The sequence below is a fragment of the Coffea arabica genome, chromosome 2e, assembly GCF_036785885.1.
Source record: "Coffea arabica cultivar ET-39 chromosome 2e, Coffea Arabica ET-39 HiFi, whole genome shotgun sequence".
NCBI lineage: Eukaryota > Viridiplantae > Streptophyta > Magnoliopsida > Gentianales > Rubiaceae > Coffea > Coffea arabica.
In genome coordinates, this window is record NC_092313.1 from 12,063,337 (window position 1) to 12,133,269 (window position 69,933).

General features: G+C 35.8%; 8 protein-coding genes and 1 long non-coding RNA gene across 14 annotated transcripts; 2 read left to right on the forward strand and 7 right to left on the reverse strand.

Annotated features, from left to right (window-relative positions):
- The first annotated feature begins 2,164 nt into the window (after nt 1-2,164).
- On the forward strand, nt 2,165-8,990 carry LOC140004086 (MACPF domain-containing protein NSL1-like). 2 transcript variants are annotated; one of them, XM_072078961.1, is made up of 7 exons: nt 2,165-2,803; nt 3,741-3,979; nt 4,620-4,821; nt 5,522-5,602; nt 5,713-5,896; nt 6,892-7,058; nt 8,062-8,990. In XM_072078961.1, the coding sequence occupies exons 1-7, from the start codon at nt 2,501-2,503 to the stop codon at nt 8,749-8,751; spliced, it is 1,866 nt and encodes a 621-aa protein (XP_071935062.1). In that variant the 5' UTR covers nt 2,165-2,500; the 3' UTR covers nt 8,752-8,990. The 2 variants fall into 2 exon arrangements, with proteins under 2 accessions (XP_071935062.1, XP_071935061.1); XM_072078960.1 differs by having other exon boundaries at nt 2,166-2,803; nt 5,522-5,605.
- Nucleotides 8,991-9,649: 659 nt separating this feature from the next.
- On the reverse strand, nt 9,650-12,663 carry LOC113726052 (pentatricopeptide repeat-containing protein At3g57430, chloroplastic-like). The gene has a single exon (XM_027249538.2). The coding sequence runs from the start codon at nt 12,601-12,603 to the stop codon at nt 9,781-9,783; it is 2,823 nt and encodes a 940-aa protein (XP_027105339.2). The 5' UTR covers nt 12,604-12,663; the 3' UTR covers nt 9,650-9,780.
- Nucleotides 12,664-14,553: 1,890 nt separating this feature from the next.
- LOC140036657 ((+)-cis,trans-nepetalactol synthase NEPS1-like) lies at nt 14,554-15,598 on the reverse strand. Its single transcript, XM_072078963.1, has one exon. It carries the CDS (start codon nt 15,548-15,550, stop codon nt 14,756-14,758), a length of 795 nt encoding a protein of 264 aa, XP_071935064.1. The 5' UTR covers nt 15,551-15,598; the 3' UTR covers nt 14,554-14,755.
- Nucleotides 15,599-24,185: 8,587 nt separating this feature from the next.
- Nucleotides 24,186-25,308, reverse strand: LOC140036658 ((+)-cis,trans-nepetalactol synthase NEPS2-like). The gene has a single exon (XM_072078964.1). The coding sequence runs from the start codon at nt 25,167-25,169 to the stop codon at nt 24,384-24,386; it is 786 nt and encodes a 261-aa protein (XP_071935065.1). The 5' UTR covers nt 25,170-25,308; the 3' UTR covers nt 24,186-24,383.
- Nucleotides 25,309-26,462: 1,154 nt separating this feature from the next.
- LOC140036659 (uncharacterized) lies at nt 26,463-27,777 on the reverse strand. The gene is made up of 2 exons (XR_011840218.1): nt 27,537-27,777; nt 26,463-26,795 (listed from the first exon to the last, which is right to left on the reverse strand). It is a non-coding gene; the product is annotated as an uncharacterized lncRNA (long non-coding RNA).
- A 12,317-nt stretch (nt 27,778-40,094) lies between these two features.
- LOC140036660 (uncharacterized) lies at nt 40,095-47,238 on the reverse strand. Of its 4 annotated transcripts, none has more exons than XM_072078967.1 (6): nt 47,098-47,238; nt 46,260-46,372; nt 45,888-45,973; nt 42,590-43,230; nt 40,862-41,395; nt 40,095-40,353 (listed from the first exon to the last, which is right to left on the reverse strand). In XM_072078967.1, exons 4-6 carry the CDS (start codon nt 43,142-43,144, stop codon nt 40,255-40,257), a joined length of 1,188 nt encoding a protein of 395 aa, XP_071935068.1. In that variant the 5' UTR covers nt 43,145-43,230; nt 45,888-45,973; nt 46,260-46,372; nt 47,098-47,238; the 3' UTR covers nt 40,095-40,254. The 4 variants fall into 4 exon arrangements, with proteins under 4 accessions (XP_071935068.1, XP_071935067.1, XP_071935069.1 ...); XM_072078966.1 differs by having other exon boundaries at nt 46,260-46,375; nt 47,098-47,237; XM_072078968.1 differs by lacking the exon at nt 47,098-47,238 and having other exon boundaries at nt 46,260-46,391.
- Nucleotides 46,909-52,170, reverse strand: LOC140004088 (protein DEHYDRATION-INDUCED 19-like). 2 transcript variants are annotated; one of them, XM_027249542.2, is made up of 5 exons: nt 51,622-52,170; nt 51,373-51,512; nt 49,643-49,720; nt 49,219-49,502; nt 46,909-47,208 (listed from the first exon to the last, which is right to left on the reverse strand). In XM_027249542.2, the coding sequence occupies exons 1-5, from the start codon at nt 51,728-51,730 to the stop codon at nt 47,190-47,192; spliced, it is 630 nt and encodes a 209-aa protein (XP_027105343.1). In that variant the 5' UTR covers nt 51,731-52,170; the 3' UTR covers nt 46,909-47,189. The 2 variants fall into 2 exon arrangements, with proteins under 2 accessions (XP_027105343.1, XP_027105342.1); XM_027249541.2 differs by lacking the exon at nt 46,909-47,208 and adding an exon at nt 47,273-47,616 and having other exon boundaries at nt 51,622-52,154.
- A 2,029-nt stretch (nt 52,171-54,199) lies between these two features.
- On the forward strand, nt 54,200-56,157 carry LOC140036661 (uncharacterized protein At4g28440-like). The gene is made up of 2 exons (XM_072078969.1): nt 54,200-54,668; nt 55,788-56,157. The coding sequence occupies exons 1-2, from the start codon at nt 54,347-54,349 to the stop codon at nt 55,979-55,981; spliced, it is 516 nt and encodes a 171-aa protein (XP_071935070.1). The 5' UTR covers nt 54,200-54,346; the 3' UTR covers nt 55,982-56,157.
- Nucleotides 56,158-58,597: 2,440 nt separating this feature from the next.
- Nucleotides 58,598-66,705, reverse strand: LOC140004592 (uncharacterized). Its single transcript, XM_072077379.1, has 8 exons — nt 66,431-66,705; nt 66,216-66,340; nt 65,341-65,358; nt 64,767-64,853; nt 61,283-61,610; nt 60,233-60,357; nt 59,433-59,466; nt 58,598-58,941 (listed from the first exon to the last, which is right to left on the reverse strand). Exons 1-7 carry the CDS (start codon nt 66,580-66,582, stop codon nt 59,447-59,449), a joined length of 855 nt encoding a protein of 284 aa, XP_071933480.1. The 5' UTR covers nt 66,583-66,705; the 3' UTR covers nt 58,598-58,941; nt 59,433-59,446.
- Between the last annotated feature and the right edge of the window lie 3,228 nt (nt 66,706-69,933).

The following is a 69,933-nucleotide window of genomic DNA, read 5'->3' on the forward strand; positions in this document are numbered from 1 at the left end:
TCTAAGGTTACCTAACTGCTTGGGTGGAAAACTCCCATTCTTGCACGAATCCAAAAGATAGGTAGGGCAAGGCTCATTAACTTGTAATCAACTTTTTGGCTGTTCCTGCGGCTGCTTTAGGAGTTTTCCCCTGCTTTTGACTTCTACTTTTAGCTTATAATATATGAAGCTGAAATTTTTAAGTTCAAGAGTTATCATTGAGGTTTTTCCGAAAATTATAAGTTTGGCTTTGGTATACCTTGAAAACAAAACTATATATTCAATTTCTCAAATAGAGAGTTTTTAGAATCACTTGTCCATAATGAATTGGTATAAAATCTCGAAAGCTATCAACAACATGGCCATAGCGAACTATTTAACCATCCCCTGATTTGTGGCATATTTATACGAATGGAGATCCATAATTTTTAGCACACTTCTTCAGTTTAAGTGTCCAAAGAAATTACGTTTTTTACCCTCTAAATATTGATCCAAGCAAGCAAAAGACGAAGTAAAAAGTTTGTCAAGAGCAAGGCGAATAAATGCCAAATGCACCCCAAAAAAAGAAAAAAAAAATCATGCACCGAATTCAACTATCCATAATCAATTTTGCTGCTGGGTACGTCCATTGGTACGTAGGTTCGGTGACGTTTGGCTTGAAATGGGATGGCTCGAGCTTCATTTCGGCTGATTATTTTAATTGATTACAGGTTTTAATTTTCGATAATTAATTTTTTTGATGTTCTCATTTGTTTTTGCACGTAGATTATATATTTTTAGTAATATAAACCTGAAATACATAATCTACCAAAAAATAACCTTTACTAATTTTGATTGTTCTTTATAAATCATTCTTCATAACTAACTTAGGCAAAATCTAATTCCCATATTGTTCTAATTTTAACGGAGAATGGAGACTCAAAATAATGAAACACCAAACAAATGTATCACGAGTCAGAAGCACCTCAGAATAAATATTAAAAGTTCAGAAAATAAGAGATCGACGTATAATAAATGGATCTCAATTTCGTCATAATTTCGTGTTGGTTATGGAAAATTCCGACTCAGTTCCATGTAGTTACTAAGTTGTAGGCCATCTTATTTCCAATCAAGAGGGGAAATAAGATGGAAATGTTGCAGAAATCGCCAAGAATTCGACCCAGTCGATAATCCATGCCAGCATTCCTTCGTCCAGGTCGATGATGCTATTCTCCATTTTGCCCTTTTCTTTTGGTCGTGGCTTTCTTACACCACTTGGGGCCATTGGTAAATCACAGCTCAATGTTTTGACTTTGAAACGTATCTTCTTGTAGAGAAAAATCTTTTGTTAGGGCTTCACTGTTTCACCACGTGGCATTGACGATAAAGTCAGCCGGCCGCCGCCATTGGTGAACTTACTCCATTCACATTGATCAAAAAAAACTAGAAGTAGTTAGTTAGTCAGTTGCGGTACTTGGCAATAAGTGGGTACAGTAGCACCTACTAGACAAAAATCATTGGGTCAAAGTCAACAGTACTGACACATGCAATTGTGGATTAATTGATGATGCTTTATGTAAAACTTACGGAATGAATTTAATGCAAGATTTGAGTTTGTCAAGATTCATTAACACGCTCGATTGAATTGGAATAAGAACAAAAGACGTTAAAAATAAATATGAGGATCCAAATTTAAACTAGCCTACAACTTATGACTTTTTTTTTTTCAATTCTCGTATAATAATATAGTGTACGGTAAAAATACAAGAAATTGAGGCTATTTTCTCTGATTACAACTCAAACAACACTGTCGCGGTAAAATTAGCATCTTCCTCGAAAATGTTGTTTTTAAAAATTTTTTAAACACATTTTCTAATAACATTTAAATCTCTTATATACCCATATGAATAAAGTTATTACGGTTAAATTATAAGAGTTGTTTATATAGTGGATCATTTACAAAAATTCAATTGATTACATAGTCAATCACGTTTATTTTTTAAAATCTCATATAAAAAATATTACAATATTTAAAAAAAATTATGTGAAATAATCTACTATGCTCATATTACATCAAATGGAGTAATTTAAGTATATACATCATTCATAGCCTAACTATCAAATATTTAGAAGCTACGTGAATTTTCTACAATTACTCGCGGTGACTTTTTATCATTTGATGGTAATTGACCTATGCATCTACATCGCTTTTGAACATAAAAGAAAGCTGTCTTATTCTTCTTGGTCGGATGCTTGTGCACGACGATCACGAGAGCCTATGGATATGGTAGCCTTTCATAATGGGGTAATTTGCTCAAAGCAAGTTTGTGAAAATACCACGTAAAAAGTAAAAGCCTCTTCAACCCAACCATAGCCTTCGTTTCTTCTTCTACCTCCAAGTCCAAAAGTCTTCAACCAAGAATACTCCCCCACCCCATAAACTGCTCAATAAACTGCTCACACAGGATACTCAATTTTCAACACCGTTGAAATTCACGCACAAGACGGACAATTTGATCTCTGAAGCTTTCCAACAATTTGAATGGCTTTCCTCAGCTCGAGTGGAAATATTACTAGAAGCACAACCACCGTCGGAATGGACCCACAGTCGGCGGCGGAGAAGGCGGTGGGGGCGATCGGCATGGGGTATGACCTCACCGCTGACATCCGGTTATCGGCTTGTAAAGAGGGTCCCAACGGTTCCCGGCTGATCGAGCTGGACGACAGCTCCACGAAGGAACTGGTGGTGCCCGGTGGAGTCGTGGTCCCTGGTGTGTCCACCTCCATCAAGTGTGATAAAGGTGAACGCACCAGGTTTCGCTCCGATTTTCTCTCTTTTAGTCAGGTGATAAATTTTATTTTATTTTTTTAAAAATTGGCCAGTAGTTTTTCTCCTGTTTCCCTTCTTTGGTTTTATTGCTTGGGAAGAAAGAAGTGGGAAAAAATTGATCTTTAAAAATATATATTTTTTGTCTACGTGATCGTGGTTATTTTTTTGTTTTGACAAAAAAAAAATGCTTCTTTCCTTTTTTTCCCCCCCTCATAATTTCTTCTAAGTTTAGGTGTTAGAATGAGTGGAAAGGTTTTCCATTTTTGGAGAATATAAATGCATGTGGACTTGAAACCATATACAAAAATTTTGAAGCTTGACTTGCGGGAATTGGAAAAATCTAGGTGGCCCTTCACTGGTGCATTATTGGAATAATTAGAATGCTGGACTAAGAGACACCATTATCTAAATCACCAACAGGAAAAAAAGGAAAGCTGTCCGCTTGTGACGTTTAGAAATTTGCAATGCAGCTATCGAATCATGAAGGCACAAAATTTAGAGTACAGTCAGTAGAGGTGTTTGGCTGAAGGAGTATATTTAAGCTTCTAAATATTGAATTGCAAAGTAGTTTATATGTTGCATAAGCTAGTAGTAATACGAATATATGATCCTTGACACTAGTCTATGCAGTCTTGATCATCAATTGTCATCAAGAGCGAAGCGAATGAAGTAAAATTCTAGATGAACTAGCGTTAGATTCCATATGAAGAAAAGATGAGCTAAACTTTTCTTCTGATGTTTATCTTCGCTTTTGATGCGAATTGTTGTTAAAGATTAGATAGGTGTCATCCAGAATTTGTTTGTAAGGTTAAGATTCTGAACAGTAGTCCAGAATGAACTTGTTTCATAAGCAGCACTCAAAAAGTTCTAATGAACCAATGAACTTTCCATATTGATTAATAAGCCCGTGATGTTTATGCAAATTTTCTGTTTAAAAATATCTTGTGTTCAGATGTCGGAGCAAATCAATCAGGAATTATCTTTATCTGGTAAAATACCCTGTGGTCTATTCAATGGAATGTTTGACTTCAAGGGCTGCTGGCAAAAGGATGCAACTGCTACTAAAGGTCTTGCTTTTGATGGTTGGTTCATCTCCCTGTACAATATTGAGTTATCAAAGTCCCATGTAACTCTGTCAGAGCAAGTGAAACGGGAAGTTCCACCATTTTGGGATCCTGCTGCTTTAGCTGAGTAAGATTCTTCATCTGATGATCGTTAATCTAGGGCAATTTCTCAGTTGTGCCACTAGGAACCAATTTAGTTGAATACAGATGCTGCTATGGCCCTCTAATGTAGATGCATTTTCATTCCATACTATTCATGATCTAAATATTAGACGCACTTGCTAATGATGAACATAAAATACTTATTTCAAGCTATTGGCTCATCCAGATTATGTAGGACTGAAGTATGTGACACAAATAGAGAGCATGGAGTATTTCAGTATTGCTGGACTTTATTGAGTCAGTAATCTAGTAGACATCTCTCTTGGCCTGCTATCTGCAAAGTGCTATGGTTTATCTAATAAAAAAGTTATATACTGAGCATTAATTGCTATTAATAGCAGAAATTATTTCAGAAAATTTTCTAAGATGTTGGAGATGCAAAAATGGTAGAAACTCACCTCATGCTAACCTCCAGGAGAGGAGAAAACAACGATGAAAGGATTATATTCCCAGTTAAAAAAGGATATCTTTTATTTCTCTGTACTATATTTTCATCTATTGGTTTCCTCACCACACAAAAAAGGAGAGTATGCCCGTCAATCATCTGCTGGAATATCATAGATGTTGAAGATTATTAACTGGAAATCTTAATGACATGAATTCAGATTCATTGATAAATATGGAACCCATGTTATTCTTGGGGTGAAGATGGGAGGTAAAGATGTAGTGCATATTAAGCAGCTTCAAAGTTCAAATCTTCAGCCAAATGATGTGCAGAAATTGTTAAAGAAATTATCTGAGGAAAGATTTTCGGAAACAGATGGAAGCCTGATATCAAATCCCGAAGGTTCTTTGGTTATGCCAAAGGTATGCAGAATTTAATTGGTGCCAATAGCACACTGCTAGCCCTGGATATATTTTTACCCTTCAGCTTTGTTTCTTTTTATACTTTAGTGTGTGGTTAAGCTAGAGTTGGAAGCAAACACAAAAAAGAAACGTACTCAGAAATTTATACTAGTGGTTGAATACAGCATTTTGTGTGAGAAGCAAAAGTAGGAGAAGAACTGAAATTGCATTTTGATCTTGTAGAATGAATGGTGACAGCTGAAAAATGGTGAATCCTTCATGCAAGGCTTCTGTTTATTCAGGGTTTTGCAAGAGTCATTTACCGCTTGATGAGAATAATGAATGTCTAGCATTAAGTTGTTTAGATGGTTAAAAAAACAAAGAAAAAAGATTGTCTGTCATTGGAACTAAAGCAATATAGTCTGGTGTTCATGTCAGAGCTTCTCCAAAATGCAACATGCACATTATGGCAACTACAGACATTTGCTAATGTGGTAAATTGACAATTGAGCAGGAGAAACAGTAGTGATATACAATTAAATTCGCAAAATCACTAAAAGTTTATTCAAACTGACTCTCGAAGGAAAATCATCATGATTTAAGTGTAAAGAAAGTAATTATCTGACTGTGCAGTTAGATTTTTTCTTTCAGCCTTCCTTTTTCCTTGTGTAACTTAAAATAGTACTACTAAACAATGACTCAATTTCTTATCTGCTGGCAGGATGAGAAGTCCGTTCTCTGGGACCCATATTCACTATTTGCAAATCCGTTAAGACCAGCAATAGTTTCTCACACAAAGAATGCAGTAACCTCCTATCCTTTTTTTTAGTAGTTTTTAACTTCATAGTTCAAAATTTTTCTTCAAAAATACCAAGTTGGATTTTATTGATGATGCTTTCTACTTTAATGTAGGATTTGTTAAGTATTCATATACGGCGGGGAGGCGTCAACAAAGGCCAAAGTCATGCAGAATGGCTGTCAACTGTATCACATTCTCCGAATGTCATATCAATGTCCTTTGTGCCTATTGTTTCGCTTTTGAGTGGTGTCAAGGGTAGCGGATTTTTTAGTCATGCAATGAATCTTTATCTACGATGTAAGTATCTTATATTTAATATCTCATTTTGCTCATTGTGACCGTGTTGATAGTTTCCTGCTTGATTTCTTCATCTTGATGCATGAAGAATGGATAAAATGTGAGTCACAGCTAGGCAACTGTATAAGTGATACGAAAGATAATATGTGATTTCAGTGAGAAAATTCCAGTAGAATTTATTTGCTAACAAGGAAAATTCATCAAGAGAAGTTAATATTTGTATTTATGATTACAAGTTGAAGAAGGAAGCTTTTGTTAACTTTTTCTTTAGATCACGTGGAAACTTGAGTTGCAGTTAATGACCTTTTTAGTCATCGTACATTTGCTAACTTCTGATTTTCTCATAGGTAGCTTTTTAAAATACTTTACCATATCTGGAGTTTATGGCTGTACCTCTTTTGGTGCCATATCTGTTTCCTTTTATAGGTTCAATTCACATAGGTTAAAAAAAAAAGAAAAAAGAAAAAGGAAAGTGACTGGAAGATCTGAAGAGGGAGGGCTGTGGTGTGGGAAAGAGAGGAAGGGAACTAGGGGATTTGGAAGACAGGCTTGTTAAATTTGAATTTGAACTTAACAAACATGTCTCTAGCTTTTTAGGTGAAACAAATAGGCAAACATCCTAACTCTTTGCACTTTTTGTAAAAGAAGTCTCAGAGAACAACTTCTAGCTTCATGATGAAAACTTTCCCATATTTTAGCAGATTGTGGCTAAGATGTCCTGATTTTGTTCATGTTTATTTTTCAAATGTGGTCAAGCTTGATGGATACGTATTCTGATACTTTGTGATACATAGGGATCAAAAATACTATGTGATACATACATTGGATTGGGATTCAACTATTTCAAAATTCGATAGGCCTCTCATTCTTCTGTTCATCTTAGCATGTTCATCATAAGTGAGATAGACTTATTTATACCTTACTAAATTTTGGTTCTAGTCGGTCCATAATTGAGACGAAAGCAACTGGTTCTCTAACATCATTCTCCTTTGCAGACAAACCTCCTATAGAGGAACTCCAACAATTTTTAGAATTTCAATTACCTCGTCAATGGGCTCCAGCGTACAGTGATCTTCCCCTTGCTCCTAGGCGGAGGAAGCAAGCATCTCCAGCACTTCAGTTCACGTTTATGGGTCCTAAGCTTTACGTAAACACTGTAAAAGTAAATTCTCAGTTTCTATTATGCTTCTCTATTTTGACAAATTTTAATGTCGCAAATGATATTTACCCTTCCTCAGGAATAGTATTTCATTTTTGCAAAATATAAGTTGCACTTTCATACTTGGTTGAGAAACTTTAGAATGGACACCTATTTAATAATAGAATGCTTATTCTCCATCAAAGACCAAAGGAGACTTAACTGAAGTGATACTAGAGAAGAGATAAATAGCAAAGTATGTCTTTAGGAAGTTCTAATACTGTAACCACTTGTTTGGACCTCATTTTATGGTAAATGTTTGGAGGCATTCACTGCTCTTTTGATTTTAATTTGACTACTGCTGGTTATATCTGATGCTTTATTGGTTAATGCTAAATTAAATAATACTGTCCAACACAACTATATTCCTTATCAGTTTTACATTACTGAATCATCTATACAATTCCTTGTAAATGCATTTAGTAGAAATATTTCTTACTACAGTGTATTTATGGGTGACATCTCTGTGTCGATTCTCCTTGTAATTTTCTTACAAGCATTGCGTTGGAAATGAACTGGGGTTAATTTTGAATACCATTACCCTGCATCAATTAAGGCTGCAATTGACTTGATTGCACTGATGGGAACAATTTTTAATTTCATACCTTGATATGATTAAGTCATAAACCTTGGTGTATCTGTGGAAGTACTTCATTCTTCCTCCTTCGCATGAGGGGGATTTAAAATTAATCAGATAAAATGATTGAATTACTCTTCAGAGTGAAAAAATTGAGTTTCCAGTGATTTGATTTGGTCATACAAGAACTGAGTAACCGATGTTTTGATAATATTTTCCTTAGTTATTAACAGCATGTTTTGTTGAACTGGTCTATTTTTGAGGGCCCCAGGAAACCATTCCTAGTGTCTAAGCATATTAACCTTGCTGTATCTGTGGGGGGTTTTGGTGCTCACGTCAAGAGTAGAGTTGGTTCTGCTCCTTTGGGGTTTCTAACTTATAAATTTGTAGGTTGATTCAGGGAACCGCCCAGTGACTGGTATTCGCTTGTACTTGGAAGGTAAAAGAAGCGATCACCTGGCCATTCATCTGCAGCATCTGTCAACTCTTCCAAATACCTATCAGCTGGCAGATGATCATAGTTATGAGCCAGTAGATGAGCCAGTTGAGCGAGGTTACTTTGAACCAGTCAAGTGGAGCATATTCTCACATGTTTGCACTGCTCCAGTAGAGTATCGTGGTGCACGGATTGATGACTCTGCTTCTATTGTGACAAAATCATGGTTTGAGGTAAAAAATGTTGGAATGAAGAAGGTCCTTTTCCTGAGATTTGGGTTCTCAATGGTGGCATCTTCAAGGATACGGAGGTCAGAGTGGGATGGACCATCTACCTTGTCTCGAAAATCAGGATTAATTTCAATGTTGATGAGCACAACATTCAGCGCAGGGTTGGGTCAACCTGATAAACCAGCGAAGGTGGATTTGAACTCTGCAGTTTATCCTGGAGGGCCACCCTTACCTGCAAGAGCTCCAAAGATGACAAATTTTGTTGATACAAAAGAAATGACAAGGGGTCCAGAGGATTCACCTGGGTACTGGGTGGTTACCGGAGCAAAGCTTTGTGTAGAGGGGGGAAGGATAAGAATCAAAGTGAAGTATTCTCTTCTGACCATATTGTCAGAGGACTCTCTGTTAATATGAGAGCATAGGAGAGGCATGCGCCAGATTAGTCTTAAAATTTTCATTGCGTTCCTTGGTTGCCTTCCTTTGGGAATTAACCTGGTCAAAAAAAATCCCGGTTTTGTATATAAATTTTTCCAAACGCCTGGGGGCAGCGATCCATTGTATTTGTTGTACATTGTAATTTTTTCGGCATGACCGTCTTCTTTAGCCTTCATGCTACATACTGAAACCACTAGAAGTCGCCTAGTTTTGATTGAGAGATGAGATTTTATTGTAAGGTGTGCAGGATCTAGTTACGGTCGTGCTTTTCCTGAGTTTAGATCCAACCAAATTACTTCTTTACTGCCATAGCGGTTACTGGCAAGTAGATCATTACATGTTGGGAACAACGTCAATGATGATGAATGCTAATAATGCAAGGACATCTCTCTCTATTATGGAGATGACATAGAAGAAGTGCCTGGATATCACAATGCTATTAACCTGTCAATAATGCCAAGTCTCATTTATCCTTCTTTCATCAGAAATTTCTATGAGGTCATGCGTTTTCATTAATCAGTCTAAGCTTGAAAACCTCAAAGTGAAATACGGCAATGATCAACCTGGTTCGGAAGAACTGCATCAACCGTTGCTTAATCGAGGTCACTACGAAATGATAGGAGAAACTTGAAAGCATCTAATGCAGATGGGAAGTAGCACTTCACATAATTGACAGCAGGAAAAGAGAATGTGATCTTCAGCTGCACTGAAAATAATAATAAATCCAGACCCCAGCCACAACACAAATTAAGTGGACAAAGAGAACAGTAGGTAGGGGGCTTCTCTTGCCCCTAAATGTCTTCGTGTGCAACTACATCGCCTAACAAAATTTTCTTTTCTAGCGAGTGCTCTGACCTTCTACAAGAAAATAGTTAAATGGATGCAAAAATTGAAAAGGCTTTCACCTTCCCTCTGAATATATCTCAAAAAAGAATTGTCTTTTTGGAGTTGACTTATTTTTCTGGGACAAAAAAGAAATCAATCACCGATGCTGCTCCTTAATCTATACTACCAGTAATCCCCGCAAGAACAAGATCCATCACTGAAATGGTGGAACCGATTGTTATCTCTAACTATAATCTCCCGTGAAACTATTTTACAAATGAACTTGAATGCTGTATGACAGTCTAAACAAATCCTAATATTCTTTTTCACTCTAATGGGAGCTCCTGGTGGAGTTGCAATCAGTGCAAAAGCTACTGCAAGCTTCTCACTGTGGTGGGAAAGAAGAAGCTCCTTTACTTCCTGTTCAACGTCATGGAGGTCAGTCTCTATCATGGGAACATACCCAGCTCTAGCCATAAGGTCACCCAGCTCCTGAAGTTTAGCATATATTTCTTTACTTCTTGAGTGGCTTTGATCTCCAACAATAAAAGTGTAAATCTTGTCTTTCACTTCTATCCAACTTATCCCTGGCTCTTTTTTCACATTGTTTTCTTTCATTATTCTTCTCACTTTTGCTACATTTTCCCATGATCCCACTGATGCATAAAGGTTTGCAAGAAGAACGTGTGTACCGGATTTTTCTGGTTCAAGACTCAAAAGCATCTCAGCAGCATTTTGGCCCACCTCTACATTCTTATGGATTCTTGCAGCACTAAGAAGTGCTCCCCAGATCCTGGCATTAGCTGCAAAAGGCATCTTATTTACAAGATCCATTGCGTCCTTCAATTTTCCTGCTCTTCCATGGATATCAATCATGCAGGCATAATGCTCTTGTGTTGGCTGAATCCCAAATGACTCTTCCATCATTGCAAAGTACCTTTTAGCTTCTGTTACTAGACCGGCGTGATTACATGCACAAAGGACACTAACTAGCGTCACATTATTAGGAGGTACACCATCTCTAAGCATCTCATGAAATAATAACAGAGCTTTCTTGCCATGCCCATGTTGAGCAAGTCCTCCAATCATGGCAGACCATGATACTATACCTCTCTGAGAAACTTCAGAGAATGCACGATCAGCATCCTTTAAACTCCCACATTTGGCATACATGTTAACAAGAGAATTCCCTGCAAATATATCTGACACAAATCCATATTTCAAGACATGAACATGGATTTGTTTTCCCTGCTCATATGCTGATAGATTTGCACAGGCATTCAGGAGAGAAGCGCAGACAAATGAATCTGGCTTGGCATTTGCACCTTGCAACTTCTGGTAGAGCTTCAGGGCTTCTTCGCCTTGTCCACACTGAGCATAAGCTGTTATGATAGATGTAAATGAGGGTAAGTCTATGGTAGAGTATTCTTCAAAAACTCTAGCGGCATCATCTGTCCGGCTACATTTCCCATAGGAATCAATCAAACTATTTGTGACAAATGCATCTGATTGAAGCCCTGACTTCACAGAAAGAGCATGGAATTGCTTACAGGCACTGATTGCTTGCATGCTGGCAGTACAGCTCAAGATCGCTACTAAAGTTGACTGGTTAAATCCCATTCCTTTCCTAGATGTCTCAACAAAGAGGATTAGGCCCTCAATGTGTGACCCATACTGTGTATACCCAGAGATCATGGCATTCACTGCAATCAAATCCTTCTCTGGCATCGAGTCATAAACTATCCTTGCATGCTCAGCTAAACCACACTTTGAGTACATATCAATAAGTCCAACACTCACAAATGAATCCATTGAATTCATTTTTAACAGCAGAGAATGCAATTGTCTGCCAAATTCTTGGAGCCTGAGTCCAGTACAAGCTTTGAGAGCACTTGACAAGGTGAATACATTTGGCCTTATTCCTGAGCTCGTCATCTGCTCAAAAAGCTGCAAGGCCTGGTCATGATATTCATGAAGAGCATACCCAGCAATGATGGAATTCCAGGTAACTATATCTGGGTGGTTGATTTCCTGGAAAACGGCACTTGCATCTTCTAGACTTCCCAGCTTTGCATACATGTCAACAAGTGCATTCAAAGAGAATGGATCATAATCAAAATTTAGTTTAATCAAGAACCCATGAATTTTTTCCCCTTGACCAATATCTCCTAATCCAGTGCAAGCATTTAGTATAGTTGACAAACTGAACTCATCAGGCATAGTGCCACTCGCAATCATTTCTCGAAACAAACCCACTGCTTCTCCAAACCGATTGATTTGCGTGTAGGACGAAAACAATGCATTCCAAGACACGACGTTCCTTTCCGGAATTTCATCAAATAACCTCCTAGAATCCACGAATTCACCACATTTTGAATACATAACAGCCAGAGTATTTGCAACATAAACGTGAGACTCAAACCCCGAAACCACCACAATGCCATGAACCTGTTTCCCTAGCACAAAATCCTTACTTATTGAACATGCTTTAAGTACGCTAGGCAAAGCAAATTCATTGCTCTTAATACCCAAATGATACATCCAGCGAAAAGCCAAAAGGGCTTCTTTACCAAGGCCATTTTGGGCATAACCTGATATCAAAGAAGACCAGGAAACCGAGTCCGGTTCAGGACTTTCGTCAATTAGTTTCCGGGCATACGCAAAACGGCCACACTTGGAGTACAAATTTATCAAATGGTTCCTATTTGCTCGGTCTTCGTTTAAACCAATTTTGTGTAAGTAAGCCTGGATTCGGAGACCAGGCTCAAGAGACTTGGATTTGCAGAGTTCTGACAATAGCTTTGAATAGGAAACAGAGGCGGGATCAAAGATGGTGCTCTCGTCGAAGTCTGAAAGTGAGACATTCTCTGCTTGGCTAGCTGAGTGAAATTTGTAGGTGAAAATATATTCTGGGATCGGCTTGAGGAATTCAAGAGGTGGGTAAAGCCGTTGGTGAAGTAACTTTAGCAGGGAACTTTGGCGCCAAATCTTGGTCATGGAACTCATGTTCCATCTGGTCGGATATCGGATTACTTTACTTAATATTGCTTCATTTGCCTTGGCCTTTGGACAACTAAATCCTAATTTGTTGGTTTCTTGAGAGAAAAAGCTTTTGTTTGGATAGGGTATTATTTGAAATATTATTTTAAATAATTATTGTAGTATTTTTTTGTGATGTGATGTATGTGAGATAAAAAGGTGGTTGAGAATATAAAAAGGTGGGATAAAAAATGTGTTTATGATGCAAGCGAAATATTATTTGGGATAAGTTCACTGTCCAAACAAATTGTTGATCTCTCGAATTCAAATGCCTCCAAGGAAAAATTGCTCAACTCGATTCCATCAACTAATGGCTCTCCGACCAATCAAGATTCAAGCATCCATCACTCTTTAATGAAATGGAAGTCAATCCATGAAAGGTTTTTTTTTTCTCCCCTTTTTTTGCCTTTAATCCAAGCCTAATTTCATGGAAAACAGTTCTGAAAAATGTTTTCCCAGATCAATCTTTTTTCATTAATTTCTCAATGAGTTGGTGGTACATGTTTATTTATTCAGTTTTTTGTAGCTTTGATTCTTGCTCAGCGTTGCGCTACTATAGATGCAGTGTCTAAAATGAGTTGTTTTCTGTTTTCCCTTTTCTCTGTTAATACAGAATTTGCTGACATTTGACTTGTAAAACAGGTTGGCTACACTTATATCAACAGCTCATGGTGATGATGCAAATTGACCCTGCATATAGTTTTGGATAAAAGGTAGGGGTTGGAAAGTAGTAATCTTGGCACTAATATGCAAAAAGGCGATTGATTGTCTTTTCTCTCCCTTCTCTCTAAAACTCTTCCAATCAAGATCTTCTTCATTTTTTTAATGGGAGAGAGATCAAATCTGGTTTTTTTCCACAGGAGAAAGTATTCTTTATAGTATTTAGTTTTTGTTATTTGAATAATTTCTCTTCTAAGATTTTCTAATGAGAGATTCTTCTCTTCTAAGATCTCCTAATTAGAGTTTCTTTCTTCTAGATTCTTCCATTGGAAATTTTATTCTCTTTTAGATTTTTCCTTGTAAGATTTTTTTAGGTTTTTTATCTTTACGAAATTTGAGATTTTGTAGATTTATAATATAGTTTGTTAGATCTGCAATTTCTCCATTATTATCAGATCTAAATTTTTCTTTGCATTTGAACAAGTTTTAATCAGATTTGGTTGTCGACAGACATGCACTGATATATTGGGTTACATGATTCATCCGGATGGAAGATATATAGGAGCATAAATGTTATCTTTATTTGTATTATTTTCTTAGATCTGTTATATCTATTGATTTCAGATCTATATGTATCTGTATCATGTTTATTTGACATATTTTCTGTCATTAGTGCAGATTTGTTTGAATGGAATGATCTTTTCTAGCCAAAAAAAACAAACGCACAGCAGGCTGGTTTACAAAAATTTGATTATTTCAATTGCGTCTCAAATTTATGAGCTGATGGTGATTTGCTTCGGACTCCTCAAGTAACGTTGGGAAAATCTTCAAATTAAAGCAAAGCAGGCTATTCAAGCCTAGGATTCCAACGTTAATCAACTTTGAAGTCTGAACCATGGATTTACTACTAATAATAATATTATAATAACAAAATGATCCCAGTACAAGCTTTGCAGGACTCCAGGAAGAAATCTGCTAAACCTCCTGATTGCTTAAGATCTTGTGAAGAGGTGCAAGATTCCCATTCCCCCCAACGTCAAGTCAAGGTTGCAGTGGAAGGCCGCAAGGCCAGGAGGTGTGCCGGAGGAAATGCTATGAAGGGTGTGAAAGAAGGAAGGAACTTCTATCTAATGATCTTGAGTGAATGTTTATTTTTCGAAATCCAAATTCAACCAAATCCCTCGATCCAAATGAATTAGAATTACAAAAGCAAGCAGGTGTAACATTAACCCCCTAATACACACCATAACAAGAGCGTTTGAAAATGGGAAAGTAGATTTAATTGGTAGCATGTGCCCGGGGGATGGACATGTACAAACTATTGCAAAAGAGCTTCGGAACGAAAAAAAAAGAGTGAAAGCAGCACATCACATCCATTTCCATTGAGATGGCCTATCAATAATATCATTCGATCGTGCACTACTCTCGTGAGAATTGAAGACTTTTTGTGTCCGGTCGATCAATTGGTAGGTATATAGCCAGCATCCACCGCCAAACTATGCCCCGTAACAAAGACAGAGTCATCACTTGCCAAAAACAACACCGCATCTGCTACATGTTTGGCCTTCAGAAATCCTGATTTCTTGATAGCGAACTCAGCCTCAAAACACCTCTCCGTGTCCTCCGCACTCATCTGAAGCCGGCCGCAAATCATCGGAGTAGCCACCGGCCCCGGCGCCACACAGTTCACCCGTATCCCATGCTCACCTAACCCTTTACTAGCACACCTAATCAACCCCTGAACGGCATGCTTGGACATCACGTAATCTATAGCCGCCCCGGTGCCATAATTTGCCATAACACTAGCCGTGCAAATTATGCTTCCCTTAACGCCGCCCTCCACCATGACACGGCCCGCGTGCTTCACGCACGCCGCCATGCCGCGGACGTTGACGGAGAAGAGCTTTTCATAAGCACTCAGATCGAAAGTCAAGATGTCCTGCATGCATTTGCTGACGATCCCAGCATTGCTGAACATGATATCCAGTTGTCCGTGCCTCTCGACGGTTGAATCCACGAGGGACTTGACTTGCTCCTCGTCCGACACGTCGCACTTGATGAACGTGCAGCAATGCAGGCCGATTGACTCGGCTACTTGCTGGCCTTGTTCCTCTTGAATGTCCGCAATCACCACTGCTCTTGCACCGTGCTCGGCGAAACGACGGGCAGTTTCCTCCCCTAGGCCGCTTGCGCCGCCGGTTACAATGGCGACTTTATTCTGCAGCTTCGCGATTTGTGAAGGTTTGCTGATCATTTTTAACTGAACTGGCTGCTGCCGTATATTGAATTGTTATCCCTAAGCGTATGTTATAAGGGTGTTTTGGTGTTTGATGTTGTGGTTATCTTAGCTGTTTTTAGTGAGCATATCATATCCATAAGATTATGTTGTTAATAATACATCTTAAGTTTCTTGCACGCAACTCTGAGTTTGTCAGTTTAAATGCTCTGGATCCCATGCAGTCCTTGTGAGAATAAAATATGAGTTCCTGCATTAATATTAACCTCCTTCAGACTGTCATTTTGCTTTTGCTTTTCAAATTCGTGGATAGAAGTTGATGGTTGTGCCAACTGCCAAGGACAAGGAGGACTCAGTTTTTTGGCAGCAAAATTATATGGAAATCGTGTGGTCGCCAGCACAGATGACGGCAAATCTTTTGATGAGTTTTCGAATTATGTCAAGGAAGGCAAATCTTTTGATGAGCTGCCCTCGTGATGGTAGCCTATATAAAGTCTTTGTCCAGCAAGATGCTCCTACTTCCAAGAGACTTTGGATACGATGGACTTGAAAGATTCCGGTTGAGATCTCAAGTGGGATTCGTTGTTTACAAAAAATAACCAATAAAGAATGATTCCAAAAATAACCAATAAAGAATGAGAACGATTTGCATTAATTGGGACCAATGATGACTTTCTGTGCTTTAATTGGCTTTAATGATGGATGTTAATATCCTTAACTAATCGTGCTTTTCCTAATCAAATTTGGTGTTTTCGGGTGTCATCCAAGGTGAACAGAGCCAATTTCATTGTATACCGTATACACTTGTCTTAAAGAAATGCACAATCACCTGACATGCATTGATTTTTCGGTTTATGGAGGATTGACTACTGAAAGAGGTGATTCTCATAGCACCATTTGGCTGACCCCCGTACACACCTTATCAGTCAGCCATTTTCTAATCCTTACTCATCCCGCACATTAGTGGGCATCCGGTTATCGAATACCAGCTAAGATAGGGTCGGGTCAACGATTACTCGCTGCACCTTGTTTTTCATTTAATTTTTTTAAAAAATGATTTATACTAATTTAATTTAATTTTTTACATATTCATCAAAGATTTAATAAAGAATTTTTTCTCAAAAAAAGTTTCTCACAAGAAACAAACATGTGAAAAGAATATAAGAAAAAGAAAAAAATTAAAAGGATTCAAAATCAATGAAAATTTGAACTAAGGAGTACCTTTTTTAAAAAAAAAAAAATATTCCACATTAATTAAACTCTTTTCTAAAAAACATAAAATCATTGTGTCTACAAATGAATCTTGTAAATAAACTATAGTTTGTGGTGTAATTTGTTCAATGAAATTACTTATTTAGCTCTAAAAATATTATTTTGTAGTACGTGTATTAAATAAAAACTAAAAAAATATATATGCTGGGTGGGTCGGACGGTTTTTTAATTATGTAGTCATAACCTGCCCTGCATTTAAGCGAATATTCGACCCTCTTTTGACTCGGTCAAATAATACAAATTGGGTATTCTATTTTTTGAATTGAATCGGATTGAGTATGACTAATTTTCGGATTTATAGATATTTTTGCCTACCCCTATAGATATTTATAGATGGAAAGCAAGAGGAACTAAAGGGATGCGTTGAGATAGAAGAAAATGATATGATAGAAGCCAAAAAAGGGGTAGATGATAGATGTTATAGCAAACAAGTCGAGTCCGAGTCAAACTTTTATCTAATTGAATAGTCTCGACTCAATTTTATTAAATTTGAGCTCAAATTCAATGAACTCTGAATGTAAAACTCGAGTTTGAATTCAACCTCAAATTCAGATCGAGTTTTGATTTAGTTGACTCACAAGTGATTTGCTCATTTGCAACCCTATCCAACACTCCCTCCCCCTAATAAAAAAGGCCCAGAAGACGCGGAACTGTACAGCAGCGGGGTTTACGTATTCAGGTGAGTTGCAAAACAATCATGGATAGAGATAATTTGTCAGGTTCCATAACATCTTTGCTCCTGGCTGCATAACAATTATGGACACAGATAAGCGAACCAAATTCAACATCATCCTCAAACAGTGAGGATATACATCTAAGTTAAAACCCACAACCTTACACAGAATGAACATTATCCTCACTAAATTCCAAATCCTAGAATGACTTGAAGTGCCAAGGAGAAGCTCCAATATGAAGATGCCCTTTTCCTAGTTGTCAAAAAGAAAGAGCAGCGCCTGGTGAAGCGGGCATTGGGCACCGCCATGTTAGATGCTGTCTTTGGTTGTGCGGCAAAACCAAGTTCCTTGCTTCCTCCCATAGAAGCAAGTGTATGATATGATATGATGAGCACCGTTCCCAACAGGAATACCAACCGGAGCTTCTTGTTTGCACAATAAATGAGGTAACTGTTGAAGAAAAAGTTATGTAAAATGAGATGTTTGTAGTCTAGAAATTGATAAGTAATTCCCACTTTCACCATGCATGAAAAGCAAGCCAGAATGGCCCTTTTGCATTCGAGTCTTTAAACCACATCCAAAATCAGACACAATAATATAGCTTTCAATGCACAATTTTAATTTCTTAAAATTGAGCACCAATAATAGTACAATAACCAAGTTGAATTTCTATGAACACTGCTAATGCATGAGACTACTTTCAACTTGGACAGTGAAAGCATTTATAATAACTACATCAATGTGCCAATAGAGAAACAAGAGAAATTTGTAATTTCCAACATCATAAACTAACAACTCACTTTCAGAATATTTGGCAAAAACTCGTGATGCTTACTTTTATATCTCAAGCTAACTGCTAATTCCACCTCAACCATGCAAAAAGAAATAGCCAAATTGGTTCTTTGCATCTCAGGTATATAAACATATCCAGATTCAGACATATTAGTGTAACTTTCAGTGCACATAAATTAAATGATTTCAAAGAACCACAAAAATTGAGATTAAATATTAATCCTGTAGAAATAGATTAATTAATCCTGTAGGTGATAGATTAAAAAATTGAGAAATTTTTTTGCCTCTGCCACAGATAACTTGATATTTTATTACCTGAATTTTAGAAATTTCCACAGTGTAGCCCTTGAAATTCCTGCTCTCCTCGCATCCAAAAACCTTCAAACTGTTGACCTTGTCTTTTCCCGCATTCACTGAAGATGAACTACGTCAAACAAACAACATTATTCAAGCAAATTGCTCCCAGAAAATACATCTGAAACCATTTTGTTATTTTGATGCATGCAAAATAAGCTGCCAAATGCAAAAGAGGAAGTCTGCTACAGCCACGAAACTCCTCATGGGTATTGAAACTAAATTTGCTTCCATTTTCTCCATTTTGCACAGCAATAAAACAATTGACAGAATCAAGTACAAAAATCTGTTCCAGAATCCAACTGGCACATCTTTGCACTTTCATGAAACTCATCTATATAATGGACAAATTCATCCTTGTCATCATTCATAAGGGCACACTCAATTTGAGTATCCCAACTCAGGCACACGTCATAAAATTCTCCTGCATCGTTCTGATAGACATATCTGCCTGTTGAAATCTTCCCCATAACAGCGATAGAAGGGAGCATAAATCTTTCTCCTTAGAAACTCATCATCAGTAAAGCAAATGTAAGGCTTTTTTGGCAGATTTGGAATTGAGAGAGAGAGAGAGAGAGAGATGTTAGCAATAATCCCTGTACTAGAAAAATGGTTGGAAGTATTCCCCAACGAAAACCCGAGTTTTATAACTAAATAGTTTTCAAAACGCTATGGCACCATTTTCGTAAAACAGTACCAAGCCTAACAAAAGTTTTCTTGCTTGCATCATGTTATTAATCACAAAAAGAACACAAAGAAGTCCCAAATGTATCCGTAAATTTCTCCAACTCTTCATTTCATTGTCCCCGGGCCAGGGAACAGAAGTAAAACATTCTTAGGAAAAAGAGATCTTTTTCACTTTCTTTTCTTATTATTAAGTTCTCTCCTTGTTTATGTAATGAAGTGAACAAACTAACTAAGGACAAAACATGACTTAGGAAGCAGAAACCATGAAAGCGTGAATGTCAGAAGTAGGAAGGCGCGATCTCTAGGCAAAGTAAATACAAAAGGCGTGAGTAAGCAGTAACAAGGAAGCCGGAACATGAAGGCGTGGATGCTAAGGTACTGAAGGCGTGAACATTGGACAGAAGGGTTATCAAAAGCGTGGCCAAACGATCACGCTTTTCATGGGTTTTAGCTGTTCTAACAGAACCTCAGGAGCGGCAACTTGCAAATACAACTTGCAGATATAATTCAACACGTGTATTGTTTTTATTGGCTCAGTTAGTAATCTGTTAGGATTCATTAGCTTTATAAGCAGACTTCTCTGCTCAAGTAAGGTAGCAATTTTGAATTCATTTTGTCCAGATTCATCAGAATCTACTTGAGGAGCAATCCTCATTTTTCCCTCCCAAATTTTCCTTCAATCTTTCCCCTTCTTAGCTAAATCCATTATTTCTGTTCTTGTAATTTGTTTTCCAGATTCAATTAATGAAAGTTGAAGTTCATTCGTTCACTAATTCATTGATTCATCATTAACTGGTTTTATTCATTCGAGCTTGTTCTTTCTGATTTCTGCATTAGTTCTGGCCTCTCTGGTTTCTGGTCCATAACAGTTTACTACATAACCTCTTCCAAACCTTTTGGGTTCTCTCTTTTACCTGTCTTTGGTTTTCTGCTCTGGTTTTCATTCTTTATTTAGCTTAATGAATCTCTAACCCATATATGTTCAATTAAGGTGTATATATGAATGCTTTTACATCATTAACTAAATAAATTAGAAATAGCACTTATGAGCTAAGAAGAAGTTCTAGATTTCGGAAGAGTTTCGAAATTTTTAAAGTAAATATAATATAGAAATCGACGAATTGATCAAACATGAGAAGACTCATAAAAGAATATGCTAGATTTTTACCTCTTGCATTTTCACACTAGAAAGTCCTCTCCTTTGCAACCATACAAAGGCGACACCAGCAGTAAAAATGAAAACTGGGGGGAGAAAAGGTTAAATGTAAGCCAAATGAGAGGGTTAGAAGAAAGGGAAAAGGGGGGGGGGGGGGGGGGGGTATAAGAATAAAAAAATGCAGTAGAGCTCTTTTATGATTACAGATAAAGTTTTAGCCTGCTTCAAAAATGGAAGCTTGCCAGCCTCCGCCGTGATGGCTATCTTGTTTGGTTCCTCGCCGTGGTTGTATTCGTAGTCGCCCTCATCAATATCCTCTTCGTAATCTTCCTCATCCGTCTCGTCGTCTTCATCATCCGTCTCATCTTCTTTGTAATCCGCCTCTTCACTCCCTTTTGCAATTTCACATTTGATTCTTCTGCGTTTCCATCAATCTTAGTTTCTGCCTCAATGGTCCTCTTTCACGATTCTTGATCAGCTGGCTATTTTCCCTTTGCTTGAACATTCAGCTAAGCAGAAGCTATCCTTCTAGGGTGCAAGCAAAACAATTTAGCTATCCACAACATCTTTTCCTTAGCAGCCAACTGCAATCTTTTGGCACTGACTGCCATACTAACCTCTCTTTTACCTCAGCCTTTTTCCTTTTTTTTAAAACGGTAGAAGAATTTCATTTCACTGAAAAATATTACAAGTAAAGACTGGATACGTGTCCAAATAGGAGCATCTAGGGACAAAGCCTCTAGATCATAAGGATAACTGTGTATCCAACAAACATCAAGACGCAATTTAGTAGCAAATTTAAATTACTCTAAAGCTAATTTAAGACCTTCTTTCTTGCCTACATCGATTGATCCTACTTGAAGTACTGTTATAGCGCCAGGATGTCTTCTAGCACTGTTTTAGTAGGCTATCACTGGAGTTCCTTGCGTTCAGCAGTCCATTGAGCCTTTTACATCACTCGATATCTTAATTTTGCACTAGCTCTGATCCATAGCTTTGATTATTGCAAATTTAGTTGCTTTGGCTGGTTCCAGTTTATAGATCCTTCTTTGGTTTTAGGGATTGCCCAAACAGCCCGAAGCTTCACTTCCCAATCAGTTGCTGTGATCCCTACCTACTCTCCTATTGCTTTCCTTCATTCCTTTCCCAGCTACTTTGATGTTGATTGTCATCTAGTCATTGCTTTTTGATTCTTGGGTCCCTGCTAACATTCTTTGCAGTTGAAACTCTGTTTTGGCTTGCTTTTAAGACCATGTTGTATTCATTCCAATCCTCCCAAGCTCTCTATACTGCTTCAACAAAGTTGCCCTGTGACCATTGAATTGGAAACTGTTTCTTTCCTTCCAGATTGTTCATAGGATATTCACAGTCAAACCTATATGCTCATCTCCCTCTTCCCTGTTTCTACTTGCCATCATCCCTTCCCACTATCCCCAGAATTCCACCTTTTTCCCATCAAGCCCATCCCACTGGATTGGAGCGAATTTCCATATTTCGATGGCCAGTTACAGAACATCACATGCTCCAGAGTTTTAGCCTCAGTGTGTGTGCACCAGGGAAGGCCCTTCTGTATCTTTTTGTAAATTAGCTTATTAGGGCAAAGTGCCTGTGAGGCATTTCCATAAAAAGTGTTTCAGTTTTTGCTTAGTTTTCATACCTCAAATCCCTTTCCAAATTTTCTGGTTGTGCTTGTTTCTGCTGGTTCATACTTTCAGGGATGGGCATGGGTCGGGTACCTGTCCCGTGCATTATTTGATTGATCCGACTAACATTTTGCAAATGAGTCATTTTTTAACTTTTACCCATCCGCATATTTGCAGGTATCCGGTACGGGATTGGATTAATGGGTACTCGCCCCGCCTTGCTTAACGGGTATCCATCCCATGCATTATTTGATTAACTCGATCCACACTTTGCAGATCAATCATTTTCTGACTCTTACCCACCCCACATATTTGCGGGTATCTGGTATGGGGTTGGATCAATGGGTACTTGTTCCCCTTGCTTATTATTTATTTTTTTTAAAAAATAATTTGTACTAATTTAATTTTGTATCTTACATATTCATCTAAAACTTACAAAGATTTTTTTTTTCTCAAAAAAAAAAGTCTACTCTCAAAAAACAAACATACTTTTTGGGCTGGGTATAGGTCAGGTACCTGTCCTATACATTATTTGATTGACCCGACTCATATTTTGCGGATTAGTCATTTTCTAACTCTTACCCATTCCATATATTTTCCTGGTATCCGGTATGGGGTTGGATCACTGGGTACCCGCCCCGCCTTGCTTATCGGGTACCCGTTCCGTGTATTATTTGACTGACCCGATCAACACTTTGCGGATCAGTCATTTTCTGACTCTTACCTACCCCGCATATTTGCGGGTATTCGGTATGGGGTTGAATCAATGGGTACTTGTCCCGCCTTGCTTATTATTTAATTTTTTTAAAAAATAATTTGTACTAATTTAATTTTGTATCTTATATATTCATCTAAGATTTAATAAAGATTTTTTAGTCTCCTCCCAAAAAACAAACATGCAATGAACATGCCAAAAAAAAAAAAGAAAAATTAAAAGAATTCAAAATCAATGAAAATTTGAAATAAGTAGTACCTTTTTTTAAATATATATTCCACGTCAATTAGATTCTTTCTTAAAAACCATAATATCATTGCCTCTATAAATAAATCTTGTAAATAAACTATAGTTTCCTATATTTGTAGCACAATTTGGTCAATGAAATTACTTTATTAGCGCTAAAAATATTATTTTGTAGTATGTGTATAAAATAAAAAATAAAAAATAAATATATGTGGGGCATGTCAGGTACGTGCATGTTATTAATTATATAACTCTAACCCGTCTCGCTTATAGGCAGGTATTTGACATTCTTTTGATTCGGTCAAATAATGCGGATCAAGTACTCTATGTTTCGGATCAAATCGGATTGGATATGCAAGGTTTTCTCAAATCGAATTGGATATGAAGGATTTTCGGATCAGTGGGTATTTTTGCCCATCCCTACCTGCTTCATTCATCTTTATCTAATATAAGAAATGGTGACATATTTGACTAGACAAAGAAGTTGGATAGGAAACTTGGACAAAGGACCCGGTCCGAAAAGTGGATAATCATACACAAAATGCCGTCAATGAGTATATCTTGGTGATTTCATTGTCAATCAATTGAACCTGATGCTTTCACTAAATTTTACTATCACTTTGAGTATCTTTTTGGCATCACTAAATTAATTTTATCACTTCTAGTATTTTGCTTTTTCCTGCTTTGCACGTGCTTGTTTGGGAGCACTATCTTGGTGAACATACATGTACTTTGGCTAACAGGCTGGGTATGTTTCTTGAAAAATTTTCCTTGCAATTGTATATGGGGTTAAGCATTGGTTTCGAATAGGTAAAACTTGAATAATACAATATTTATTTATTTTTTTGTTTGAAGTACAAGATCCAAACCTACTATTATCTAGTGGTTTTTTTGTATTAGTACGCCTATGAAAATAAAATCAAAAGGATGGTCATTTTTTTTGCATCCGCTACAAGGGGAGTCATTTTGTCTGTAAGGCACACGGGAACCTCAGTGCCACTTTTCCAGTGTCAATTCAGTTCACTATAAGGTGCTATAAACAACCGCTGATTTTTTGCCGAAATTAAAAAATTACTTTTGCAACCGCTCAAGTCTTGGTTTAGTGGTCAAGACAATCGAAACAGACTTATAGCTGTTTGATAGAACAACAACATCAATGAGACAGCCAGTGAGACATATATAGCAGTTCCAAGTATGGATCCATTCTAGTTTGAAATGATCAACTCCTGCTGTAGATCCAACAATCCCATACTTCAGCTAGTCATTGCAAACAAATTTAGTGAAAAATTAAAGATCCTATTGTTGCTGATCATTAAACTGTGCATCCACCATCAACCACAAGATTATGCCCTGTGATAAATGTAGAATCATCAGAGGCAAGGAATAAAGCAGCATCAGCAACATGATTAACTTTCAGTATAGCTTCTTTCAAGGAAGTCTGAGGCTGATGAATCTTCTCTAATTCCTCAACATCCATATGAAAATAGTTGCACGCTAATGGTGTAGCAACAACAAATGGTGAAACAGCGTTGACTCTAATTCCATGTGGCCCCAGCTGCTTACTAGCACATCTCATCAGCCCCAGAACTGCATGTTTCGACATGTAATAATCTGTCGAAACTTCTCCAGCTGTAGTGGCTGCTATACTCGCCGTGCAAACTATGCTGCCCTTTACTCCCCTTTCCACCATCGCTTTTGCAGCATGTTTTACACATGCCGTCATGCCTCGTACGTTGATAGCAAAGAGTTGATCAAGTTCTGAGAAGTCAAGATCGATCACCAATTGATTTGACTTGCTAAATACTCCAGCATTGCTGAACATGATATCTAGTTGGCCGTAAGTTTGGATGGTTGAATCTATCATTCTCTTGACTTGCTCTTCATCAGCTACATCACAACGGACATAGCTGCAGTTTTTTGAACCAATCGATTCAGCCACGGTTCGGCCCTTTTCGTCTTGGATGTCAGCGATCACAACTTTGGCACCATGGTTGGCAAAAAGTCGAGCAGTTGCCTCGCCGATGCCGCTAGCACCTCCTGTTACGATGGCAACTTTGGTTTCCAGCTTTTTCGTGATGCTAGAAGGTTGTTGCGCCATCTCTCTCGAGGAAAAGAAAAAAAAAAGATTTTTTTTTTCAGGAAGCTAGTTCTTCTTTAGGAGAAATTATAGTTGTACAATGCATGTAAAACTTCAAGGATTGCTGCTTTATAATACTACCTTATGTCCCACCCTTGCCTAATCATGCGCCATTGTGCTAAGAGTATTTTACTCGATAATTGGAAGTTCAAACAAGTTGCCAACTCATATTGGAAGGCATTATGTACTTGGAATCTCTGATGTTTTCTAGGTAATAGTTAATGAGCCCAAGTCAACGATGGAGAGTTGGTGTGTTGAGAATTGGGAATTTTATGCAGGCCTATAATTTACAGAACAAATTGATGATCCCAGAATCCATTTAGCAGTAGTCTAACATGTTATGTTATCTCACCCACTTAACAGACTATCAATTGATTCAAGCCTCCAATCCAGAGTCTAATATGTTGTCTGACAGATTCCAGCCTCCAGTGCAGAGATTTCAATTGATTAGAGCATTTCTCATGGGCCACCAGAGGATCGGCTGGTTTGCAACTTTAATAACCAAACAAAACAGTTCCTTTATTATTATTAGTTTTTGGGGTCCGTTCAAGAAAATTTAAGTCAGAGGAGCTGGCAGAACTGGACGTAAGCTGATTGGGCTAAGTCTGGCCTTGAATTAGCCAACCACTTGGGGCCTGATCAATGTTCATGCCGTAGAGATTAATGTTGCATTCCTAAATAATCACAACCACAATCCTCTGGGAGAAACTCCCATTTGAGAGGCCGAATCTGTCAGTCATGAACTGTAGAGTGATTTGATATCAAAGTTGTCACAGAATGAGATGACGCGCAAGGCAGTCCAGAAAATACAGGGGACGACATCTTACTATCCATGTTAACAAGTTAATATACCAAATTCCAAATGTTAAAACCCCCATGATAATACTGAATCCAAGTTCATGACTTCATTCATATTTCATTCAATTAACACACCATGCAAGTATTGTAATTGATGAAGGGAGGGGTGTTCGCTTGAGGGCTTGAAGCCTTTGAAATGAAGCTTGCATTTGCGGAAAATAATCAAATCTAGCATGATCCCTCAAAAAAAAAAATTTTTTTTTTTTTGGATAAGCAAGATAACTTCATTTAATTCACTGAAAGCTGACATTCCAAGAAATACAGCAAGTAGAAGGGATGGTCTGATTCCTTATTTTGATAACAAGAATGTGTCAGGAAATAGAGTCTTGTTCCTCCCAATTCATCCATCATACGCGGGCTTTTTTGGACCATATCTGCAACTTGGACAACATCCCGAGAGATTAAACAATCTTTACAAATTAACCTCCGCTTAACAGAGTTAGAAGTACTTTTGCTATGGTTTCAATCTGAGTAAAAAAGCAAAAGAAACAACATCCAGGATGAGTCTAAAGACTGAACTATATGATCAGAATACATTACTGGCCTACTTAAAAGTAAGGCACTTATCTATCAAACTCGTGTATTTGACAAGTTTTCTGGTCAGGGGTTCATGATCCCTCCATCATTGATGAATTCATGGTGCTGTGGAGTGCTCTATTCCGAAGCATCCTCCTGCCTCCAATGTGTGTATTTTACAAGTTTTCTTACCAGCTAACCACTCCCAAGAAACTGTAGCACGAGACAGAAGATTGTAAATCAATAAGATGTTAAATGACTTAAATCAGAAGAAAGAAAAGTATAAATATGAAAAAGAAAAGAAGGAAAACTATATCCTAGTATACACTCTATAGCTCCATAACATCAGCTCAGAGAAATACTTCCTTCATTTACAAGGGGTTTTTTTTTTTTGGGTGAGAGTATTTTCAAGTTTTGGTGGGTCTACGATGTGATACCGTGTCAAGAACAAACAAGTAACAACAATTCGCCACCAATAGCATCTGAGTCATTGGCGGAGTGGGAGATCAATTGACATTTTTTCACAAGCTTATCCTCTGAATTTTCTGCTAAAATAATCAATGCACAACTTTTTCTTTCTTTTCTTCACTTTTTTTTTTTTTTGCTGTAGAGATCTAATGAAAAGTATAATGTCAATCAGATAAAAAGATAATTCGATACTGATCTCCTCTACTTTGTCTTTCTGCAATGACGTATATATCTTGTGCTCCTATCTTCATTATTGGCTTCGAAAAAGTACGAACCAACTTTGACGACTAATTATTCAATTAAAACCAGAATAGAAAAGATTTAATTTCTCACGGCTTTCTTGAGGATGATCGACCTGGGGGAGAGGGTGGGAAAGATTATTGATGAAAATACAAGAGAAAATTCACAACAAGGGAGCAAAAAAAAAAAAAAGTTCACTAGATTTGATGAAGCAATAAATTAGTAGATTGAAGGGTATATTGATACCTGAGGGAACGAAAGGCAAGGTGAGAAGAGAGAGCGTGGAAGAAGAAGTTAACTCCATGAAGCAACACCACCACTGCCGTGCAACCCAGCAGAAAAAACTCCATCATCATTCCTTCCCTTCTTCTCCCTGATCTTAATTAGTGGCTTCCTCACTTAATTTGGAAAAGATCAGTTTTCCAAATCCTTGTTGCCAAAAACTCAAAAGGTGAAAGCCAGCAACTTTTTAGATTCTTGAATCAGCCCAACTTATCTCGTATAGTAATTAAAGAAGAGGAAACTGCAATAAGAGGAAGATATATAAATATATATATATATTTAGGGTTAATCACATTTTATCCCCTTAAAGAATACCCCATTTTTCAGTTTACCCCCTAACCTTTAATTTTGCTCACTTAACCCCCTTTAGGACAAAATTGCCCTTGTATTATTTTGACTTTTCATTTACCTTGTTTTCCTTTCTTTTATTTCTTTTTCTTTTTCTTCTTTATTTAATTCTTCCTGTTTCCCACAAAAATCTTCACCTTAATGATTGAAATTAAAAAAAAGGAATTGCAGAGATCTATCTTCTCCTTAAATGATTAAAAAAAAATATTCAAATCACTTTTCTAAAATATAATTTTTTAGCCTTTCAATTCTTTTAATTTTGGGTTTTCCTCTTTCCTTTCTAGTTTTCCATTTTATTCCCAAGAAAATATCTTAAGATGAAATTGTGACCTGATTAATAATCATCAATTGAAATTTGTGACACGTGGCATCATACAAAAAAATCAAAATTAGTTTTTGATGTCTTTTAAACCTTCACCTAGAAATATGCAATTACAAACTCAAAACAAAATTTTTTTGTTGAAATGGAATTTCTATTGGGAAGCATGAAAGAGAGAAGAAAGAGAAAAAAAAGAAAAGAAAGGAAAACAATTTCATTTTATGATATTTTCTTGAGAATAAAATGAGAAACTAGAAAGGAAAGGGGAAAACCCAAAATTAAAAGAATTGAAAGGCTAAAAAAATTGTAGTTTAGGAAAGTGATTTGAATATTTTTTTTAATCATTTAAGGAGAAGATAGATCTCTGCAATTTCTCTTTTTAATTTCAATCGTTAAGGTGAAAATTTTTATGGGAAAGATGAAGAATTAAATAAAAAAGAAAGAGAAAAAAAAATAAAAGAAAAGAAAACAAGGTAAATGAAAAGTCAAAATAATGCAAGGGCAATTTTGTCCTAAAGGGGGTTAAGTGAGCAAAATTAAAGGTTAGGGGGTAAACTGAGAAATGAGATATTTTTTAAGGGGATAAAATGTGATTAATCCATATATTTATGTGTTAAAAGTATTTTGAAGAGACTAGAGTACAACAATTTAGTCCAGTCGGTGCAATATAGGAGGGTAATAGATTAATATAATATATATACCAGAAGAATAAAAATTGTCTGGACAATAATTGATGGGTCTATGACGTCGACGTTCCTATCTTAGCTATATATCCTGCGTGCATATGACGGTGATATGAATAAGATTGACACTATTCCTATCGCCTTCATCACAACCCCTTTGGATAGAGAAGAAATGCTTTTGGGTATTCTTTGATCATTTTTTTGCCTTTTTATTCTCGATTAGCAATAAATGGGAAACTACTGGACTTACCCGTCGCCATCAACCCATTTCTCCTTTCACGGAATTGTGGAGCTAGTTTTGTTGTTCCTCTGCAACTGTCCACATATTATTAAAGAATTAATCTTCTAAATTGAAATTTTGTATATATGACATGTATTTAAATTCGATAACGTGTACCTCATCATTATAATAAAAAATAACCCTATTATTAATGCAATATTCTTATATTATATAAGAATGAGTTGTGGTCAAAGGGAGTTTGAATTTCAACAGCATGGATAGGGGTGTTTTGGGAACGTGGAATGTTGTGTAACTTTTTTAAAACTTTTGGTGCAATTGAGGGTGGCACGTGTTTAGGTATATACTGAAATGAACTCATTTTGGTACATTTAAAATTTTGATTTATGGAGACATCTGTATATTTCTGTAATATGAAATTATTTTGCAATCGTTTTTGCATAGAGTACAACTCATATAAGCTTATGTGTTAGTATAATTATTGAAATAGTATTATAAACACATTTAATTGAAATGTGACTTTTGTTATGCAATTTAACACAAAGACATATTAACATGTTGTGCAATTAACACATTGTTATAACTAACAGTTGGAGGATATTCTTTTGTTTGAAATAACTTATATCTGCTCTTGGACGATTTGACATCTGTAGGGGTCTTTTGGGAATGATAAAAATTGTAAAAGTATTGATAAAATAAAGTACACAAGTGTGTGCTGCAATTAGAATGTAATATTATTAGTTTTGTCATATTTGATGACTATTTCTTTTCAGAATGTACTATTATTTATCCAATGAAAAATCTTCTCTAATCACAAGTACTAAACACCCGCGCATCCCTAGTAAGTGTAATAATGTGTTCTTGTGAATTATCTGTTAGACGAAACTCATGTATATGTGTATAACTGTGGTTCTGAAAATCTTGATAGAAGATAGGGTAAAATATATAAAACCCTCCTGTGGTTTACCTATTGTACATAAAACTTCCTCATTATTTAAAAACCCACACATACCTCCCTATACTTTGGACTTCTTTGGAACTTGGATGGAAAGCATCCAAACTAACGGGGTTTGTGATACACGCGTGTATTAAGTGAGTTTCAAGTGACATTGTCAAGGACAATTCAGTATTTTGCAATTTTTTGTCATTTCCTTTTTTATTGCCTTTCTTTTTTTTGGTTTATTTTCCTTCTCCATTTCTTCCCTGCTCACTACCAAACTGGTCAATAACACTAAAATGGTCAACGACACCGGTGAATACCAATCATCATCAGTACCACCACCGATCACCAGTAGCTCTATCATCGCCACCAATCACCAGCAACTCTACCACCAATCATCACTAATTTCAACGCTCAACGATTCCAAAATAACACCAAAAAATTTCCAATTAGATAGAGTGCAAAATAACAACAAAAATTCTCAATCTAATAGTCTCAAAATATTAACAAAAAATTCTCAATCAATGATCCCAACCTAACACCAAAAGCCTTCAACATATCAATCACATAGTGGCTCTGCTATCAACTTCAAATTAATCCCAAATTCAATAGAAACATGAATAGCAAAAGTAGATCTGACGATGGCCATTTGTCGGTGGTGTCAGTTGAAGGACTGATGGAAGGAAAGGAAAAGGGAAGCAAAAAAAGAAAAATCAACTGGCGGGCAAGGAGGAGAAATCGAGGTCCACTGCCTTCATGTAAATGGAGAGTGAAGACCCTCTTGGCTTGCTTGGAATACTGAGAGACAGAGCCTCCTAATCAACTGCAATGGGGCCGAGACCTTCGAACAATTGGTGTTGAAGATACAGACGAAAGAGCCGATTTTGTTGCCTAAGAAACTAATGATTCAGAGGAGAAAGAGACTAAGCAATCCAAGTCTCCAAAAAAAGTTGCTGCTTAGATTTGGGTTGTTAATTTTACAGAAAAACACATGAAAAAGTCATGAGTCTAGATCGGCGGTGATAGAGATGCTGTTGAAAATGAAGATGACAAGATGGTGATAGCGAGATGATGGCAGCAATGAAAAGGTGGTGTTGGCTGGATTGATGGGGCAAGAAAAAGAAAGGAAAATCAAAGGGGAAAGGGAAAACAGAAAAATGTTCTGAAAAAAAGGAAGAAATAAAAGCCCAGAACGGTCTGACATTTCCTTGAAGAAGATGATACTTCTTATAAAATTTCAGATGAACCCCTTAGTTCTACCTTTGTTTCAAATGAAGGAAGAAAGTTTTTAAAACTTTAATTGAGCCCTAAGTTAACCTTTGATTTAGTTTGGAAATAGGGTTAATATAGAAAATTTACATGTTTCCGTCAATTTGGATGATTTCTGTCCTTTATCCAAAGAAGTCCAAAGTATAGGGAGGTTATGTATGAGTTTTTAAATAATGAGGAAGTTTTATGTACAATAGGTAAACCACAGGGGGTTTTATGTATTTTACCCTAGAAGATATCGAGCCCCTTCAGTATCCTATACATATATAAAAAGTAGTTTGCTTCTGACTCTTGGGAATTTTTCATCTGTTTTGTGGAGGAGTATTTTAGGGAGTGAAAAAATGACATGGCAGATTTTGTGCAAAGAGTACAAGCTGGTTGGTGTTGTAATAATAGTGTGTTCTCTATATTGCCCTTTTGGCTTAGTTTTGTGACAGACGGTTAGGAAATGAGCAATATTCTCTGTAAGGGTATTTTGGTTAGAGACAAGTAGGGAGAAATGGTGAAGCCTAACATACAACATGATAATACTTTTGCCAATGTTGGTTGCTTATAAAGTGGGCACATAGCTTTTAAATAATGAACTTAATGGCTTAAATTTGAGTGATAAAGATAAAGCTTTGATGGAGAGAGCTTTAATGGAGGGTACTTGAAAAATCACTTGTGTAACCGCTGAATTGTGTAACCGCAACAAGTGAATCATTATTTGCGGTCAATACAACATTTTTGAGCTATCATAACCGATGAATATGTCACTGGAGCAAGTGAAGCATTTATTGCTGTACTTTTGAGATACCGCCCAGCAATGGAAATTCTATACATATTAAAGAATCTTGGCTCACATATTTGTGATCTGTTTGCTCTTTTGTTTAGAAAGGTGTAGTCATTTCATGCTGCAATTTCACCATTTTTTATGTGTAGGAAGTAGATTAGATTTGTGAATTGTCAATTTGTAGTTGGCTGAGCAGTGAGTAGAGGTGTCAAAATGGGTGACTTGGGCGGGTTTGAATTGGGTAAAATGGGTAATGGGTATAAGTGAGTCAACCCATTTATACCCATCTAATTAGATGGGTATAAATGGGTAAGTCAAAAAATGAATTGGGTAACCCAATTACCCATTTATAACCCATTTATTTTAATTTTTTGTAAACTCATTTAAATTCATTTTTGCAAACTAAGTTATCAATTTATACCGCTCTTTGTATCCATCATTAGTTTTAAATATTTACTTGTAATGCTCAATAAGCCTAATTACCAATTTTTTTCCATTTATACTTTATGAAGCAAAATTACATATTATTTAATAATTGAATAATAAGAATATAAAAATTTAAACTAAGTACTATAAAAGTTAATATAAAACTTAAACCAAAAATTTTGAATCCTTAACATTATTTTCATATATAAATTTAAAATTTCATTTTAGAAAAATAAGAAAAGAGCCTAAAATTTATCATAAATTGGTAATGCTGAAAAATGAGCAAGTTAACAAACTAAGATAAAATAAAATAATAAGATAAAACCAACAAATAATAATAATAATGAAACAAAAGTAGTTAACATCATGACAAAATGAAAATTTTGAAAAAAAAAATGGGTGGGGGAAGAGAAGAGATTTGGGGGAAGAGAATTCTAAATAGGTTAATTGGGTTTGATGGGTTACCCAATAATACCCATTTAAATAAATGGGTATTATTGGGTAACCCATTTATACCCATATACAAAAATTTAAAATATCCATACCCATCTATTCATGGACGGGTATGGGTAAATTTAGTTAAGTGGATTGGTTTGCCACCTATAGCAATGAGGAAAGGTGGTTTGCATATAGGGATTTCTGGTGAAGGTAAGCTCTGAATCTTCACTCCACACAGATGGTGCATGCCAATTGTATATTGTTAACTTTATTTATAGGATTCTTTACCCAATGGTGTGACTATTTGTGTAGATATCTCTGATTATTGTGCTTTGTTAATTTAAATGCTTTGTTTAGCCTACTTGACAAAGGTGTTGCTTTCAGTATTTAATTCACCATCATTGTTTTGCAGTTGCTCTTATTTATTGGAATTGAGTTGTCGTTGGTTAAAAATGATGTAAACTTTTAGGCATCCCTATATTTGCCACCGTTGTGATGGCATATGCAAAATTGACCTTATTTGCACTGATATTTAGGATGGTTGGATGTAATGATAAATTTATTGCTAAAAAACAAATTCGCAATGAAAGATCAAAGCAGAGATATGGTTCGTTATCCATTAAACAAAAAGAAAAAATTCGTGAAAAACAACCGCAAGATTATAAGAGACGTAAAGCAGTTGAGAAAATTGTTGGATCTCCATTTCAACCCATGATGGGGAAATTTGCTGGTTCTTTTGCTGTAACTACACTTATTGCAATTTTTCTCATTGTAAAAAGCTCATGATAATGAGCTTATTATAGCAAGCTCATTCTTCTGCTTTCATGGCTAAAAATTATAATTTCCTACAATTCCTTTCACACAATCATATTTTGTGATGCATTACAACTGATACAACTACGTTTATAGCCACCAACATCTACAAGTTAATACAACAAGACCAACCCATAAGTCAAAACACCCGCGTTGTGCGCGGACAAACCCCCTAGTATCATATAATACTCTAACTGATTCATTATAGAACTGTCATAGGGGGTTTATATGATCGCTACGTGCAAGGATACATCAAATCGATTAACTTGAACTACGTTTCCTAGAATATAATTGGATTGAGCTGCTTTTCTTTGAATCATCACTAGTCATGAATCATGAATGAAGCGCGATGGTTATATGCATGTTGCATAAAAGGGGAAAAAGTCCCAGCAACCTTTGAAGCTTTAGTTACGCAAAGTTTTAAACCTTCAATTATGAGGAAACTATTAACCTTCAAACTATCAAAAGTATAAAAGTATAAATTATTTGCCCTTCCGCTAATTTCAGTAATTATGATTGACGGAGGATAGCATCACCTGTAACGCAAGAGCAAATAGCAACTGCAATGTAGTCAGTGCAAGAGCATTTGATCGAATAAAACACAATAAAAACACTTTGACCTAATTGATTTGCTTCAATTTACATCGTCCCTTTCCTCCAAAACCCTTAATTTGTACCGCATGGATTTAATTGCCAGAAAACGATAGATCCGTGACATGATGCGTAGTTATCAGGCTAACATGGGACTAGTGGTTTAGCTTTTCTCATCTTTCTTTGTGGAGTGCTTGGAAGTGTAGTTAGTAATAAAACATTAGACAAATAAATTAATATTTCATATAATTTTAAACTATTGACGCAATTTTCCACCAAATTTGTTGATCTGTAGATTGATGCCATCTTTTCCCCAAGTTTATTAATAGTTATCCTAGTCGTAGAAGATTTAGATAAACCTGAAGTTTGCTGTAGAAACAATCTAGTGATATTTCTATTTGAAATAAAAACTGACCATGAGAAGCAGTACAACATTTTAGAACAACTTTGGTTTTTTTCTTTTCTCCTCTTCTTCCTCTTTTCATCCGCAGGAAAAATATGCACTTTAGTTTGGTTGTTACTATACTGCCAGCCTACCAAATTTGTATAAGTGGACGGCACATTGTGTTGACTGATCCCCCCAACTTCCAAACCAACTTCCTACACTTATTAAGCTACAGGATTGACCACCGTCACATCATCCTCACCGGTAGCCTTTTCATTCTGATCATTCTTGACCAAACTAATCTATATAGTGTCCCAACTATATATATAGTGTTATACACATAGATCAAATGATTTGGAGCAAACAATGAAAATTGTCTTAACAACCCTATCACTTAGTTAGAAATGTGAGGTCCAACAAAGCAAAGTTACTCTTGCAGCTAACAATTATGTGTAACTAATATTTCAAATTCATGGTAAAGCTCCAAATCATTGGTTCAAAATGTTCTCTAGTGCCACAAACAAATCAAGTATTCCCTCTGTTCCTAGCCCTACTTGTTTAAATTCCATTTTCATGGTAGTACTTTTTTCTTTTGTCTTGTTGTTTTGTATGTTTCGATTGAGGTACCAACTTTAGAACACTGCAGTTATGGTCACAACAATATTGGAAACACTGAATTACGCATGCATACTATACCAATATAGACAATTGGTAGGTGGAGTTGTACCTTTTTTTGTAATTAACTATTTAGAATGTATACTTCTAAAATAGATGCATTTTAGAGGCATTCATGGAGAGAGAATCATTAATTCAAATAGTAGTAACAGAAAATACTTCAGAATTCCCTAACTTAAGAAGTTTCAGAAAGGAGGTCTTGGTTAAGCAATAAGCAATTAAGAGGTAGGAATCACAACCATTTTATTGAAAGAAAATATAGGAAGTTTTAGAAGGGTACTCCTCGTCAAACAATTAGCGATTGAGGATAGGAATGACAAATATTTTGATGAAGGAAAATATCCAAGTTATCACATCACAGGCTGATGTTTCTGATTACCATACCATAAATGTTTATCAGATAAGAGAAATATGCCCAAAATTATTAAATGGGAAAAGGCGTGTGATGCTAATGTAATTTAACTCTTTTTTTCTTTTTCTTTTTGATTTTGTTAATTCTGATTTGTTTGATGAGCGATTTTGAAAAAAAAAACCTTAAAGTGCAATGTAGATGCCACTTTTAGCTAGAAGTATGCTAAAGAGAATGTTAATGATGACTTTGTTGAAGGTCCAAACAATACATGCTATGACGGATGTTCAGAAATTCTAATGGTATTCCAGTTGTCGAGGAATTTGGAAAGGTTTTTTTTGGTATGGAGAACATGCTTGAAGTTGAGTTGAACGGAGAGGAATCTAGGGATCAACCTATTGAGGAAAAGAGGAGCTACAAAAAACTAGTCTTGGAGTATGGCAAGCTACAAAAAAAACTAGTTTTGGAGTGTGACAGTTTCGAAAAAAAGAAAGCGGCATTGTACATATTGTTGAATTGTCCTCTGTCTTAAAATGAAAATGATAAGAGAAACTAGCATCCTCAACAAATATGTTTAGAGTCATTCAAACCATGAGAAACGAGTGAAAGCATTGCACATCTACCAAACATTTTTCATCCTCTTTATATCAACTATATTTAATTTTGATGTAATTAAGAGTTCAATTCAACTAGTTAACATATTCAGGTGCCTGTCATATTGAAGCAGATGAATACTTGTTAAATAATTCAAAGTTTCATCATAATTGGATTTTAGAAGGCAACATTAAAAAAGTGCCCAACATAACGTAAACATGTAAGATGGCTAAAACTTAGAAAAAGCATCGGAACATTACCACTTGTAAATCGATGCATAAAAAGGCTAGAATCAATAAGTTTCTAAACAAATGGAAGCTCTTTAAGGCTCAAAAGTTTGCAAAGCCAAATAGATAGTTCCCAACACATAACTATAGCATAAAATTACAGTTGTAGTTTTGCTACTATATTTGTGGCTATATCTTGTATTTTGGGCAATTATTCTGTTGTCTCTTTAGCAATAAAGTCTTCCATTATATAGGAAAAGTTACGACAAGCATGCACATATGCTGGCAAAGTTAAGACCATAGGGTGAAGGAGGTCAATTTTTAGACAACACATGAAATGAAGTAATAGTATAGTTAAAACTAATGGATGTTTATGTTAAATATAGTTTTTCATAAGTTTAATACGCTTTAAAATTCATATTGTGCTTAAATTTAGAAATAAAATTTAGTCTCTCTATTGCATTTAGAAACTTTGAAAGAATTTATTCTTGAAATAATCCATAAATAATTTTAAGTAGATCCAAAGTTCTTGTGACAATTATAAATTTTAATTATTTGGGAGGTCAATATAGATAGAAAAGAGAAATAAATTTTAATGGGAGTAAATAAGAAGCAGCATTAAAAGTTTCCTAATTTTTTAAGCTTAACAAATAATTTTTCAAAATTAAATTGGTTGTATGTGGCTCCACCACTATGCATGTACATAGATTTTTCTTTGTTTCTTTCTTGCATTTTGGAATGTCTTGTTCATTGTTACTCTAGGATCATGTGTTAATTTTGGTTATCAATACAAAATTACAATATAATTGTACTAGTAATATTGTACACATTTTTATTATTTATCATTAGGAATTAATGATAAGCCAACTGTACTATTTGAACTAATAGAGTTAGGCTGAGGTTTTTAAATTGGGTGGGGGGATGGGTTGGATGGTACAGGAGAGGGATTGTAAGTAGGGGATTCTGATTAAGGCTTCCCACTTACCAAAAAAAATGTTGAGCTTTTTTTTACCTCTTTATAATAAACTTACAAAAGACACTTCTAGTTATATTTATTTATTTATTTCTTATTTTCTCTACATAAAATGTCAAACTTTATTTTTTCATTTTTCTTATAAGTGGAAGTTTTTAAACTCAAAACCTCCTACTTACAATTCTCCTTTCCCCTTACCACTCAACTCAACCCCTTGCCTTTCACATAAAATGTTATACTTGTAGATTCGTAAAACTCAAAATTCTTGATTTATAACAAAAAATTAGCGACTAATTAAGACACTAGAACTTTGGAGCCACGTAGCTAATCTAAAAAACCAAACCATTCTTGTATAGAATTTGTGTTATAATTTACAATTCTAAGTCTATGTGAATTTAAATTTTATGTAATTTTTGACCATCAAAATAAATAATTTGGATTTTCAAATGAATTTTGTAACAATTCTATACATTTCCCAAGCGCAAAAAAAAAAAAAAAATTCTAATGCTATGAAATTATAATTCTGTGGAATCCTAATTCCAATTGAATTCCAAACCAAATGCAGCCGAAGTGTAAATAGCGTGGACGTTATCTTACTTATCCATGTTAAGAAGTTATTTCCTAGGTAAATGATACCACACCCCGAAGGTTAGACCATTGTTATAATACTCAATTTAAGTTCATGACTTCATTCAATTTACACACCATGCCAATGAAGCTTGCATTTGCAGGAAATAAGCAATCTAGTCATTTTTTCAGTAAACAACGTACTAGATAGTCTCATCCTTGACTAATTAATAACAAGAATGAATGTGTGTCATCGTATATTCTTGTTCTTCCTGTTTATCTTACGCGGGCTTGTTTTGGACTATATAATATATGCAACTTGGAGAACATCTGGAGAGATGAAACAATCTTTGGAAATTAACCTCAGTTTAACAAATTTAGAAGTACTTTGCTATGCTTTCAATTCGACTTAAAATTAAAAGAAACAATATCCAGTATGGGTTTAAAGAGTGCATCATATGATCAGAATACATTACTGGCATACTTAAAATAAGGCCCTTATCAATCAAATCTGAGCAGTTCCTATCTAACTATGTATTTTACAAGTTTTCTGATCTGGGGTTCATCCATCCATCATTGATGAATTCATGGTGCTGTAGTGTGTGGAGTGCTAATTTTCAAGGCAACCTCCCATGTCTATCCCCATAGGAACAATTCTAAGACCTTACCAGCCAACCACTCGTGGAAATGCTTGTTAATTTAATGAAAACAGTTCAAGATAACTTTGACAACCATCGGAATGAGCGTAATAGTAAATTTTTAATAGTTAAACACGATTTTAATTATAGATATAGTCAGGAGACTAAAATCAATATATTTAGATTGTGGTAGATATTGATGTCATTTACTGATAAAAAGTACCTGCACAACCAAATGAATTACTCAATTATAGTGAAAACTGTCAAATACTCTTGAGGATTCTAAACTTAGTTTAATATACCAACACGAATTATCATCTAACAGTCAGCATAAGCATATGTATAACAATGATCAGCTCAATCTTACGATACAACTTCACAATAAAATAGTTTCACGCTTTTCGTTTCTCAATATTTTCCGCGTATATGAACAAAATATGAAGCCATGAGAAATGGCGCTCAAATCCCAAGCCATCATGGTCGACAATGAGTAGAAAGATATATACTTGAAGTAACAGCTAGTGCATTCTTTCTATCTTTCAACCCTAGCTATACCTTCATTCTTTCTAGTTTCCTTTACCTTCATTACTACCTATACCTTCTATGCTCTTTTTCAACAACACAATTTTTCTGTCTAAAATAATAAAAAAATAATGCATCAAAGAAATTAAAAACAGAAAAGAATCCCTCAAATAACATAGGAAGTTAGTGATGTGAAAATTGTAACAAATAAATTTTTTTCTACGAAACTGTGATCCATTTTCACTAATGTTGGGAAAATTTAGACCAAGCTTGTTGTCATAGTTAGTCATGACTGGTAACTTAGATTCATATTAGGAATTGAGGTTGTCTAACTCTTATATATATATGTGTATCGTGGCCGCTGGTTTCAATTTGGGTAGACGTTGAATGAAATTGAGTTAATATATTAGTCTTGCTCCTTCCCTATTCTTCCAGTCGTAAGGCTCTCTTCATGTTTTGTTTTGAGAATTGTCCATCACCAACTTATATGATATATTTTACCTAACAAGGGCATTAGCATACCAAGAAAATTATGCATCACACAAAGTTTGTGGAGTTTTCTTACAAAATTCTTTATTCCATTTTTTCAGTTCATAATTTAATTGCCACGGAAAAGATATTTACCTTTCTTTGGATCGTGAAAGTTAACTAAGCAATGACCTTTCTTTACTGTTATAGTATGTATGCCATTATTTCTTGGACTGCAGTTTCCACGGAAAACTGTTCAACAAAACCCAAAGATAAGCATCCCTTGATTGAGGTCCGAAATGTTCTTTGATAGGATTAGTTAGCATTTTTCTACCTACAAAGTCATACGAAGTATATGAATTTACTGCTGAAACTACTCAATTATTAGAAAAAGTCTATCATCTATACTTGAAACTAAAAAGTAAATAATAGACTACGGCTTGAGTCTTATCTGATGATCTCTTCCGGCCTGCATTCTCTGAATCTGACCGTCGCTCTCTTTGTCCGATCCGCGTAAGTAACGTCACAGCATTCACATCTATCAATCTGACGGACAGGAACAGATACAACTTTCAGTTACCAAAAAATACTGTACGTCTTTTTCTTTTTTGGGTTAGAAAATACAGCTTCAGTTACATCAGACTCTTGCAAGCGGTACAAGGTTATGGAGAACAAATATTATTGGTAGAAAATTGACCTATATGGATTTGAGTTAGCCAGTCTTAAGACTTAGCAGCATTTAGTTGGCTTGGATCGATTTTCTAGTTCTACCGGTTATTTATTGTTTGTAAGCCTATAAAATACTACTATGATAGCGTGGCATTCCAATAAAATATCAGATTAGCAAGTTTAATGCACTAATTAGCAAGTTTAAAACAATAAGGGGCTGAAATTAAATATATGTTTTTAAAGTATAGGGATGTACTATTCCTAAACTACGCGGGGGTTTTGCGTAATTTAGTTCACTAGTTAGAATTACTTTTTTAGTGACTCGGAATCACAAATTACACTTGAGAACAAGAAGAAAATAAGAATATAAATAGCAGTTATATACCTCAATGCGCTTTGTTGCTGGTGAATAAACATCAACGTGTGACACAATATCTGCGGAGAGCACACATGGAGGCAATTTTCTCGGTGACGATCTAATATAGCTGGTGAGGGTAGAGTTCTTGGAGATCTTCTTTACAGAATCAAAGAAGAAAATATGTGGAGCTTCACAAGATTCCTTGGACGGCGCCCTCGTGTTAAACAAGAAATATCGTGGCGGATCCATTTTACTGCCTCCCCATCTTCTGAAGGTTTCAATGGGATTTTGCAGCCAACTTCGAGGTATTATTTTCTCATAAATATGGACAGAGTAGCCCCATGAGATGGAAATGGACCACCTATGTCGCCTGAGATAGCAAATTGTTTGCTGCAGCAGACGTGACTGGTCAGCATTGGCGGCTTTCATCAAGTGACGACTGGATTCGAACCTATTCATGCTGGGAAATATTGGGTTTACAACATCGAAGTGGTGAAGGGACATCAGCAGATTTTTGGGATGAGAGGACAGGAAACCAGCAATATTTCCTCGCAAATCAACCTGCAAATGGCAAGTGCCCGTATAGATGATCATCGAGAGAGTAAGAAATAATCCATGCAATTTTATGCGACCACTGTGTCACGGATGCAAGCACTGGCGGAGGTTCAAACTGCCAGTGAGGCCAGGTCGGAGCTGCATATTGTGCCCAAAAAAAGAAAGGTGGAGTACACTTTTAGGTGTTAGTTTTCTTGAAAATTTTTTTAGTTAATTAATTTGCAATTGTGTTCCCACTAGCCAAATGAATTTTTTTATTATGAGTATGGGAAGTTAGAAAAATTTTAAGTTTACACCTAATGATTTGTGAAAAGTTAATTTACATATGCTTTTATAAGTAATAATTTTTTACGGCAGTCCTTAGCTAAACCAAACATAACAAAGAAGGACTCAGTTCATTAATTTAATGATGACTGCAAGTACAAGTCTAATGCTTTAAGGAGTTTATAGATATCATTCAGTGGGTTACTTAATTAAACCCTCTTGTGTCATATATTGAATACACATATGTGTAGACAAAATGTTAATTGGATATAATTTTCGTACACTTCTCTACAAAACTCTTGTGATATAATACATGAGATCAAAGGATTGTTGAAAAACATCTAAGATTTTTTTTTCAGTAATTGGTTATAAAAATTTGTCCATTTCATTTACCAAATTCGAAGATTTTTTTAATTTGCGCCTCTATTGAAATTTTATCCTAACTCCGCCACTAGATGCAAGAAATCTTGATGATCAATAAGCATGTTCAAAAGAGTAAACGTGGAAGGAAGGGCTTATGGTCCTTTAACATATTGCCTAAATTGTTGTCTATTTTACTTGATTAAGTTTGCAAATGTGCTTATTTTAGTTTTATTTTTATTGCTTTATTGGGCTTTTAGTCACTTGAGAGCATCTTAGTTTATAATCAGCCAGAGATGATCTCCATGATGTGTTAGTGTTCAAAAGTAAAAAGACTAAATTCATAGAAAGTTAGAACCTCACTGAATTCAAGCACATATTTTCTAGGTTGGATTCAAGCACATATAATCACTGAATTAGCAATCTTATTTTCTAGGTTGGACGACTAAAGTCTCATTGCATCACAAATAAATTTTCATCAGCACTTCTATGCTCAACCAAGGGCAAGAGTTAATCAACATCTTCCTTCAGGGTAAATTTCGTATGCAGTAGTCTAGCTTTAAGAAATCAAATTACCTGATGAAGACCTTTTTGGGGAGATAGATTTACTCCAATGTCAGCTATACAAACCATGGTAATGTGGTCAGCCGAGTGTAAATGCGCATAGTGCCGAAGGCAACCTTCCATATCATTTGCTAAGGCTTTTGCCAAAGGATAACTGAATATTAGCCCTGCTCCACCGAATCCCATGTTGAACGAGAACCCATAGTTTGTAATAATACACTCGGATGGGCCACCAAGGTAGTAGTACTTGGTATGATCATATTTTGCAAGAACATCAACCATATTATCCACAAAAAAGATTGAATCATCATCCCCCATAATCAACCATCGGAACCCTTTGCGCTCATCTCTAACTATTTCCATAATTGCATGCACCATGCGAACCATGATCGGTGCATATGCGTGTGTCTCTTTTATGAATTTAGTTAGGTCGTCGGAGACCCTATATGGAGGAGAAGCTGATGACCAGGGCAAAAGGTTTCCTTGTGGAGTTTTATCAAGATAGAGATATCCTCGGAATTCATTTGGTCGCCACCATGATTCAATATAATCCTTCCTGTGATGCATCGCTTTCTCGGAACCAACCAGTCCAAACAGAAGGAGTTTAGTGGTAGTAGGAGAATCACTAGAGTTTGACTGCAGGTGTGTTTTCCCTGTGATTGAAGAAGGAATGGAATTTGCAGCCCAGTTTGGTTGTTTCACATAAAAGAATATGAAACAAAAACAAGAGACTGATCCAAAGATCAATAGCAGATTGATGGAGTAAAGCTTCTTCTTGAACATTATTGCAGATGACATTGTTCAGAAGATGGAAGTAAAGGTTGTTTGACAACATATAAAAGCTGAGCAAGGAGAACTAGCGTGAGGCTTGCACAAGAGTCAACGTTCATAAAAGATGCAGCAGCCCTATACCGTGGATCTAATTTTAGCTGCTTTGTTGTAGCCAAGCTAGCCACCAACGAAACATAGCTTGCACTCTTCTACCGGAAAAAGACCGCATGCCAATTGATTACGTCCTACCAGAATTTAGTTGATTCATTTCTTTGTTCCTTTTTCCGAATTAGACCAATTCAATCAAATTAACTTGGCTCTGCTAACCATCTTCAGAGTAATTAACAGTGCTGAACTACTAATTACAGTCTGTTAGCGTTATACAAAGCTCTATTGATCTATATAACATCTCCTGTTAATTCTCTATTTTTAGAGTAAATCTTATATACACTGATAATGTATACACTATTAAAGTTAGATATACGACACATATGTAAAATTTGAGTTTCAAATTCAAATTCGAATTATGTGTCATGTATTTATTAGTGAAAATGTATACACTGACAGTGCATAAAAGATTAATCTTTTTTTTTTCTCTTCTACTTGAGTACGGATTCTGTTGGCATCTCAAGGGAAATTCCACCAACGATAAAACCTTTCCACCTTCGGTTTTAAAATTTTAAATATTTTTATCAAATCTTTTAATAGTTTTTCTAGTTAGTCTATGGGTAGTCTATTTGTTTGTTCAGTGCTCTAATTGTTTTCTATTCTTTAAGTTGAACGAGATAATTAATTACAAGTAAGCTTGTTCGCGTTAATACGAGAAGAATGAAGAGAAAAGATTATAAGAAGATACCGGTCAACTCTTTCTTGGTCGAAATAAAGTGGCGCAATTCTACCAGGCTTAAATACGAGAATCGCATTAAAGTTGTGTACCCTAAAGGGCAAAAAAAAAAAGGAAATATAGTTCAAAATATCCTTTAAAATCAAGTCAGTAAATTTTGGTCTCAATCCAAGTTTCCGACTACTTTTTACCTCGAATCCATTACATGATTCATGCATAGTTATTTTTTAGGGATAAAAAAGTTATATTTCATTTGTAGTTAAATAAATGATCCGATTCATATTTATTTTTACCCCTAAAAAAGTAGAATATGTTCCAAACCATATTCATTTTTTCTAAAAGAGTGGGATAGGACCTAATACATATTCATTTTTTCACTAAAAAAATGGAATATGACCCTTTTGCACATAAAAAATTGTCTACACGTGAGTCTAATGGCGATTTTAAGCTAAAAAATTATCAAAAAATTTAGCTGGAACTAAATTTTATTAACTTAAATTTATAAAAGATGTGAATTTAACATTTTAGAATATGAAGGATGAAAAAGTTCATTTGATGATCTGTAAGGGATGTTTTGAACAATTTTTTTTTCAAAAAAATCTTAATTGTCTCATAACGAAGCAATAAAATAATTGTTAAACCATATAATTTGTCATTTTTTTCAGCTATTAATCTTTCCCTGTTTCACATGTTATAGATTAAAGTCCGATGACACTGGAAACTTGGAGCCCACGTACCTAAGAAATTTCCTAAAAAGTAAAAAGTAAAAACTGACAAATTCCTCACACTGCCTGGTTGCTGATTACCGTTTTAGAAACTTGGAGCCCACGTCCCTAAGTTATTTCCTAAAAATTAAAAACTAACAAATTCCTCAAGCTGCCTTGTTGCTGATTCGTCTCAGAGAATCTCTTCTTTCCTATTACTGGAAGTATTTGTCTTGGATTTCTTGAAATCCTAGGGCTAGGAAAAGTTTGTCGAGTCTATAAGAAAATCGATATCCCTAATCAAACATCTTAGCAGATTTTAAGCGTCTCCAAAGAGATTCTCAATTAAAGGTTCGTTTTCATAGCATCGATTGTTTTCCGTTCTTTGTTCTAATTTTAGTGCAGGTTCTCCCTGAAACTTAATTATCAAACAAATCATCATGGAGACCTTAGAGCATGTGAAAAAACCAAAATCACAAAATTATTGTGTTTTCATGCAGGAAAAAGAGAGCAAGAATGAAGAAAATCCCCACAAAAAGGGAGAGGAGGCAATCCCTGATGGAATAATGCGTGAAGTTTCTGTTGGGAAGGGATTATCTGGAGCCCTGAAGCTGTTGTTAGATCAAGGATATCTCAAGGAAACTAAAGAATTGAGTAATCCGAAAACGGGCTCGAAAACAAGCAAGCTTGGCGGGATTTATGATGATCGGGGACAAAGGGAGATAATCATTGAGAGAAGAGATGAGCTTGGAAATGTCATGAATGAAAAAGAAGCTTTTCGCCAACTTTGTTATAAGTTTCAAGGGAAGAGGCCTAGTAAAACTAAGCAAGACAAGCGTATGCGGAAGATCGAGAGGGAGAAGAATGTGAAGCTATCGTCCCAGAATTCTGAAGAAAGTATGGTGCTAATGGATAATGCTTTGAAGAAGCTTCAAAAACCTTATCTTGTTATCGAAGGGAAAAAAAGGGCTACATGATGAATAGTGCCCACCTGTTGGCTCGCATGAAGGTCAATGGCCTGAGCACCAAGATGCAGCTCCTCGCAAGAGCACTAAAACTAGTAAGTTCCGTGAAGATCTGCAATGCAATACCCTGAACTTTAGGAATATTCTACTGTCACAGTGCACTTTATCTACTATTGGTAATTTTTCTCTATTGCTTTTACCATTTTTTTCATTTTGTTCAGTTCTGTGCCAACTTTTTCTTGTTTGGGAATGTTTACTAAAAATTTTTTCTTTATTAAATTGGTGATACAAGAAGCATAAAAATTCTGGCTCCTTTCTGGTAATGCACAATTTCTGTTGCAAGGGAACATTTAGTGTCTTACTAAGCATGCTACATTGCAAAATACAAAGAGTGATACCTGACGTTTTATAGGCTGAGGATAGGCAAAATTCTGTCTTTTAATCCCACGTAGTTAGCACAGTGAGCCATGAAGTCAAGCACATCCCATATCGGTGGGGAAGCACATTTTTGCTGCTATTTTTACCAGTAACTGATAACGTTCAGTACAACAGCAAAGTAGGATGGAAACAGAATCATAAGTTGGATATGAATTTATTTGTCACAAAAATTTGTTACTTGCATCATAAACACGTTTTTCAAACTTTTTTTATATTCTTAACCATATTTTTATTTAACATACATCACATCACAAAAAGTACTACAGTATTATTTCAAATAATATTTTCAAATGATCTCCAATCCAAACACACTCATTCTCAATGAAGCAAAGTTTAATGCCTGGTTTCGTTTGCGGGTCGAATCAGCTGGCAAAAATCCTGTAATGCGATCCAATATAATTAACAACTCAGGTCCTCAAATCCAGTCCGTTATCGGTCTACCAGTAATTGCCTAATTGACGAGGAAATTTGAAGCAAATTTAAATGGAAACAGAGTGATGATCAAAGGTACACCCTTCTATTTTTAACACCTAAAACATGTAGACACAAGACACCACAATTTTGGCCCAGAGAGAGAGAGAGGAATGGATGTAGAACAAGGCAAACTGATAAGGAAACCATTCTTTTGTAGCATAAGCTTTAAATTCTCTTTGTTTCTACCTTGTATATTTGTTTCCGCTTTGTCCAGAAACAAATGGAGCAGTAGTAGAAGAAAGAGAAGCGGACAAGAGAATTTCTACGATAAGTACAACACAGGTAACATGATCTTTCTTGGAAACTACATAATAGCATTTATACCTTGTAAGTTTGCAAGAGTACACATTTAAGGTAATGCATCCACCCGAGTCCTGTTGCTTTTGTCCTTTTTATGTCTGAGTGTAACTGAATCCTCATGCCTCCACCCATACTCTAAATGCATACTTTAAACAGATAAGTGAGAAGCAAATTTAACAGTCTAATGAAAAAGAAGATAAAAACCAGAATGGGTACTCATGAGATAATCTTTGCATCTCAATGTAACAGGTGCTCCTGCAAAGAGAAGCTTAAAAGAAGACATTCATACTTCACCAGATAAGGGAAAGATTCAAATGAGAACATGGATTGGGTTGTTAAGAATTAGGAATCATTAGGTCCAGACCCAATTATCCTTGTAAAATTCAGCTTAATTTCAACATTATTTTGCAAATTACAGAGACAGACTGCTTCAGTTACTCGGCTAACAGGGTACAGGCAAGCAGATCTTGAACGAAAACAGCTCGCCCAGTAGCTTGTCTCATTCTTTTTTCTCGCTCTTCGTGACTTAAGGATGACTCGAAACTGCAAAGATGGTTACATAGGTGATAAAGAAAAGTGGTGGATAGACATGTAGAAAGATTGTATGACAAGAGACAACAGTTGCAGGAATACAAAAAAGAAACTTGGTATGCTCTGTTATGCATCACGGTAAGGCATTATAGACAAATAAAGAAAGTTCCTCAGTTCACATTATCTATTACGATTTACTACTGCAAATGAAGCTTTATCTGGGATAATTCTTTCATTAATCCACGTCTTCATCAAGTCAAAATGAAACCCAAAAGTCAGCATTATAAACTGCCTTTGTTATTATGTAATAAAACAAGACCAAGATCTTATCCAGCCCTTCTGCTTTTACTAAATGAGTCTTGGAATTGAAATGATAGAACTCATGTTGCTCTGTTCCTTGTATATCACAAAACATCTCAGAGCTGTTTAATTTTCTTCCAAAAGATTAAACTCAGGAAAATAATGAGGACTTCCTTAAAGGTTTAAGCATTTTTCGCTTCCTTAGAAAATTAATCATGAAAAACAGCCGTCTGCAGTTACAGATACAGGAACTCAAAGATCATTTCCTGAGCCGGTGAACAACATAAAGACTCCTTGAAGATTGAATACTGAAGCTTAACAATACTATCTTGTCTTATTTTTTACCATAGTAGAAAATGTCATGCAGTTGTATGGGTTGAAGCCCCTAACCTCCTGAAGTTTTGACTCTTCAAACAAAAATTGCACTAAGTAATGGGTGGTCCTAGATTCAAGCTGTGTATGCATGACACCAGTTTTTGATCCATACAGGATTCATTCATTCACGCTAACAGATCGACCAGACAAAGCATGCTCCAAATGAATGGCAAGTTAGCTTTGGGTGCCTAGTGCTCTTACAGTTCATTGACCTGTCAGCGAATAGAAAATGGCATCTCAAACGCTCAGTAGTCCTCCTATAAATCTGGAAGTAAACAAAAGTTGTGGAGGACCATTGGCCAAAGTCAAGCAAAATATGTCTAGAATATCAAGTCAACTGAATTAAAAAGCGGTTCTTTGGTAACTCTCTTAAGCTATAAACCATCACCAAGCCAAGTTAATGGGTGCAACTAAAATATTTGTTCCATTTCCATTCCTCATGATGAATCATTGTGGCAAGGGGCGCCAGTTCTACAGCACATGAAGACTTATCAATCATAACAAGTAGAATTACAGCTATAATATTTAAGTTACATCAACGTACTCTTATAGATTTTGGATTTATTTACTCCTTTCTGCAGTGAGAGATATATTGCCTTAAAAATTGCAAGCTATTAATGCAGGAACTACAAAATCAACAAACAACCTAGATAATTAATCTTCATCCAAGCTCTATCCAGCCCATCATTGGCCAATTTCAACAAGAAAATAGAGCAACTACTAAAGGTAAGGAATTAAGCTTTGTGTTCTTCTCATAGCATCTCATTTCCTATAAATGGAATACCATTATGCTTATGCTCCTAGCTGGTTCTTCCATTCACTTCTAAAACATACTGTGGCATGCATGTATTCTAGTCGTGGAAACTATGTGACTTACAGTAATCTCCAAATTAGTGTATAATATAGACATAAACTACTTGAACATACTGATTAAGCTACCTCGATTTCCATGTATGCTGTAATGACATGGACTTCGTTGATGTGTCCTCAATACTGGACACCAAAGTTTTTGAAATTTCATCCGCTTCAGATGCAGGAAAATTCAGAACAAGAGAAGAAAGTAGTGGATCAGCCATTGCACCAGATGAGGTTGCATTGTTAGATCGGTACCCACTGCCACCTAAAAGAACCTGTAAATGGGCCTCCCTAAGATCCCTCCCCAGCAGAGAGAGTGCCTGACTACTGGGAACTGCAACTCTACGTAATCTACGACGTCGCTGCAAGTAATCTTAAGTTAAAGAAATAATGAAATGATCGAAGGACGAGCAAATTGTTCATTATAATGCAGCTTTAACTATGTAATGTGAAGGTTTACTATGAAGCCAATAGAATATGAATATAAAAGTTCCACTTTAAAGGATATCTTGAATAAATGTCCATGTTGCAACGTGATATGACTCAGCATGTTTCTTGCAACTTTAATAGAGCAAACTGGACAAACCTGCAAGAAAAATGTGAATTCATTATGACAGTCTTCATTTTAAAGTTAATACTAAATAAAAAATAGTAAGTGATACAAAAAGCATCCAGAAGAATACATGCATGGAAGACGGAAACTCTCTTGCTGTCTCTCACACTGGCAACCACCCTCTTTTACTAACAAACAGACTAATGGCGGAGTTCGATAAATTGTATCCCGGAAGTGCTTTTTTTACCAACCTAATTGTGTAACCCAAGCGCTTAGACCACAATTGAAGTATAAATCCCTGGAAACCATTAACATTTCAGTAAAGCACAAGGGGAAATAGGAAATTTACTCAACACTACCATGCATTCAGGTGAGTCATTAAACATAAAAGCACTCCTACAATGAATTATGTCTTTCCAATTAGTGAAGGATTTAGCAAACTACATACTTTATCTAGCATTTGAAAAACCTTGACCCAGACTAGTGACAACAGCTGTTGAAGCTGTTTTAACTTGCAACAAGTAAATATATGACCCTATAGAACACCTCTAGTTTTGGATTTTTTTCAACACCCCTATAACTGATTAGTGGCAAGCTCATTGCAACTATAATAGCCAACTGCAAGAAAGAAAAGAGTTGACAACAAAATTAAAATATTTCCAAAAGAAAGGGTTAACATGCATACCATTTACCAGATATTGCGTCCATCTAGCAAAGTTATCATAATGATATGGAAAACAACCAATAGTCATAACCACAGTTAGCTTCTTACTGACCAGCAAAACTAAGGAAAATTCTGCCCTAGACTATCTCCAAAATTCTAGCCTAGGAGAGTCAAATGTCCCCCCACCCCCAAGAAAAAGTTTTGAGAATCCTTCCCAGCCTTAGGTTTCCACTGTGCTGGTGATTTAACTCTTCTCCTTCCCTTCACATTTAAACCAGGTTATACTGTAGATATAGCCTGAATAGAATTACCCAAAACTCATGCCTCTCATGCACAACAATGAAATATACAAGTTTGAGGAAACAAGAATATGAGAAATGCCCAAAAGGTTTGGTGCAATTGGTCAGGACTCAGGAAGTCAGAGGAGGTTCAGATTCAGTCTTCAAACCCACAGAAAGGTGGTTTCATTAATTCACACAAAATTAATTTATACTCCCTTCAATGCCTCAATCTCTTGCACCCTAACCCCCGCCAAACCAATGCTTTCGACCCTCATCCGAACCCCAAAGCAAAAAGGAGCACACCCAAGAAAGGGGGAAAAAGGGTCAAAACATATCCTTTGGCAATATATCTGAACCTAACTCTGCTTCCTTATATAATGTGCAGACAAAAGTATTAGAGCCTATACAAACCAAATAAATACCCAAGATGGTGACGTCCCAACCTACTAAATAGAGTCAAGATTTACTTTTTCACCCATTTAGCCAACATTTCCTTCACTAAAATGGCAAAAAAGACAGAAATTAGCAGAATATAACTCTAAGCTCAAATTTGCATGCACCAATCCCTTTTCAAATCCTAAAATCACTTTTTTTTTCATTTACAGCGCCAAGATTACCAAATTTGAACAAAAGTACAACAAAGATCAGAATTTGACAACACAAAAGAGAGTGATCAGCACATTTCCCAGAAACAAAAAGTAGCAAATATTAAAAAAGAAGAAAAAAAAAAGAAAACTCACGGTAACTTTGGACTCGCAAGAATGCTCATCTTCAAGATGTGAGCAAAGGGATGCAATATCAAAGTCTTCGTAACAATACGGGCATGGAAAATCGGGTCGAACCTCCTCTTCCACCTCGAAATCATCAATATTTAACCGATCTGAAAAATTCAACGCGACCATCCCCACAAAATAAAGCCAAAACATGTTTCAGATCACTCAAAGAAAACACAACAAATATTTATTCAGAAATGAAATATAAATACCGACCCAATTGAGAGCTCTGATGTTGGCTGCTATGGCTGTGATGATGGTGATGCTGCAAATTGAATTGGCGCTTAGCAGCCGCGAGGCGAGAGGTCCAGAAATCAGAGTCCATGAAGAGCAAAGGAATAAAAATGAAGAAAGAAGAAAAGGGTCCAGCTAAAATATGACTAATATTTAAGCAAGGTACTATTCTTTAAAAAAAAAAAAAAAAGTCTTCTACGAAATAATTTCCAACTTTTCCATTCTTCTCTGTCTGTATGTATTAAGGTGACAATGATCTTGTTTATTATGCGTTTTCTTTTTTTTAGTTTGTTTCAATATGCTGAGCTTAAAAACCAATCTGGGGTGGGATTGTAGTGTTTTATTTTTGTTTTCCCAGGTTTGAACTTTGAGGTAGTCTTGGTGGCGCACATTCATCTCATCTCTGAGCGGTATTTGTTAAAAAAAGCAAAGTGAAAGGAGTGGGTGGATATGACAGCAAAGTGACTAAATCAGAAATTGTCGGAGTTTTGGATTAGATTTTTTTTGTGGATAATTATTAGTGGTTTGAGATTTTTTTTTGTTTTACTTATTAGCTTGCATACTAAAATACAAACTCTCTAAAGCGTTGGATGTACTATAAGATTTGTTTGTGGACCAGAAATAATCAATATATGTTTGGTGTGTCAATACTTTATTTTTTTATTTTATCCTTTTTAGTAGGAAAAGAGTAGAATATTTAAAAAAGGGGATCTCGAGCCCCTAATTTTTGAGATTTCAATTGCAATCACTAACCTAAAGATTTCTCGACTTTGTGTGTGAATACTTGTTTATAATGCGTTATAATAATTTCTTTTCATTGTTCCTTTCATTTATTTATATATAAAATTTTATAGTAACTCTATAAAGTTATCTGACTGTGTCATTATTTTTCTTTTAATATCTAGATTAACATATTAAAAATTAACATTCTTTTGAGAATACTTTAACGTTAAATTTACACAAAGTATTTAAATGGTGAAAAAAGAGTCAAAATTGTAACAAAATTTATAATGATTAATCAAAGAGTAAAACTTAGTCAATTTTGTACAAAATTTATGTATAGTTAGTAAAAGTGATGAAAAAAATATTATGAATTATGTTGATTTTCAAAAAAAATTTTAAATTAATTTTATTATGATATAATGGAGAGAAATTTTCTCGAATGCAATGGAGAGAAGTCTAATCCGTTCATAATATGTCATATATGTTCTTAATTATGTCATAGATGAAGTTTATGAAATTTTAAATCTTTTGCTATGTTTCAAAAGAAACGTAATAAAAGTAAGATTCTTTTTAGATGTTCTTTAATTATAATTTTGTCTCATATATAATATTTTAAATAAGCTGTTTTAGTAACAATTTTTTAAAATTCTCCAAGATGCATTCTTTAAAATACGTAAGACATATATTTTTATTGTGTTTAACTACTATATTAAATAGACATGATTTTGAACTCTTTTTTCTAATAGAATATGCTTTTAATCAAATTTACACTATGATTTTACATAAATTTACAATCGAAATATTTTAAAGTCTCTTGGGGAATTTTTTACTCTAGTACTGAGACTTTTATAATAACAAATTGCTATTAGAGACTTTAAAATAACACATTGCAACAAATGTTCAACATATTTTAGTTTGTCATAGTAATCAAATAATCTCAGTCAAGTGAAATTACATGTTGCGTTAAAATCATTATTGAATTGATACTACAAAACTAAAAGATATTTTTTGACTCGCAAAACTAAAAGATATAAAACATAATTTACTTTTGTCTTGGGTAGTTGACTCATTAAACAAAGGACCTTATTTGGCTTTTATAAACACTTAAAATATCATGTTAATAGAGATAAATCATATTTGAGATGGAATAAGTGCAATAATTGATCCAAGACAACATAGGGATTTTTTTTTTTTGTCAAAGAAAAAAGTTGGTATAATAAGATAGGGAGGTCATGGTAAAAAGAGTAGAATATATGTTAACGACCACAAAAAATGAAAAATAGTTTTTGCCCTCTTAAAAGATACACTAAGGAAATTTTAATCATATCTCAGAAGTAACAATCGACATTTGGATGGTAAGTTTTTGCAAAAAAATTTGTTACACATATTTTTTTAATTATCTTAGATATATTATATTATGAGTAAATCTTATATACACTAATGATATATATATTATTACAATTGGATACACGATACATATATTATGTGTCATATATTTAATGATAAAAGTGTATACACTGTTAGCGTATAGAAGATTAATCTTTATATTATTACACAGTATATTTGTCTACAAAAACTCAAAAAACTTTTAAATTCAAATGGGTTCGCCAATTCTCGTCCAAGCGATTGGTCCTTGAAACCCAGTGAAAAGATGCGGGAGGTCCAAGAGTTGGGGCCCAACCTAACAAAAAGAAAAAAAATAAAAAACTGATAAATTTCAAGAACTCAAAATTACGCAAAGTCATAAGCAGGAAGAATAACTAGGAACTAGAAGTGACTTTTACGACGTCGTACAATTTGGTTTCAGTTTCCGTTTTGCTTTTAACCGTCGCTTGATCGCCCAAATTGGGAATCAAATCCTCTGTCCCTTCAATTGCCTCAAAATTAGGGTTAGGGCTTTTTCCTCCTCGTTCTAACAGAAGCCCCTACGCCAAAACCCCTTTCTATATCCCTCTTTCGACAACCAACATCTCATCTCAAGTCAATGGCAAGCAGAGGCCCAGCAACCTATCAACATTCCAGGCGCGGTGGCGGTGGCGGCGGCGGAGCAGGAGGAGCTAATGCTGTTGCGAAGCCGGGATTAAGAAAACCAGTGTTTGTAAAGGTGGATCATTTGAAACCTGGGACAGCTGGGCACACTTTAACTGTTAAGGTCTTGGAATCCAACACTGTTCTGAATAAAAAGCCCCGAAACCCATCGTCGTTTCGTGGTCCATCGTTCCAACAACAGCAGCCCAGTCGCATCGCTGAGTGTCTTGTTGGTGATGAAACGGGAACTATTCTCTTCACTGCCCGTAACGAGCAAGGTCCAATCTAAATTTTTTTAAAAGGTTTTAGATGATTTATCTATTTATTTATTCTTTTGCTTTTTCCCCGGTATCTCTCTCTCTCTTTTTTTTTGGGGGGGGGGGAGGTGGTGAGGTGCTTGGTTAGTTCTTGGGTTTGGTGAATTACTTGCCGGTCTGAATTTAAGGTGGATTAGTTCTTGTTGTACGGTATGGAGTCAAGGAAATAATTAGTACTCGGCGGAAAGGAGACCGAATAGGTGTGCACCTTGGTTCACTCGGTGTAAATTTAGTAATATTTGATGATATATTCATTCAAAATTTTTACTTTGTGCGTAGACAATGTTTCAAATGTGGGAAATTACAATATGAGCTGTGTATGTTGTGCAAGATATCTGAATGTTTAAACACTGTTTTCTGATGATTTTTTCACGCTGAAATGTCTTTTCGTTTAATGAGAAGATATGCATCCTTTGATTTTCAGACCTAAAAAGAAATAATAATAATGTCACCAAAAACTCAAACTTAGATGAGAAGGGCTGAATTTCTCTTGAATTTATTTTGACTTGTCGAGTTGTTATTTGTTTGTCATTTTAAGCTCCTGCTTGAAGGGTTAGGTGCGCTAGCTGTAGAACTTCTGATGGTGCAATACAGCTGATAGTCTTTAACCTTATGTTCCTCCCTGGTTGTCAGCGTTTTTTAGGCCAATTTGGTGAGGTTATGTTAGGGGGCTATTTGTGACTGAACTAGATGTCTTTCACATTATACTTGACTAAATGGACCGAAAAATTTATGATTTTCACTTTGTTGTCATCTTACGTCCCCAGCATAATGGCTGCAGTGTTTGTGGAAATGGTATTAATTTGTAATGCTTCTTGCATTTGTGTTTTCAATTTGAAGTGCTTGATTTCTAGAATTTCATCCCCTTGTTTATTCTAGTGGGGTTATTTACTTTCATTGCCATTTAGGGGACTACATACTTGCAGCGGCTAAGTGAACATGTTGCTTTGTCAGCTTATTAGAATATATGACTTACTTTGAAGGTTGTGTTCTTGTGCTAAAAGAGTTCTAGGCATTTTATAAATTGTTAACTTCTAGCTAGAAGAAGAGTGAGCTTCCTGACTGTTTTATTCATTGCAGTTGAATTGATGAAGCCAGGCAATACTGTCATCCTTCGCAATGCAAAAATTGACATGTTCAAGGGTTCGATGAGGCTAGCTGTTGATAAATGGGGCCGCATTGAGGTGACAGAACCTGCAAAATTTGCAGTTAAAGAAGACAACAATTTGTCCTTGGTAGAGTATGAGTTGGTGAATGTAGCCGAAGAATCTTGAATTTGTTTCATGATTTTCTGTCACCAAGTCTATTTTGGGTAATGATTTGTTTGTCTATGGGTATATTGGTATACAAGCTCACTCAATCAGTAGAGTATTTTCTTATTATTAACATGTGATAGGACTAATCTAATATTATATGTTGTAGTTTGTATGTTAAAAAGAATATTAACTGACTCTGCCTGGCAAGAATGTGGACTGCAGAGAGTTTGCCAAGTTGTGTTTAATTCAGTTTTTGTACTTCTCTCCAAGTTGTGCTGTTTCAAATTTTTAGTTATCCTTTTTCTTTTACTGTTTTGGTGGAGTGAAATTTGCTATTTTTGTTTTTCATTTGCTTTTGTGTTTGTATCATGTTAGCTTATTTCGGCGCTAGATTCTAACACCTCATCTGAAGGAAGGGTTTCTGCACCAATAGATAAGTTGCTTTTAGTTTTTTCTTTGCATCCATCGACTTACCTCAGACTTTGGAGTTACTGATGCTCATTTGAGTCTTGGCGGCCTCCTTGGAGTCTTGTTTGTATGCTCATTCGAGACTTTTGGAGTTACTGATGCTCATTCGAGCATTGGATCTGAAACATGTTGACTTTTAAGAGTTTTATAGTGGGCATTTCAGTGTATCATGACCTTTGCATCACCGCAGAATGGCCAAAATAGTCATTAAATTAGTCAAAATGGCATGAGTTGGTTACTCAACTCCTTTTTTTGGCTAAAAAGGTTTACTCAATTTCCTAAAACGAATCATTTAGACCACTTTCTGCTAAATTAACCTGAATTGCAAGTTTTTAGGGGCAAAAAAATGTTCAAAGAATGCCACCTCGGTCTCATCTCCATTCTTGACGTAGCAAGACCCTCTGCCAACTTGTCACCTCCACCACCTTCTCCCCTCTCCCTCCTCTACCACCTCTCATGCCACCATCACTCCCCTCTTCCTCCCTTCTCTCCTCCTTCCCAATCATCACCACTTCCTCTTCCTCTTTTCTCCCTTCCGCCCCCCCTCTCCTCCTTCCCCTTGCACCCCCTCTCCTCCCTTCCCATTCCCTTCTTTTCCTTGCTTCCCTCGCGACCAGATCTGGTTGCTTTGACTAGAGAGGGTGTACCAGAGGGTTATGCGATAGTAGCAGCGGGTGAAAGAGGAAAAAGATGATGTGTTGATGGTTTTTTATGTTATTTACATTATCCTCCTATGAAGTTTTGCTAAAATTTGGATTAACTCCTAAAGTTTGATTTTTCTTTTAAAAAAATTGTCAATTAGATATTGACATTTTTAATGTTGGAAACCCACAATAATAGGTCAAGTTTGCTTTTTTTCCGATTGATTTATTGGCTAAATTGGTTAAATTGATCCTACAGATTCGTTTTAGGAAATTGAGTGATCTCTTTGCCCAAAAAACATTCAATGACCAACTCATATCATTTTAAATAGTTTAATGATGATTTTGACTATTTACTCTTGTATCACCACCTTAAGCTACTTTTGATTGAAATTGCTGGAGAGTATTTCCGATAATACACACGATGATAGAAGGCAATTAATTGATTCTTAAATACGAATGATCATCTTGTCAAAGGTGATTATGCGAAGGTAGGCAAGACTCCTTACGAGGAAAAACTCGACCATAAAGGTTATCAAATCCTAGTTACAATCGGAACGTTTTTCAGCGGGGAAAGGATGGACGCCTATGCGCGACAAAGCACAACCTGCGGGTTTCTGTAGTTAAGCATCAAATATTCTATGTCAAAGATGGTGCCATACCTTTACTCTAAACATCAATAAGCAATGAGCACAATGTTTCTGGAATATCTGATCATGGAAAGACAGCTCTAAAATTGCCCCACACGAGTACCTTGAAAAGCCCCAATCCCCACAAAAGGAACTTGACTCTACATCAAGAATAAACAGGAAAAGAAATAACCCTAGCATTTTCAGAATAAAGGAGGCATAACAAGCTGCCCTGGAAAAGACAAATGGTTCCTCCTTGTTTAGGAGGCTACTTTAAGACTATCATAAACTAGGTTGACCTTTGAATTGAACAAGCAAAATAATTTCCCTACAGATGGTTACACTTTCCATTGACATCCATGGAATTATGACGATAATGCACCGCAATCCAAATCACTGAAACAGTCATCCATCTACAACAGAAGAAAAAATGGATCTTATACACGGTCATGTAAATGAATAGGTCCCTCCACAAGAATGAAAAGCTAGAAGATGCAACGAAAACATGAAACATGTATCGAAGTTGCTCATTAACTGAGTCTTGTAAAGATACTATACTAATTTTGACATGGATAAGACAGAAAGATCATAAGAAAATCTTCATGCCGAATGTCAACCAATGATCAGTAATCACAGCCCTAAAAAGAAAAAAACCAAGTCACAATAAGTCACAAATATGGAAACTCTGCAACCAAAAAATCTTAATCATTTAAGTTGCAACAGGAATAGAACAACTAGTTTCATGACTATGCTAAAGTGATTGGTAACATTCCCAGTCATGAATCCAGATAATGACATGTTGACCTGTACACTTCTGCAACTCTTTGCACCATTATAGGTTGATATCACACTAATGATATCTTTCCAACAGTTAAAACCAGTATTAGCGATCCAAATCAAGCAAGGAGACAAATTTCACATTTCCTAAAGTATATATCAAATAATCTTCTTAATCTAGTCTATACAGAACCTCTCTAAATTCATTGCTGAAAATGTAATAAAACATGGCTCCCAGAAAACAAACTTGACTAATGTCACATTTGTAGTTTTACACAAAGTAAGGCTAGCACTCAAAAGAAAACAACATCTAGAATAATATTATTTCTCCTCTGGAGCTAATCCAGTGCTCTCTCCTACAGCACATGGATAAAAACTTCGCTTGGACATCCAATCATCATACATCATCGTTGCAATCTGAGTGAATACCATGTATTAGCATGATCCTTATATGATCAAATAACTGCAATGGAAAAGGTAAAAATTATACACAAAACCAGATTTGGTCCCTCAGATGATTTGATTCTGTTATTGCATTGCTCAAATATGATATTTTACTAACCATTAACATGAAAAAGCAACATTAGAGCAAATCTGTTGGCATTGTAATAGAAGGAAAAAAAAGAAATGACTAATGAAGAGCATCAGATCCAATATTTCTTTCGACTTTTACAACCCCTAAACCAAATCCACATAATGGTACAACAGTTAACATACTCAAGGGACATATACCTACATGCTTTCATACTTAAATATGACCCTATGGTGTTCTTGGATCCTGATCCATAAGTTGTAGGAAATAGTCTTCCATAATGCGTACTAAAGATAAACTTTTGGAAGGGAAGAAAGAAGTCCTATTAAATTTTAGAAATGAAGCTCTCTCACAAGTTGCAGAAAACAATGAGAAAATACGTCACAGTTCAATGTAACAGAAAGAAATCCAAATCACTGCACCTCCTTTAAAATCTTCATCTAGTCCTCTCCTGCCCTACAAGATGAAAAAGAATATGCACTCTTTTATTTCGAGAGGGGAGGGACCACAGAATACTAAAATAGAATGAAGAAAAAGGCCCCACCAGCAAATTGTGAAATTAATACGCGATTTACCTAACTTCATCCCAAGGGTTATCCACATTAGAACCCAAATGTACTTGACAATAATATTTAACATTCTCAAGTATGTCTTTTTATACTTAAAGAAAGAATCTAAATTGGGATCATGTCCCTCTTTCAAAAGAAACAGATGGACAGAGTTCCAAAATCAAAGAATTGAGACAATTTAAATCCTCCAACAGTGAAATTTCTTAACAACCTGCTACCTTGCAGCCATATCTCTATCTCACGAAGTCCAGGTAACTACATAAAGACCAAATCAAAGAAAATCAAAAGAATAGATCCAGAATATATGCAATAAAATACGGAAAAGAAAACAACCACTTTAAAATTTGGAAAGGTATAAAGACCATTTACTCAAAGAAAATGGGATCACAACTTTGACAACCAATCTCCAGATTGCAGATAACTTTGAAAAACTTCACTAGATTATTATAGAGATGATAAGAAATATAACAAGCATTTTTTTTTTCTTATTCTTTGCAAGGAAAAGGTTTGGATGGAATTCAGATCATTAGAAGTGAACCGTCATCCTAACACAAAAGAGTGCGAAGAGCTTTAACACCACTAGGTTATTTCCAATCCAAGAGCAAATGAAAACACAAATAATTACGATTAAATTAACTCAATTAGAATATCACCTTCAAGAGTCCAACCGTAGCTCCGCGGCGAAACGGAAAGCATTGAAGTTAGCAATGCAGAAGCTGTTGCAGTGTGATAAGGAAGCATCGATTCCACGCTAACACTGCTCATTTCAACTGGTGACCTAGGAATACAAGTACATGGGATTATTTACCCAAACGGTGCTTCTTTATTGAAAAGTAGAAAACCTTGCTGGTTTTTATAGATTTCCAAAACCATGGAAGTTTACTTATGTTATCCAAGACAAAAAATTTATTTCTTCTTCCCTTCAACTAAATTTATCTTGGCACCTGTTCCTTCAACAAGCCCAATCTTCACCCTCTGCCTTCTTCAACTGATGCAATCTTCTGCCTCTTCCTTCCTTTCTCATTCTCTCCTTTCTTAATCAGTATCGCTTTTGCCCTATGCGCCTTTTTTCACTAAATTTTGTTTCCTCTTTCTCCGGCTATTATAACTGCTCTGCTATCCTTCAAGGGAAATTTTGCAAGTGTTGACTGCCTCATAAGTTAAATTTTGCCTAAATTTTGAAGAATTATTCATCGTTGTGGGAGGTTATAAATAAGTCCAATGAGCAGTGTGCTTGAGTTTGTAACCATCATGTTCCGAGAAGATTAATTTTTTACTCTGTGATCTGTTGTTTCCTTGGCTTTCTTCTGATAAGAATAACAGTTTTACAGCCCTCTTTCTCGTAATCTGGAATCTGTTTTTTTTTTTTCATTTTTCATGTAATGTATCATGGGAATAAGATCAAGTGAAGGCAGGCAGCAAACCTGTGGAAAATGGAAATCGACTTCCTCTTCAAAATCCACTTCTCAAACTACTTAGAATTCGCCTTCTGAGGAGCCGGCTTCATACAAATAGACTTTAAAGAGTCGACTTCTATATTTTTTTTAACTCTATTAAAACCAAAACCTCAATAGTAAGATAAATAGCCCCACGTACAATCACCACACAAGAACATATCCCCATCTTCTCGTTCGAGAATTACTGAATGCTGAGTAAACATAATGCAGAAATTAGAAAATTAATTGCGATTAAAGTTTTAATACCTGAAGAAGCGAGCGGAGAGGGGTTTTTGAGCAGGGATGCGGAAGGGGGAGGAAGAGGGCTTCGGCTTGGCCCCAGTAACCACTTTTGCCGCCACAGTCCGGGCAGAAGTGGTGGCGGAGCGAAGCATAGTCCTACTGGCGATGGCGGCCATGGATGGGCGGCTGAACGAAGAGGAGTGAGGACGCCGAAGAGAAATGGGAGAGAGATGGCCCTCTTTCGCACTGCACCCAGGGTTTTGGGATCTGGATTTTGGGGGTTTAAGCCAGAAAAGCCTTCTCACCCTTAGATTTAAAAAAAAAAAAAAAGAAAAAAAAAAGAAAAGGGGAACTGGGCAAGCCAGTAACCAACGCATTTACCATCTCAATCTATGGACTATGGCTCTACAACTTTGAGCCCAATTACCGGCTGCTAAATTATTATATTTTCCTAATTACTTCCCCCATAAAATTTGACTATGTGCTGTTGTCAGCTTATTCTAATTTTGTAGAATTATTCTTGAAAATCAGATTTTTCAGAATAACTTAAGTACTCTCGTTTACTGTTAAAAAAGCTATTTTAATAGATGCATAGGTATTCTCAAAAGAAAAAATTAAAAAGCTGATTTTGACAACAAACATAACCATTTACCCTTATATGCTACATAACTGAATTTTTGTACTAATCAAATAATTTTTGATGTAATTAATTAATTTTCCCATGAAGATTAAACGGTAGATGAGTAAAACAAGGGACATAGATGAATTTGGAAGTGAGATAAGAATAGAAAGAAAATGGGAACATCAAAAAAAGTTATCTAATTTTTAGATAATTTAGTAATTATGTTAAAATTTGAAGGATAATTTTGTCTATATGAAAAAGTACCTTACGACCCGAACCTGATTTTCAGCATTTCTTTGGCCGAAAAAATATGTAAAATCAGTTTTTAAAATTAGTTGAGAATAGAACAAAATAGTTTTTCAAAAATCAAGTAAGTCAAGGGACTTTAACCAAAATGAAACTAAAAGATTATTTCATTCTTAATAGTTATTTAATTAATTGTTGGTTTGGAACATACGCTGGATTGGAATTAGGGCTGCAAACGAATCGAGCCGCTCGCGAGCAGCTCGAGTCGAGCTCGAGCTCGAACTCAAGCTCAGAATATTAAGCTCGTTAGCTCGCGAGCCGGCTCGCGAGTTTGAGTATATATATATATATATATATATATATTTTTATTTAATAATAAAATTACGTATATCGCGAGCTTGAGTATATATATATATTTTTTTTATTTTTTTATTTAATAATAAAATTACATATATTATTTTTTTTTATTTTTTTTTTCATAGTAAAATTACGTATATATCCTTAATATTTTATATTTATTTATGAAAAAAAATATTATTTTATTTATTTTTTAAAAAATAAAATAATTATTTTTTATTTTTTTCGAGCTCGAGCTTGAAAATTGCCGGCTCGTCGAGCTTGGTAAAATTCAATCGAGACTCGGCTCAATTAGCTCAAAGCTCGACTCGACTTGGCTCGGCTCGTTTGCAGCTCTAATTGGAATCAAGGATGTTTGCTTTAAATTTTGCGCAAGATAATTAATTCTAAAATGTGATTACAAGATAAAAAAAACTTTTCAAAAATCAAAAGGTAAAATCAGGTTTTCCAAAATCAGTTCAAAACTTGGCTTATGTAAATCAAGGCTCATGCCACTAATAAATAATCCTGAATACCTTCTTGCGTTGTATATAAAGAGAAATTTACATGCTCTTGCAATTTGCATCAAGCGTAATTAGAAATACAAGGCCAAGAAGATAGAAACAAAACGTGCATAATTGCATTCTGATGAAGAAAAATATATGTAGTTGCGTGTTACTGGCCAAATGAAGATGAAGAAGCAATTATACATGCTGACTAAGGAATAGGGTTGGAAGGGTAGCAAGCCACTCGATCGATATTCACATCAAACTTGACTTGGTTGGAGTTCATTTAAATTTATTTCGCCAACTTATCAAACCAACATGTATAATAATTGTGTCTGGTACAATTTGTTAAAATGTTCAAATTTATTTTAATTAGCATAACATAAAAGAGTTATGAATCAATTTTCCGAGATATTATCATGGTGGTAAAAAATCAAAAAGGATTTGGGCCTTCAAATGTCAACGATAAAACTCACAATTGACAACTTTTGGAGACCCTTATCAACGTTCCGACGATTTCCCTCTTCAACACTCTTCAAGAAATAGTGCACAGGCAAAAGCTACATAACACAGTCTAATCTACTAATCAGCCAGAATAAAGAACCAAAGCAGACTTGGAACTCCGACAATGCTTCAACCGACTAGAATTGTGAACCAACTTTTCATGGTACAAACGAAGAAGGATTTGAGCCTCTGCATGATATAAGAGAGTTTGTATCTTCTTAATGATTCGCGCTTTCTCCCTGGCTGTCATACCAAGTGGTAGGCTAAAATCTCTCAGGTTTCGGCTTTGTTAGCGTATTGTTATTGTAGTGAACATGAATGTAAACTCATAATAAGAGGAAAGTCTCGTTCTCAGCTAGTGCTACTTGTGCAGCCTGCTAAATTTTAATCCCATCTAACTATATTTTGCCTAGCATCTGGAAACAGGAACGAGAGGCACCACTGCCTCTTCTTACAATCAACTGGTGAAAAGTAGTAACAATAATCTACCGGGTCGATTGGTCTGACTGCTAGACAACTTGCCGATAGTATCAGAAAACGAAAGTTCAGTTGAAATCAAATTCTCAAGGCAACGCCATTTACCTAGCATTTACAGCTTGCAAAGCTGTGCAGCATATTGATATTAGTGCTAGCAAACATATATATTCCATTCTTTCAAAGGTTCATTTGGTGATGGCCAAAATTAAACAAGAAAAATTTGATCAGGTATCACCTTTAAGCAAGTTTTGCTGAAATGAGCTGGCTTGGCATGTCAAAGCTTTCCTCGAATTCAAACCTTTCTTTGCCACTTGACAGTAACGATAGGTCTTGCTACCCAAGGACGTCAACTAGATATGCCTCGCTTTTTTTTTTTAAACCCTTCAAAAGAGTACCTGTTGAAAGATTATTGATCGCTAATCATGCAATCTTTTCAGTACCTTATGGAAGTAGACCTCAAGAAGCTTCAACTAGTCATCATGACAAGAAGCAAGTTGCTGATTTTGAAAAGTTTTTATAGAACAAGTACCACGGTACTACACCATTAGGACAATCAGTTAACAAAGTGACACAGAGACCTTTCTATGCCAAAAGTGGATTCGATCTTTATGGACTATTGTATATTGAGCCAGATGGCAAACCTTCAACAACTTTCAAATATGGAGACATAAGAACAACTGATAGAATTACTGGGTAATGCTGTAATTTGTTCGAAGCATACTACTTCTAATTGTTAAACAAACATACGGTTGCTGCTAAACAAAATGACTAGACAAAAAATTTGACCGCTCATCCGTATGTGCTGCTGGCAAGATACCATTTGAGAAAATCGGGTTGAAAAATGATGATGATGAGAAACCACGAGAAGGCATTTTCGTAGAGTTGTCCCTATCACGCTGAGACACTGCCAGAGGTTTAAGTCTCAGGTTGGTGTTTCAAAGTGCGAGTAGCCATCTATTTGGTGCCCCAATCACCTGAAAGAACTAGTGATCATCAGCTTATGAGGTTGAATCAATTCAGTGAACATCGTGAAATTGTGGAGTCTAAAACCAGTTATTCTCCTTAAAGGCCACTGATCCCTTTGTCGGCCATTCTTCTAGTCAATCATCCTTGTTGAAATTACCATTACATATATATATATATATATATATATATATATATATATATATATTCAGAGAACACATTCTGGAAATGACTAAAAAGTCATCACCTTCCTGATCCAAAAACTTCAAATGCAGAATTTCCGAGGACAAAGTAATCTTTAGAAAGCTTTCCCATGTTGAATTTAAGAAAGGAAATTTTGCAACTGCTGTGGGAAACAGTGGCGGAGTACTTTAGAATTGAACATGTCAGGAAAAAATTTAAATTGTTTCACCTCCTTTTCAATCTTCAGCTAGTCCTCTCCTTCCCTACAAGATGAAAAGAATGCACTCTTTTTATAACAGAGGTGGGGAACAAAGCAGACAAAGAATTGAGAAAAGGGAGGATCTGGACAGAAATTTAAGATGCAGGTATTCGATATTCAATTCCTTCATTCTTGAAGATGAACCTAATAGTTTATATATTGGGCTTGAAACACGAAGTCTGAAAATTTTTCAGAGTACATATTTGTCTACTTGAAGAAAGAATCTTTATCAAAGGATCATAATCCTTAACTACCTATGAACACATACATCAATTTCACAGAATTCAGAAAACAAAAGCAACTTAAACAGTCTAAACCCGAGCAACTTGGGACATTCTTAACAATCTGCAACCTCAACGCTGCCACATCTCTATCTTATGAAGTCCAGATAACTACAAAAAGGCAGAGACGAGACAAAAGTAAACCAAAAGAGAAAAATCCAGAATGTGTTTTACATGCAATGAGCAACAACGCATCAAAATGAGAAAACCTGAACATCCCATCGATTAAAGGTTCATATATAAAAGCTCAGAATCACCAAACTGTCAACAAACAATCTGAAAAGGATAACTGCACGCAAAATAAGTCCTCTACTTCTTTACAATAGTTATTCAAAAATCTGTAACGCTACATGGTACTTATTCAATCGTACTAAAAGTTTCCTATGTGACTCACGTGGCAGAGATTGTAGTTCTCGTAGATTCCATTTGTATGGAAAAACATACATTATCCTTTCCACATTTGCCAAAGACATAACAATAATCCCATATAGTAATTCAACAGAAGAAAAAGATCCATAATCTTGTACAAACAAATCAAATATGAATTATCAATTGACATACACTTAATTTCACAAATTACCATCAAGAGCCCAATCGTAACTCCGAGGAGAAACGGAGAGCATCGAAGTCAGCAATGCTGAGGCGGTTGCAGTGTGATATGGAAGCATCGATTCCAAGCTAACGCAGCTCATCTCAACCGGCGATCTATAAATTCAACCACACAAAAACATATTTCCCATTTCGTTAGATACTAGTATTATACCGAGTGAATAAGTGAACTCAAATTAAATTCACCTGAAGATGCGAGCGGAGAGGGGTTTTTGAGTGGGAATGCTAAAGGGGGAAAAAGCGGGCTTGGGCTTGGCACCAGTAACTACTTTTGCCGCCGCAGTACGGGCAGATGTAGTGGCGGAACGAAGCATAGTCCGAGCGGCGACGGTGGCCATGGTGGCGGATTAACCAAACAAACCTGAATTAGTAGGGTTTAGACTATTAGAGAAGTGGCCGTCTTTCGAACAAGTCCAGGGTTTTGTGGGACTGACAACAGGGGAATATACTTTTCTTTTCTTTTATCTTCTGTAAATCTCATCACTATTCGTAGAAGATCGAAAGGATGTTTAATTCCGGTTAAGCCCTTCAAAATATGTTTATTTATCAATTAAACCGTCTCAACATACAGGTTTGCAGTTTGGTCCCCCAATATAAGAGGTCGTGATAATTGCTAATTAGCCACCTTAAACACTAGCTTTCTACTTTCAGCCCCTGAAATTATTGCAGTTTTATCATTCTAAATGTCATGCCACCTTGGCCCCTTCGATAGGCTTGTAAGAGCAGTAGCACTAAAACAAAGAAACAAGTTTGAAGGGCAAATTTGTAGGCGCATCAAGTTTATTCATGGTTGCTAGAAAGATTTCGAAAATGAGCAGGCGTCTAATACATTCAGGAACTGAGCAGTTGTGTGCTTGAGCATTTCAAAGATGTTTAGATCCTCATCAATCTTCATTTTTTGCTAGGAAAGAATATATTTTTGCTACTAACTGAAAATCTTTAGTGAGAAAGCACCAAATGAAAGATTTGTGATAGCTAATCCTCCAATTCCGATACCTAACATGACTCAACAATGAAGTGAACGGGACTCGTCTAGGTAAAATTCTCAGCAAAGATGTACAGAATTATCCATCAGGAACATCAATCAACCCTTGTCTTAGAATGGATTACCAATAAAGATGCTAGGCCAATCATAGTATTATCTTGAGGGTCTTTTAATTATTATCATCTTCTCTATGGCATTTGCAACCATTGGAAACAGAGATCTCTGTTAATCAAATCAATCTTCGGGTAAATAATTTCCTGTGCTGTCTGAGGTAGACTGCTCTTGGAAACTCCGAGCTTCTCCGTTCCCAAGTCTTCTTCCAACAAGTCACCCTAGGACATTCTGATATTAGAACAATGATGCTGTCAAACAGTTCTATTGGAAACCAAACAAAAGCTACCAAGAAATTTCAAGTACTAAGACAAAACCAAATTGCGAGAGAGCTCAGCTCCAAGCAACTTCATTGCGGTAAAATGCAAACTCTTCAACACTAGAGCTGGCTAAGGTAGTATGAATATGTAATGTTGATGTTTTGATTACAGAAGCATGCGAACGTAAGATCAGAAACTGGAAAGAAAATATTCACTACTACAAATGTGGAATTTGGTTAACAAGTACATCAGCGTAAAGCCTGGAAGATAAAAATGATGAGAAACTAGGTGTGGGCGCTTGTGTAGACAATAATTCTGCCGTTGCTGCAGGTATTACCCGAGAGTTCTCCACAGCTCAAAGTCCCATGGTGAAGTTTCTGAGTCCAAGTGGCTGCCTATTTGGTGCCTCAATAACCTGATATAAAATATCGATCATTAGCTAAAATGAGCTTAAATCAATTAGGAGAGAAGTATTACTTTTCCAGAGTTTAAAATCAGCAGTTCTCCAGCCGAAGGTTGACGATTCATTTCTCATTTAACTTGTGAATTATGCGTATTACACTACCGTTTCATACACCAGCAGAAAACACATTTGAAGTGGCCTTATGGTATTATTGCCTTGCCATTCCAAAAACTTTCAAATGCTTTTCGGTTGATAATCAAACTTAAGAAGCCTTGCTCATATTGAATAAGTTTTCCTGAAAAATGATACTAGAAAACACTGGCAATGTACTTTAGAGTTAAATATAACAGAAATGAATTTCAATCAATTCACCTCCTTCTGCCATTCAAGGTAAAATGAGCACACACTTTTATTTCGGGAGGGAGGGATAGAGAAAACGCAGAAGAGTGGGAGGATCCGGACAGAAGCTGAAGATATAAAATATTGTATTCGACATCTTCATCCTGAAGATTATCTCCTTCAACACATTCAACTTCCAAAAGAAATCAACGAGATGATGTAAATTCTAGAAACCATGGACTTTCTTAACAATCAGTTACCTCGGTCTAGCCATATCTCTGTCGTTAGTGAGTCCAGATGATTCCCAAAGGGACCAACAATGGAAGAAGAAAAGAATTACTTACATCCAGGACGTAGCCAACAGGAAAGGAGAAACAGAACCTTGAAAAGAGACAAGCTAAACAGCCTATTTTTCAAACAAACTGAGGGCACAAATCCCAAATTTTCTGAAAAAGGCACCAATTTTCATCAAAAAGCAAGTGGTCATTGACACCCTAAAATTCCTATGCTCAGATAATGCAGCAGCTGGTTTAATACTGCAAAAACAGATTGGGAATTTGAATATGAATATCATTTTCCATTCACCACCAAAAACACTCTGACACGTTTTTCTAAGGTTAAAAGAGTAAAATGAATATATGTTAACTTCAAGTGGAAAAATACCTATCAAGAATCTTGGGACCAATTATAAGTCCAAGGAGAAACCTCGGAGAGCATAGAAGTTAGCAATGCCGAAGCGGTTGCACTGTGATAAGGAAACATCGATCCCACGCTTATACAGCTCATTTCAACTGGGGACCTATAAACACCACCCCACAAAATCATATTTCCATATTTCCCATTTCATTTTAAAGATTATATCCTATTGCATCTGGAAAAAAAAAAAGTGATTATATCTACCTGACTACCTGAATATGCGAGTCGAGAGGGGTTTTTGAGCGGGGATGCGGAAGGTTGAGCGACTGGGCTTTGGCTTGGCCCCGGTAAAAACTTTCGCCGCCGCAGTCCGGGCGGATGTGGTGGCAGAACGGAACACAGTTCTAGCAGCGCTGGCGGCCATGGTGGCTGAACAAAGAGGTCGAATGATGGTACGGGAGAATTAACTTTCGAATGAGGGTCCTGGCTTTGTGAAGGGTTTAAGCGACAAAAAAAAAAATAATAATAATTAAACCTTTTCCCTCTTTCTTTTTACGCCTCTTCTTTTTCCAATGTTCTATTGAAATATTCTATGGAAATCATTAACCAATAATCTTGGGCAATTTTTCCCATGACCAAAAAGCCTTTTTACGTGGGTCCTTTCCCTATTTTGTAGTTTCAACTTTCAAATATCAAGTATCAACTAATTTTTGGAATGGTCATGTTAGAATGTATTTAATTTGAGATTCAGACAGAATTTATTGTTATTATTATTATTAATCATTTTCACCTTTCAAAAAAAAAATCTTGGTAATAAATTGTAATAATGCTTTGCTGTGTCTTTCAAAAAAAAAAAGGGTAATAAAATGAGAAAGATACAATCGAAGTAGTACAAAATAAACTGTAACATGAATTCCATCTTGTAATATCGAAGTTTCCATAAATTGTATACAAA

Excerpts from the sequence above, each read along its gene's own strand:
- LOC140036657 (XM_072078963.1), bottom strand. The coding sequence starts at position 15,550 with ATGATCAGCAAACCTTCACAAATCGCGAAGCTGCAGAATAAAGTCGCC.
- LOC140004086 (XM_072078960.1), top strand. The coding sequence starts at position 2,501 with ATGGCTTTCCTCAGCTCGAGTGGAAATATTACTAGAAGCACAACCACC. Across the intron at positions 3,980-4,619 it reads GATCCTGCTGCTTTAGCTGA|ATTCATTGATAAATATGGAA; the intron begins GTAAGATTCTTC and ends ACATGAATTCAG. Across the intron at positions 5,606-5,712 it reads TTTCTCACACAAAGAATGCA|GATTTGTTAAGTATTCATAT; the intron begins GTAACCTCCTAT and ends ACTTTAATGTAG.
- LOC140036660 (XM_072078965.1), bottom strand. The coding sequence starts at position 43,375 with ATGTCATCTGCAATAATGTTCAAGAAGAAGCTTTACTCCATCAATCTG. Across the intron at positions 41,396-42,589 it reads CCCAAAAAGGTCTTCATCAG|GTTGATTTGCGAGGAAATAT; the intron begins GTAATTTGATTT and ends TGCCATTTGCAG. Across the intron at positions 40,354-40,861 it reads CAGCAACAAAGCGCATTGAG|ATTGATAGATGTGAATGCTG; the intron begins GTATATAACTGC and ends CCTGTCCGTCAG.
- LOC113726052 (XM_027249538.2), bottom strand. The coding sequence starts at position 12,603 with ATGAGTTCCATGACCAAGATTTGGCGCCAAAGTTCCCTGCTAAAGTTA.
- LOC140004088 (XM_027249541.2), bottom strand. The coding sequence starts at position 51,730 with ATGGACTCTGATTTCTGGACCTCTCGCCTCGCGGCTGCTAAGCGCCAA. Across the intron at positions 51,513-51,621 it reads ACATCAGAGCTCTCAATTGG|ATCGGTTAAATATTGATGAT; the intron begins GTCGGTATTTAT and ends TGAATTTTTCAG. Across the intron at positions 49,721-51,372 it reads CTTGCGAGTCCAAAGTTACC|GTTTGTCCAGTTTGCTCTAT; the intron begins GTGAGTTTTCTT and ends TTTTTCTTGCAG.
- LOC140036661 (XM_072078969.1), top strand. The coding sequence starts at position 54,347 with ATGGCAAGCAGAGGCCCAGCAACCTATCAACATTCCAGGCGCGGTGGC. Across the intron at positions 54,669-55,787 it reads CACTGCCCGTAACGAGCAAG|TTGAATTGATGAAGCCAGGC; the intron begins GTCCAATCTAAA and ends TATTCATTGCAG.
- LOC140004592 (XM_072077379.1), bottom strand. The coding sequence starts at position 66,582 with ATGGCCACCGTCGCCGCTCGGACTATGCTTCGTTCCGCCACTACATCT. Across the intron at positions 66,341-66,430 it reads CTCTCCGCTCGCATCTTCAG|ATCGCCGGTTGAGATGAGCT; the intron begins GTGAATTTAATT and ends TTGAATTTATAG. Across the intron at positions 59,467-60,232 it reads CTACGGTTGGACTCTTGAAG|GGCAGGAGAGGACTAGATGA; the intron begins GTGATATTCTAA and ends TTCATCTTGTAG.
- LOC140036658 (XM_072078964.1), bottom strand. The coding sequence starts at position 25,169 with ATGGCGCAACAACCTTCTAGCATCACGAAAAAGCTGGAAACCAAAGTT.